General features: G+C 32.7%; 3 protein-coding genes across 5 annotated transcripts; all 3 read left to right on the forward strand.

The window, feature by feature from the left end:
• The first annotated feature begins 3,559 nt into the window (after positions 1–3,559).
• On the forward strand, positions 3,560–6,531 carry LOC107927607 (protein SMAX1-LIKE 3). Its single transcript, XM_016858719.2, has 3 exons — positions 3,560–4,942; positions 5,051–5,255; positions 5,359–6,531. The coding sequence occupies exons 1-3, from the start codon at positions 3,750–3,752 to the stop codon at positions 6,304–6,306; spliced, it is 2,346 nt and encodes a 781-aa protein (XP_016714208.1). The 5' UTR covers positions 3,560–3,749; the 3' UTR covers positions 6,307–6,531.
• Positions 6,532–34,362: 27,831 nt separating this feature from the next.
• LOC121216240 (putative vacuolar protein sorting-associated protein 13A) lies at positions 34,363–55,105 on the forward strand. 3 transcript variants are annotated; one of them, XM_041091697.1, is made up of 22 exons: positions 34,363–35,032; positions 35,128–35,221; positions 35,329–35,375; positions 35,583–35,651; positions 36,507–36,568; positions 36,904–37,096; positions 39,028–39,093; positions 39,195–39,274; positions 43,200–43,349; positions 44,500–44,563; positions 45,292–45,393; positions 45,602–45,778; positions 45,855–45,982; positions 48,375–48,519; positions 49,335–49,427; positions 49,557–49,658; positions 50,779–50,837; positions 50,927–51,029; positions 51,149–51,325; positions 51,406–51,522; positions 53,009–53,289; positions 53,525–55,105. In XM_041091697.1, the coding sequence occupies exons 1-22, from the start codon at positions 34,745–34,747 to the stop codon at positions 54,054–54,056; spliced, it is 3,129 nt and encodes a 1,042-aa protein (XP_040947631.1). In that variant the 5' UTR covers positions 34,363–34,744; the 3' UTR covers positions 54,057–55,105. The 3 variants fall into 3 exon arrangements, with proteins under 3 accessions (XP_040947631.1, XP_040947632.1, XP_040947633.1); XM_041091698.1 differs by having other exon boundaries at positions 35,332–35,375; XM_041091699.1 differs by lacking the exons at positions 34,363–35,032; positions 35,128–35,221; positions 35,329–35,375 and having other exon boundaries at positions 35,583–35,691.
• Positions 54,201–59,947, forward strand: LOC121215884 (uncharacterized). Its single transcript, XM_041090684.1, has 6 exons — positions 54,201–54,417; positions 54,543–54,696; positions 55,247–56,393; positions 57,009–57,137; positions 57,226–57,380; positions 59,898–59,947. Exons 1-3 carry the CDS (start codon positions 54,201–54,203, stop codon positions 56,289–56,291), a joined length of 1,416 nt encoding a protein of 471 aa, XP_040946618.1. The 3' UTR covers positions 56,292–56,393; positions 57,009–57,137; positions 57,226–57,380; positions 59,898–59,947.
• The last annotated feature ends 6,032 nt before the right edge of the window (positions 59,948–65,979 follow it).

Genomic DNA, 65,979 nt, shown 5'->3' on the forward strand with positions numbered 1-65,979 from the left:
AATATGTCATTCAAAGACACCACATTTGCATCCACACATCACTTACATAAACATGTCACTATTGCCTTATTTCAAGCATGAATACCTAATTCCATTATATAGCTAGAACACATCACAAATGACTATTTTCAAGCTAACATCAACATACCATATGACCATGCACATCAATTACCTAAAGTGATAAAAGGGACTTAACATAACAAACACTACAAGTCCATCAACCATACATAAACATCAAGGCAAAAACATGCCAAATTACCATTTACACACTCACTAATTACCATTACAAAACATCCTATACATGTTAATATTTCCATACATACTAACCTAGTTCAAATATGAACTAAACATGTCACAAGTAACCATTTTCAAACCATCATCAACATGCTAAAAGAACTTTATAAACAATCACTTTAAAGTTACCAAAACAACATAACTTTCCAAAGCTTATACAAGCCAAAACACCATTAACACATACACCATAATACCATTACAAAATTAATTTTTGTAACTAATAAAATTATGACATATATAAAAATAAATGAAAAGGATAAATAATTACTTAATTAAAATTAAGTGTTTATTGAGTAAAAAATCATAGAATGGAGGATTATTTAATTACAAAATAAGTATAAGAACTTGTTTAAATATAATGTAATAGTTTGAGGACTTCTTTGATATATTAACTTAAATTAATTATGATATAATTGGCATTAACCTTACATGTTAGCCTAAGTTAAAGTTATGAAATCCCACTATAATAAATGCAACGTAAAAGATTATGGTTTGATAGAGGCAGAGAACATTAGTTCGGCTTTGCTTCGGCGAATTTAGCAGATGTTATAGTGCAAAAAACATTGGGTGCTTAGGCGTATTCCTAATGAGAGAAATCAAGTCGTTGATCATTTAGCTAAAATATCTTCTATTGGAAAAGATGGGATGCAGATAGTAATAGATGTGCTGAAGGAGTTGATTGACTTTCTTGGGCAGAACAAGGAACAAGGCTTTTGGTGCTTTTGATCATTCAGTTTAAATTAGTTATCTCTTATTTTTATTCACCATTTTTTTTAATTGTTCAATGTTTTTTCTTCTTCTTTTTTTTCCTTTCCTAGTTCTAGAATATATTGATTTAATATGATGCGGGAAATAATGGAAATCTCTTTTTTTTTCTAAAGTTCGTAGTTGTTTCTCTTAATAATATTATTTTTAAAGTTTAGACTTGAATTTTGTACTTGAGTGTGGGATGTGTATTAACATTACACCAAACACTGTTGGTTGAACCATGTCTTCATCAATATATAGTTCAATTTAACATGTTATTTTAAAAATGAATATTATAAACATTTACTTTATATTTTAAAATTACTCTTCAACCAGAAACAGTTTTCATTTAAAATTCATTTTAAGTATCAACAAGTGGTTGGGTGTAATAGTAAGATATATTGCATTACCAAAGAGAGAAAGTAAATTCAAACATTGGAGATAATATTACTTGAAGAGGTAACCACAAATCCTAATCAAAGACCGTAAAATATACCCCAAAAGTATTTAAAACAATTCATTTTAAGTAATTTTTTAAAAGGAGAATTCGTTTACAATTTAAATTTCTTTAAATTTTTTATTTCTTACAATAATTTAATTTAACATGTTGTTTTTTAAAATTTAATTATTAATTTTTGAATATATTATTTTTTAATTCTTTTACTTATATTATTTATATAACCTTTTAAATTGAAAGATTTTAATGTGAAGTAATGGGAAGTACTCATAATTCATATATTTTAGGTCCTTATTACTTTATTTGCATATATATTGTTTTAAATACAAAATATTTAGGTCTGTTGGATATAGGGTCCGTATTTTAAAACTTGGAATATTTGTCTTATCAATTAAAATAGTTAAATTCGTAATTATTTAATTGATTCTAATGTTTGTGACAAACAACATAATTAGATATAAGTTATGTATGCGATTTATGTTGTGTGGACGTGTGATCTAATCTAAATAAATTCTACTTGTTTGTGTTTTTGTTAGAATTAGGTTTCTCTCGTTTTTATGCTATTGGTAAGCTAAATCGTAAGTGTGAAGTTATAAGGTTGATTATTGAATAGGAGAATAATTTCAACGAGTTTCCTCTTAGCTATCAGCAAGATAAGTACATATTGATTGCTAGTCTTGACGTAGGCAATTATAACTAATTTATTAAAGAACATTGAAATTATATTTGCATCGATGATCAAATTAGTTAATCAAACGAAGAATTTACCTTTAATTAGAACTTTATCGTATTGATTTTCCTTTAATTTTGATTGTTGCCATGTTTACTATGTTTTAAATTTTAATTTAAGTTTTCAATTTTCTAAACCCCATCATCCTTACTTTGCTTATTATTATTTAAGAAATAAAATTATCACTAATCTATGGATACAACCCTACTTACTACTATCTACTAAATTTATATTTTTAGTAGAATTTTTTTTGAACAATCTCATTATAGGTTCTGAGTTTTGACACAATGTTTAGAATTACTCATAGCTCCTCCCCAGCCCATAAATAGGAGGATAATGCGCTTCAGCACACTCGAACTCACGTCCTCCTGCATTGGTAACTATAATAATAAATGTCGATAATGGCGGTAGAACGATGGCAAAGCAATAAGAAAAAAAACACAGATTTTACATGAAACTCTTTCGAGGGAAAATCACGGGCAGAGGAGGAGCAATTTACTAATATTGAAAAACGAATGGTACAAGAGAAGTTCCGATTACATCTATTTAAGGGTTAAAAAACCCTATTCTAATCAAAGTCAAATAGAAAAAGAACAATTCTATACGGATCAACGGCCCGAGGCCGTAGCCCACCACAGATCTCATTATTTTATCACCGTACTTATTTCTTCAACAAGTGATGGTATTCGGGTCAGACAATCTCTAACAATAAACCTATGTCAATCAAGTCAGACACAAGCACTTGAATATGTGATGGATATAGAACTCATAATCAATCGCCAATTAGCATTAGCCCTCTTCATGAGGAAGAGAGAGAGAGAATAGAAGGAAATAAATAAATAAAAAGGAAAAAGAGGTAACACACTACAGCTCCCAATTCCCTTTAAACCGACACACAGTCGGCTCTTCTTTTCCTTCCCTCGTTTTTCACCCATTTCTTTTCTTTACTCCAAGATTTTTAAATTTATAAAACATAAATGATGTAAGAGAAGAATGGTTGTTGGTACCAAAGTGCAGAACCTGATCTATTGATTCAATTATACAAAAGACAAAATCAAAAGTGTTTATTCCATTGATTTGTCTAAAATAAAGCATATAGTGCTTCAAAAATATAGAAAAGAAAAAGAAAATTGAGTATTAAAGCTTCCTACTTTTAATTTTAACTAAGTAGCTTTAGCTTTATGTATATCATGAGACAAAGAAAAAAGGCAAAGGTGAAAATCACATGCAAACCACTTTCACATACATAGACTAAAATTTTGCCTCACTTAACAAGAAAAGCATAAACCCCACTTCTTATAACATTCTCCATTACCTTCCTCCTTTTCAAATATATTTATAAGCCTTGATTACCACTGCCCTATTCTGCTACCAAATGATATAGTTCTCTCAAGCATTGTTTTGCTTGCAATCCAAATGAAACCTACCGAGCTTGAACCTCTAAGTCTCTGATTTTTTTGAGTTTACTCCCAAAAATTTTCCGAGTTTTCGTTGTTTGATCTTAGCTTAAACAGTGAAAAGATGAGGCCAGGAGTTTGCAGTGTGCAGCAAACGTTAACAGCTGAGGCTTCGAACATGGTGAAGCAATCAGTTGGGCTTGCTAGACGGCGAGGGCACGCCCAAGTCACTCCCCTTCATGTCGCAAGTGCTTTGCTTGCATCCGCTAATGGCCTTCTTCGACGAGCTTGTCTTCAATCTCACTCTCACCCTCTTCAGTTCAGAGCTCTCGAGCTTTGTTTCAATGTCGCACTTAATCGTCTCCCTGCATTCACTTCTAACCCTTTGTTAGGCCCTCAAAGCCCCCATCATCATCATCCTTCCCTTTCCAACGCCTTGGTTGCCGCTTTTAAGCGAGCTCAGGCTCATCAACGCCGAGGAACCATTGAGAACCAACAACAACCCATTTTAGCTCTCAAAATAGAGTTACAACATCTCATAATCTCCATTTTAGATGATCCTAGTGTCAGTAGGGTAATGAGGGAAGCTGGTTTCTCCAGCCCACAAGTTAAAACCAAACTAGAACAAACAGTTTCCTTAGAGATATGTTCCCAAGTTCCCTCTACTAAGGAAAATCCCATTTCCAAGCCCCAAGTTGTTGGTCCTAATGTGTCAAATTCTCAGTTCTTGTTTGGGTCTTCATTAAGCAAACCAGCAGATCAACATAGGAACCAAAACATATCAAATGTTTTGAAGACAATTGTGAACAAAAGGAGAAACACAGTGATTATAGGGGAGTGTGTAGACAGTGCCGAGAGTGTCGTTAAAGGGGTGATGGATAAGTTTGAGAAAGGCCAAGTTTCTGGGGATTTAAGATATCTGCAATTTATCAAGCTTCCACTTTTTTCATTGAGAAATCTTGCTAAAGATGAAGTGGAGCAGAAACTTGTAGAGCTTAAGTGCCTAGTGAAGAATTATATAGGAAGAGGGGTTGTTTTATATTTGGGTGATCTCAAATGGATTTCAGAGTTTTGGTCTAACAATGGGGAGCCAAGAAGAAACTATTATTGCCCAGTGGAACACATTATCATGGAGATTAAGAGATTAGTGTGTGGCATTAGAGACAGTGGGAAGTTTTTTCTTTTGGGAATTTCAAGTTTTCAAACTTACATCAAGTGTAAAACAGGCCAACCTTCTCTTGAGACAATTTGGGAACTTCATCCTCTTACAATTTCAGCTGACAGCAGCTTAAGCCTCTGTCTCAATCTTGCTGACAGGTAAATCCAGTAGCTAACACTTCTAAGAAAAATATTAAGTGTACATGGATGAATTGTTTTATCTCTCTTTTTCTCCTCTCTTTACATGTTTTTTTCCTTCCGTTGCAGTTTGCCAGTAGATGAAGCTATAAGAGTAAATAAGAACCAGACTCCCTTAACTCATAGATTGCTCAACTTTGACAAGGAAGCTGATCAAAGCACTGCAAGCAGCAGTCTCCGAAATAAGGATTTCATCAGTACTGCAATCGTCTCTTCTGGTTCAAGTCTGCCTTCATGGCTCCAAGAAGCCAAAATAAACCCTCTCCATCATAAGGTATCTGTTCTATATTTAAATTGCTGTCGAGGTCGCGTTTTTCGATTAAATCATGTTTATCGTGATTGTGATAAATATCTAATATATGTTTTGTTATCTATAGGATTCAGTCAATATACGGGATGTACAGAAAGAGCATCAGTTTTGGATATCCGAATCCGAACACACAGATGAATTAGGCTATGGAGTCCCATTGGGATTTGATCCTAAACCAGACCTCCTCTCAAACCCCAACTCCAGCCCCAACTCAGCTTCTTCAAGTGAGGCAACTGAGGTTGACATTGATGGCCTTAACGAGTTCAAGATTCGGAATGCTGAAAACATGAACATTCTATGCAGTGCATTAGAGAGAAAGGTTCCATGGCACAAGGATCTGGTTCCTGAAATCGTTAGCACCATACTTGAATGCAGGTCAGGGACGAGAAAAGTCAAAAGCTGGTTAAACAGGGGAGAAACCAAAGAAGAAACTTGGTTGTTGTTCTTAGGAGCTGACCATGAAGCCAAGAAGAAGATTGCCAGAGAGTTGGCTAGATGCATTTTCGGTTCTCAAAACAACATGGTCACCATCTCTTCCACATCGAGAACTGCAGATTTGATTGAAGAATCCAACAACAAACGAAAGAGGGATAAGTGGGGCAGCAACTATGTTGAGAGATTGGGTGAGGCATTGAATGAGAATCCTCACAGGGTGCTCTTAATGGAAGACATGGAACAGCTTAATTATTGTTCCATGGAAGCCATGAAACAAGCAATTGAAAATGGAAGAATAAGCATTTCAGATGGTGAAACAGTTGGTGTTAAAGATGCAATCATCATTTTCAGCTGCAAAAGCTTGAATGCATTGTCAAGAGGTGGTAGTTCTTCAAGAAAAAGGACAAAGGTTTATGAAACAGAAGATGAGATTAAGGAAAAAGAAGAAATGGAGCACAAAAACTCATCAATCTCTCTAGATTTGAAGATTGCACTTGAAGATTATAGTGCAGGTGATGATATTGGAATTCGGGAATATGTTGATAAGCTAATCGTTTTCAGATCAGTTCAGGAGCTTTGAGGACTAATTGACAGATTCCATAGATGAGGCAAATTATTTTGTTTTCCTTTTTTTTTTCTTTTTTTTTTGTGGGGAGGGATAGAACAAGGAAAAAAATAGAAAAGAAACAAACTAACGTGGGTATACAGTGAAAGGGGTGGGGGTGGATTGGAATGACAAATTAAGTTATAATTATTGTATAATTATGTATCTTTGATGATGTTAATATATCAATATGTACTTTAATTGTTGTTCTGGGGAATTTATTTATGTTTATTACATTAGATTACGATAAAACTACTATGAGGGTGAAAAATAAAATTATATGACGAATATATTTATAAAAATTGATATAAATAATAAAAATGACTTTGGTTAAATGATTAAGTTTAAATGATGAAAACTTTGAAAGTATGGGCTTAAATTTTATTATGTGTATATTTTATTTTTTTTATGTAAAAGATATGTTGAGTGTTTATTTCTCTCTGTCTAATCGACATTAAGCCCATCGGGGTGCTCATTATCGCTTGTGAGCACGAAACCTTCCCAGGAACATATATCCAAGCTAAGTAAAGCTTCAAATAGATCCTTGTGGCAAGGAAAAGTACCAATCCTTCAAACAGCGTAATGTTGGTTAGACAAAAAGAAATAAACACTCAACAATTGGTGTGGTGAGTGTGGACACAATTTCGGCCTTGAGGTTGAATCAAAAAGTTGAAAATGGCTCCTCCAAATGAGGAACTCCTGCATGGCTTACCTCCAAACCGTGGTGAAAGATGGGAGACCGGTAATCATCCCCAGGGAGTGGACTTCTTTGCTGGCTGATTTGTTGACCGGCCGGAGAACTTGGGCAATTTTGGTCAATAGGGACATCTAACCCTTCTGAACAAGAAACGTCACAGAAGTAGTTGGTGAGCTTACAAGAGCAAATACAAGTGATGAAGGAGCAAATACAAGTGATGAAGGAGCAAATGGCATAGCAAAATATTAGGTTTGAGAAGCAACAGTTGTACCACCAGAAGCTATTAAGGAAAAATGAAGACATCAGGAGGAAGACGCAATCAGACCACTTTGACCACAAAAAGAACATTGTGCCTGTACAGGAGGAGGGTTGTGGAGTGCATACAAGGCGATGCCAGTGAGAGATGGATGTTTTGCGTAAAGACGTGCAAGCATTACACCATGACGCCTAGGACATGGACATGGTTTTTTTTCTAACAATCATTTTGTTGAAAAAATTCCAATTTGAAAACGGTTTTCTTATACAACAAAAAATTAAAATTTTGAAAACTAACCGAGTTTGTGTTATTTATAGCAATAAACCTTAGACCGAAATCGTACCTCTATTTTTGGATAAGTGGATCTTTGATTTTTTTTTTGGCTTTCAACCACTAATTGCTTTGACTATGGGCTCGAACCAATTGAATCAAAACGCAGAACTAGAAAAAGTTTTCTTTTCCTTTTGGGGTGAGCACGAAAATTCTCTCTTCTTTAATAGAAACCAGTAAAATTATTATTTTGGAAAATATATTTAATAGTTGAGAATAAATTCTCTCTATTTTTCAACAAAGTAACAATCTCTCAAAGTTATGTAAATAGCTCATAGGTGCCATCTATTTATAGGGGGAGAAGGTAGAACTCTTATTGAATTGTAGAGGTTTGTTTCAACTAGAAAAACAACTTCCAACTTAGAGTAGGAGTAGGGTGGACGACATCCCTAGTATTCTTACTAGAGTTGTTGCCCCCTTTATATATCATGAAGGGTTTTTGGGCCTCTCACATCAGGTCCAATTACGAGTACTTTCTGGACTTTTCGACCTGGTACTTTTTAATTTAATCCAACCCGATTCTATTTTTCTATTTCCCAAAATAAATTTTAATATATTTATATTAAATAATTTGCTCATCCCAATTTTAATTCCAATAAAACTATGATAACTTTACCCCTGGTAAAATTTCTGAAAAAATATATTTAATATTTCACAATTCAACTTATTCACTATGATCGAAAGATTTATTTTCATTTTTGGGATTTAAAATAGCTCAAAAAAATAAACTCATCTCCCGATCTTTTTTAAGTAATTCATCTTCATTTGCAAATGAATAATTTCTCAGTTTCATTTTCATTTCCTTTTTGAGAAAACCACATTCATTTCCAAATAATTTCATTTCTCCATTTCGAGAAAAATCATAATCATTTTTTTAATGTTTTTCATTTCTCTATTTCTATTCATTCTGTTTATTTTGATTCAAACGTGCAATTCATTTTTTGTTTCAACAAGCTAGCGAAGTGACTAATTTGGCATATGCAATTAAGGCTCAAATGATTTATAATTAAGTTCCAGCTTTTTGCCTATTAATTATAAACTCATTTAGTCACGAAGTCATTCCACTAAAATATTGTGCCTGAGCTCCCCATACCGACATACCATTACAAAAGCAACTACTCAGTGCTTGTCCAATGACCTTGTCATAAATGTGTTACCCTCATAGGATATTATTGATCTCTTTGGGATAATATCAATCCTCCCAATATGATCCTATTTTATCTGATGGTAACCATTACATCTTCCTCCATAAAAAGTCAATTACTATCAAATAGTAATTAAGTCATTCATCACAAAGACAAATGACTTATGAACACATTTAGTTTTCATCAACCATGTAATGCTAATGAGAGGATATCATTTACCCATGTCTCGGGCTATGAATTTCATTATTGTGAATGACGCTACATACTGCAAAAGTCGTACACCCTTCACACTAGCTTTCAGTTCCTTATCTATTCGAACTTAGGCTTTTACTTACATCAAAGTGTACAAGTCACGCATACATAGTTCGACATCCAATCAGGATTTAGGTATGCCACACTATGAATGTCACAAGTGAATAAATCCATAAACAGATTTAGGATCTATTATTCTTGGGTCTTGGTCGATATACTATTAGTCCAATCAGTCACATCTATGTTTCTATCTTTTGGGAGTCATCCACTTCGATACCCAAGACAAAGCATCTCCCTCAATTGGACTTGATAGACATCATATTAGTCTTTCAATCGGTTTGCTCATTTCGATTAGACTAAGGACATGTTTAGGTTACGTTTTGATCAATTCGACATGGACTAAATCCACAACTTTCATAAAGTACAAGGACTAATAGAAAATTTTAACCTATAAATTTTAATATGTTAATAATATGTGTTATATATTTTTATAAATTAATGCATTTTAATTGTATTTTTTTAGGTTACATTTTGCTATTTGTCTTTGTAATTTGCAAAAATTGTGGATTTAATCAATGTGCTTAATTTGATCAATTTAGTCCCTATACTTTTCGAATTGATCAATTTTAATCTTTGTACTTTTTTAAATTTTAAAATTTTAGTCTTGGCTCAAATAGTAGCAGTTAAATCCATTTATTTAGTATAATTACTAGTCATGTACTATGCATACAACTATAGATTAAGCCCATATTCTCCAACTATATCATTCTAAGTCCTTATGCTTTTCGAATTTTGAAATTTCATTCTTGACGCAAGTGATAGTTGTTAATCTATTAACTAAATTTTTAACAAGTAATATGTGAAAATAATAAGGTGACATATGTTTGTCGTGTCCGATTTTAAAAAATATCATAACTTAACTGAATGAATTTAACAATTACCGTTTGATGATGAATTTAACAAAGACTAGGCCCTATTTGATAAAGTGTTGAAAAATTCAATCAATTGTAAATTAATACTTTCAGCAACTTAATTTTTTTAATATGTTTGATAACCCACAATGAAAACCACTAGATAGAATTTTTTTTCTACAAAAAATTGTAGAAAATTATTAGTAGATAGGGACCTGCTAATCACTTAATAAAGAATAAATTCAATGGTTTATTTTATTTTCTTTCATTTAACATTGTATTATCGTTTATCAAACAACCTAGTTATTTTCAGTATTTAATTTTAAATAAAATACCAAACATATTTTATAACTTAAATTCAATACTTATTTTTTCAACTCTCATTTTTTCAGAACTTAATTTTTCAATTTATCAAACATAGCCTAAAAATGACCAAACTAAAGCACAGGGACTAAATCCACAACTTTCAAAAAATATAAGGATTAATATTTTTTTTAATATTCTACATTTTAATTATTTTAATCCTCAGCTGGTAAAACTTTGTAGCTTCTATTGTTACCTTAAGTTGCTTGTTTTCTTAAAATAAAAAATGCAATGGAAGTGCTAAACTATAATGGCCACTACTACAATTGGCACTGTGAAAAACTATGCAAACAAAACAGAAATAACACCAAGGTTTGTTTACGCAATCTGGTTTTCCTACATCTGCGGAGCCTAACTCAGTGAGTAATTTCACTATCTTTTATCACAAATATAACAAGTAGTTCACACTCTATCACTCCCCAAGTATAGAGATCTCACCTTTGTATCTAAAGAAGAGAACATTCGCCTCCAAATCCTCCCCCAGAGAACTTAGGCAGTAAACACTCAACAATGCTTACAATTCAGTTTGCACTCTCTCATAAAAATAGTTCCTCAATGAAAAAATTAGAATGCACTCAATAAGCTCTCGTTACATAACCTAGACAAGCCTCAAGCATATATCAATTTTGGCTTGCTAACATAAAATCTAAGTGAATACAAAATAACTCCTTGAAAATAGCTATTACATCAATAACAATCAAAATAAAATCACTCGAAGATATGCCTTCCAAAATCAGCAACACTATCTCAATCACATCTCCACATTCCAAGGACTTAATTGATTCACATGAATCCAATTCAATCTTCAAACGCCAAGAATTGGTTTCCATGGATGGACCAAAGTATCTTCAATATAACAACACAAAATCAGGTCCAAATATTTTCTTCATTAAATTGTCAAACCAAATAAAGTAAGTTTTAACCACTTCAGTGGCAATATGCAATTGACACTACCGAGTGCTATTCAGCAACTCGCAACACATTTTGCCTCAATAGCCTCAACAAGATTTCTAACACCTTTTTTTATTTCCTCTCTCTTCTTTTTAAATCTTTTTAAGGCACTATTCAAACATGATTTTCTTTCTCTCTTTAAACAACTTTATCAAGAATCTTTTGGGAAAATTCACTTTCTTCTTTTTAATTTTCCCTTTTTCTTACTTTTTTGATGTTTTAGATATCAAATAAATACATGGTATTAACATAAGGAATTAGTAAAATATATACACTGTATCAAAATAATATGAGCACAATGTTAGAGTTGTGTGACCCAAATCCCGTTTGATCCGATTTGAAAAGTTCGAGGTGCAACTCCCTTGTTAAAGAAATAAAATAGAGGGGCAAAATTGGAGATCTGTGGAGGCGAAACAGATCTCACCGCACAAGTTGAATTCGTATAAGATTATACTTTTCCTATTAGACGGGTTGTTTAACCCTTAAAAACTGCGCATAGCAAAAAAACATCTTATATTGTTGTTTTTCAACTTTAGCGAATTTCTCCTCCTCTACCCGTGATTTTTCCCAATAAGGTTTTTCCATGTAAAATCTGCGTATTCTTATTTTTCTTTTTTATTGCTTTGCGATCACTCCTACTGCCATTATCGACGTATAATATAACACACAATTTTTTTTTTAAATAATATGAACAAATATATTAAAATTTATATGAATATATAAAGTGAATTATAACACAAGATAACATGAAAGAAGCTGAAATTCAGATACTTTTCTTCTTAGATTTACTTCAGCCCTTTTACGATATTTGGAGACCAAAGTTGCTTAATTCAATTTATTTGACTTGTGGTATGCAAATTTTGTTTTTATTTCGAGACAAAATTATGTAAAAGATTAAGCTTTATCCATAAAGTGGTTAGTTAGATAACCTCTCGTACAAAAAATAGTCGTATATTTCTCTCAATGAAAACAAAATAGGAGTCAAATTGGATTTTATCTTTTTTACTTAAAAAATAGTAAATCAGTTCTTATATTTTAAATTAAAGAGAAAACTAGTCTTTTCCGTCAATTTTTTTATTTTTACTGTTAAAAACTTGCATTACTGACAGAATAACCAAATAATTACATATGGCATGTCACGTGTACCTCATTCTAAGGTACAGAGGCCAATTTTAAACAATAGAAATTGATGAAATTTTTAATAGGATGACTAGTTTGATCTTTGATCTAACGTATAGGGACTACTTTGCCCATTCTTTTAGTAGAGAGAGCAAAATTCAATCCGACTTCTAATACAAAGACCTTCATGAAACTTTTATAAAAAAAAACCACCTCTCTTTTTTTTTATATATATATATATTATATTTAATATTTTAATTAAATTGATGTCCCGTCAACCCGATTTCAAAATTTATTGCATGTATTTTTCTCCCACATAACTGAAATTGTTTAATTTGATTATTAACTAAATAATAATGTGATAATATGTATTGTTGTTTTAAGTATCTTCCTATTTGAAATTAATAGTGGCTTCACACAATCAAGATGGGATCTTTGTCCGTATGAAAGATGTTTAATTATGCTTTAAAGAATTATTTACTTTTAGTTAGTACCATATCTAATTGGTATAAAGATAGTTGCTTTTATTAATTAAAATTTGAATTTTTTGAGACTTAAAAAGATAAAATTTTAACAGAAATTTTTGATTGAGTCTTAACTCGATTAGTATAAATATTGTTGTCAATGCAGGAGCACATGGATTTGGGTACGTTGGAGTGCATTATCGTCCAACTTATGGATTAGGTCAGAATGAACAGATATGATCAGGACCTATAATGAAATTGTTCAAAAATAATTTAACAAAAATTAAAACAATTAGTAGAATAAATAAATTATTTAACCCTTAAAACTGATAATGGGTTTCAATAAAGAGAAAAGGGGAAAATAAAGATAAAGCAGAAAAGGAACGCATTAAGCGCACTAAATCTAAATGTATTCTTTTAAGGGGTCATCTTATCACTCCCATCAATGCCCAAAAAGCAATCAAAATGTCCTTACTTTTCAAAGGCAATTTGCCTTTTTTGCTTTCATTTTGCCTTACCAAACACAACCTTCCACACCTCAATCCTTGACTCATACAAAATTATTTATGCTAATCAACATTACATCTTTATTAATTATTATAATATCGAAAAAGGCGTGTGTAGCTGATATTAAAAGGAACAGGCAGCGGTCTTGGTCTTTCGTAATTAGGTGATATAATGATAATTTTAACCCCTTTCGATTATATATTATTCAATATAGTCCTTTTTAAACAATTCCTAAACCAGAAATTTAAAGATAAAAAAGATTGAAGATAGAAAAAAGGATTGGCATGGAGACAAAGTTTCCACAGAATAGAGCTTTAGCAGTCTTTAGAAGAAAAAGAAGAAGAAAATGGTGGGTATTGATTTCATAAAGCTGTTTCCTTTAACTTTGTAATGCAAGTGAAATTTTTGCATGAAAGTAAGGGAAAGCAAATCTCGGATCTCACACCATTGCCTCAATAATCACAGAATAATTGCCTCGGATCCTTCAAAAGACTGCTAAATAGTTGTTTTGTTGGGGATGATAATAAAAGAGCAGTCAAAGGAACAAGAATGTTTGGAATGGCAAGATTTTGTGTGCCATATCATATTGCTTTCAATCATTGTTTCCTTCTTGTCTTCAACCTTTTTCTCTTTTCTTTCTTTTTCTTTTTAAAGGACAAAGCAACTTTTATTTGTTTAATGTTCACACTGCGTTAAGATTCTGAGTACAACTTTGATTTTCTCACTTTCTTGCTCAGTTAGGCAAAGGATTTCATGAATTGATTGAATTTACGTATATAATATTTGCTAACTTATGTGGCTTCCACATCAGATTTAAAGTTTGATTTATATGTTTTTAATTTCTTCTTCTTTTTTAGAAAAATGCTATTGCCTGATAAGTAAATTCGTCTTTATCGGTGTTTTCATATAGTAAAAATTATCTCCTAAAGTTAATACAGTATTTTAATATTCATACATCCGAATAAAGAAAGTGGAATACAATTAGTATTGCTCTTCTCGCAAATGAATCGAAATCGGAAAACAAAAGCTCTGAAAGAAACAGATGAACTATTAGAGAAAATATTGTTTGCTATTTATATTGTTTTCTAGAGGGGCAATATGGTAAAATAACATAGTCAGTTTCCAAAAATAACATAGGATTAATATTCTGCAACATCCAAAGCATTTTCCTCAATCGAAAATATTTTGAAAAACAAAAAAAAACTTATTTCTTTACAATATTGCCAACATTCTTTTCATCTATAGTAATATAATTATTTGTTTATTCGTTTGTATAGGAAAATTGAATTACATATATTATTAACTTAATTCATAAATTGGTACTTAAAATTATATTTATTTTCTCTCATCTTGGTACTTAAATTGTTTGTTAGAGTGGAATCTAAACGATCTTTTTTCAAGTTGGCATTTTTATTAGTCAAACCGTGAAGTCTATATTTTTTTAAAAAAAAAGGTTAAACCCACATATTAATACCTAAATTATACCTTTTTTTCCAACTTGGTACCTAAAATAGTACCCAAACTATTCTTCCATTACCCATTTTACAACAAAATGTTGAAGCTGTTTAAAAATTTTCAACCAATAATAGATTGGTACATCATATAAACTTTAAAAATCTATTACTATTTGTAAATGTTTTATTGAGTTTGTGTCACCTTCAACCGGATCACCAACTCAATGATGAATTTTCCAAAAGCCCCTCGTCTTTAATAAGCAATAAATATTATTTTGAGGGTAATTTTATGTTTCCATATAAAATTTAGAAAGAAAAAAAATTTGTGCATAATCGGATTCAAACCCAAAGCACTATGATCTTTGAATTTTTAACTTTACCATTTCAGCCAAAGCCATTTTTTGTTATTATATCCATTCTTTTTTAAATTTGTTAGACTATTTTTTTATTTCTTTTTTCTTTTACATTCTCTCTCTCTCTCATTTCTTCTTCCTTTATAACGTTTGACAATGCCAACAATGCTCGAAATTCACACTTCCATGGTCAAGATGTTGGCGATTAATTTTATTTTCAAACTTCACCGCATATTTGCTCAATCTGACGAGATCAAAAAGGTTCTTTCATTGATCAAAATCAGTGTTTTCAAAATCGAACTAGATTAGGTAGTCGAACCAGTTAGATTGTTAACCGACCAAGGTCCTGATTTAGAGATAGGGTTTGAACCAATTGACCCGTCAACTGATACAAACTGGTTTAATCGATTTTTTCTATTTTTAATTTTAATTTTATATTTTTTAAGAATTTAATTGATTGAACCGAACGAATGAGTTAAACCAGGAACTGGTGGTTTGATCGATTTGACTATCGGTCCCGTTTTGAAAACCTTAACAAAAACCATAGAACTCAAAATGTTCACATTCGAAGAAGAAACGCAATATGAGAGCATGAAAAAAAGAAAGGGTTAATGTATCTTTTGCCCCTGAACTTGCCCACTTGTACCTAATGGGTATCTAATTTTTTTTGGACCTAACTAGTACCTAAACTTCAATTCCGTCACATACTTTGGTACCTCAACAGTAACACTGTTAAAATACGTTGACATGGCATTATAAACAAATAGTATGGTGATACATGGCATTATCAACCAATAGTATGGTGATACATGGCAACGTCATATTTTACCAAGTGGCAAACATATTTAAATATGTATAAAATTTATAAATAAATTATAATTTATTTTACCCATATAGAATGAACATGGACAAATTGTTGTCTAGGTTCATATGAATCTAGAGATGTCCGGATTCATTCTAGACATACTTTTTTAGCTTTTTTTATAAATTTTTTTATTTTTTATAACATGTAAGATTTTTTATATTATTATTGTTTCGAAATTTAAAATATATAATATTCTAAAAACTTAAAAAATATATAAATTTATTAAAATATTAAAAATATTAGTTGACACTAGAATGAATCTAACAACTTGTTGTCCAAATACATTTGAACCTGGACAAAATTTTGCCCAGATTCATTTCAAAAATGTTTTTTAATAATTTTATATTTTTAATTTTCATAAATTATTGTATTTTAATATTATTATGAAATTAAAAATACATAAAATTTGATATTATATAAAATCTAATGTTTTATACATTTTATATATTTTAACAAATATATTGTATATATTTTATAAAATGCAAGATTTTATATATATTTATAAAATCTTATTGAAAAAGTATATTTTATAAATATAAGATTTTATAAAATTTTAATTTCATAATAATAAAAATATAATATTTTATGAAAATTAAAATATATAAAATTACCAAAAATAACATTTCTATAATAAATCTAGACAAATGGTTGTTCATGTGCAAATGTATCTAGATAACATGCTGTCTAGGTTTATTCCCTAATTGAAATTTTTTAATAATTTTTAAATATTTTTTCCGCGTATCGAAACCGAAGGTTGTCACATGTCACATTGCTATTGGTTGTTAGTGTCACGTTACCATATTTTAACGATGTTACTGTTGAGATACCAAAGTGTGTAATGCAACTATAGTTCACCAATTAGATCCAAAAAAAATTAGGTACCAATTAGGTACAAGTGGCCAAATTCAAGGGCAAAAGATATATTAACCCAAAAAAATATAAAGTAAAAAATCAAAATATATATAAAAAAGAAAATAATACTTTTTTTTTCAAGAAAATTTTTAATTGGTTATATTTAAAAAAATAGACTTAACAGTTTGACTAACAGTTGAACTAATAGATGTATCACCTTACGAAAAAAGTTGTTTAGGTACCACTTGTGACCAAAAAAATATTTCGGTACCGAAATAAGAAAAAGGGCATAATTTAGGTATCAATTTGTGGGTTAAACATTTATGTTAAATAAATTTACTGGTTTGACTAATGGAAGTACCAACTCAAGGGGAAATATGTTTAGGTATCATTTGTGACAAAAAAAGTTAAAGTATCGAGATGGAAAAATTGGTATAGTTTAAATACCAAATTATAGATTAAGCTTATAATATTTATAACGTAATTGTTTTCTTGTGATTAAAGTTGCTTGTACTAAAAAAAGAATTGAAATATCATATATTATTAATACGAGATTATGTTACACTTACTATATCGGCGAAAGAAAAAAAATTATAAATTACATTTAAAAATTAGTTATTCCTCAATTAAAGACAAACGGTGGGTTTGGATGGGCGATTGGGTGCGGTGCGGTGCGTTTAGTTTACTTTTTGTCTCACGCTACAGTATCGCTACAGTATCTAATCTCACCGCAACCGTTGTTTTTACACTAACCGTAGGTAAATGCACCGCCCATCCAAACTCACCCAAAGTCGTAAAAGAGTTATGTACAAATCCACATCAATCTCATGTTTGATTTTTAGATATTTTATTTATGAATTTTAAGTAGTGATTTTTAGTTTTTTTAATATTTTATAAAAGATAATATTCACACACAAAAGCACTATTTTGATAATATTTATTATTTAAAAAACAATTTTTAAATAACTTCTTAATTAAATTGGTTAGGAAATAAAGACTTTGTTGGTGATTTTATTTAAACAGCATATAGTTGGTGAACCAATATTCATAAGTTTTCATTTTTGTCGCTAAAGAAAAAGTTTGCAATAAGGGCACTATTATTAACAAAAGTTTTCATTTTGGTCACCCGATATTTAATTTAGGGTTAAACAATGTTATCTTACACTCACCTTAGTTACTCGACTTTAATAAATTTTTATTTTGGGGTTAGGCAATTGCCTTATACCACATACACAACTTTATATTACTTTATATTTAAATTATTATGTTTCCATTAACAAAAAAAAAAGTAAAAATATATATTACTTTAGTTTTAAATAGCAAATTTTAGTTTAAGTACCTATTTGTTGTAAGGTTTTTCAACCTAAGTTTTCAAGGGAGAATTTAGATGTGAGAGATCTAGTTGTTGGATACAAAAGTGAGGTTGCTATACGGGGTGTGATAGAACTAATGTCACTTGTTTATTAAGTTGGAAGATAGTGGATTTATTTCATGAAGCTAGATTCCGCAGACGTAGTAAAACCAAATTGTGTAAACAATTTATGATATTTTATTTTCATGTTATTTTTTGCGGTGCCATCAAAAGTGCCTATTTTCGCTGTCACTTTTGTCACCACTTATGAACTCTGCTTTTCTTAAGCAATTATCAACTAGTTTAGGCCAACAGTGATAACAAAAACTAGTATATGAAACGAGAAGTAACTTACGCCCTATAATGATGCTTTAATATTAAATAAATCATCAAAGTAATTGAAAGCATGAATTTTATTTTAATATATATAAAAGCATGAATTTTTTTAAAAATAATTGAACCAATGAAAATATTTTTTATTTTCTATCCTATTACTAAATTGACATTTAAAAATATTTAGAATTTAATTTAGAATTATTAATTAAAACTCTATTTAAAAATAATTTGTGATAATTTTATTAACTCTAAAATAGAGTTATAACTTAAATAAAAGTCTAAGCATATTCACTGCCAATAAGTCAAAATAACTAATAATTAAGGTTAAAATATTATTTTAAAAAATTCTAAATTTTTTATAAGTAAATTTTTTATTTTCATATTTATTAACATGATAAAATAAAGTTATAACTCGAAATAAATAGAGATTGATTTTATCTTTTAATTATCATTTAATTAGTGTTAAAATTATATCTTTCATATTTATTCAATTTAATATAAATATCTTTCGTACTTATCATAAATCATTATTATAATAGATGCATGTTGTTTTATCATATTTTTTTATTTTATTTTATGTTATTTTATCTTAATATTATAATTTATTTTTAATATAGTTCTAAATTTCTATATTATTTTTAATTTTTTTAAAAAGTATTATTTATTTTAAATATTACTTACATTAAATAAGTTATATATTATATATATTATTTATTTTTAATTTATAAAAAAATAAATGCATTTATTCACTAGCAACACAGGTGAGAAAAAATCTAGTGTAATTAAAAATGTCACATGCATCAACAACAATTGAGTACTATATAATTTACATTAGAAATCCTATCACACGCGTATACGTGTCGAAACCACAAATTTAGAATGCGAATTTTTATTTAAAAATAACATACAAGAAATAATCAAATGTATGGTTTGAAGCCAATTAATTACAACAAATGAAAATGTACGTTATTAAAATGAAAAAAAAATAGATTAAATTGTTTATCATGATGTTATCATCATTTTTGAGTAGGTGTCGAGTTAACTAGTAACACTAACTCAATATCAATATCTATAACTGATGGAGTTAACTGCAGTATGTGCTTTTACATTTTTATCCTTTCTTATATATATATATATTTTTTGTTTTTTTATAACTTATCTATTTTTTGTTAAGATGTATCTCATTATATCTTTCCTTTCAATCTATTTTTATATTTAAAATTTTAATTTTAAAATAGTTTTATTAAATTTAAATAATACTAAATTTATAATTATATCATTTTTATTTTCCTGATTATAGATAATTTTTTTTAAAAATAAATTTATGTAATTATTTTAAATAAAGTAATGTGTTGATGTTATATTAAATATTTTTTTGTTTGGGTGCATGAGAAATTATAGAGATTAAAACTTTTTGACTTTTTTGTGGTTTGGTTGCGTGGTATTGAGGAATTGTAGAGAATAAAAACTTTGACTTTTTTTTGTCGTATAGTGTTGAGAAATTGTAGAGAAAAAGGAGTTTGTAATGCTTATTTGTAAGTGTTGCGTTATGGTTGTGGATTGAGTCTTAACTCAATTAACATGTGTACTATTTTTAATATAAGAATATGTGAATTCGAGTGTATTGAAGTGCATTATCCTTCTATTTATGGATTGGGGATGGGCTATGGATAATTTTAAACATTATGTCAAAAAAAATAGATATGATCAGAACAAATACTCTAACATGTTAGCTCATTGGGGAGAGTGTTTCGTAACAATGTTTCTGGTCATGTCACTGATTTGAAATTACAATTTTAATTGGAAGTGTTTTTTAGTCAATGGTAAATGCCTAAGCCTTAATGGTGTGAGATCCACAAAATGTTGGCAAATTTTGTACAAGAATGCATATAGCATTTATCTCAATCTATTTTTATATTTAAAATTTTAAGTGTAAAATAGTTTTATTAAATTTAAAATAATATTATTTTTATTTTCTTGATTATAAATGATGTTTTTTAAAATAAACTTATGTAATTATTTTAAATAAAATAATGTGTTGATGTTGTATTAAATTTTTTTTATACTTTATAAAAAAAATTTGATATAGATGTAAAAGATCTTTATCATTTAACTTTCATTTTTTATTTAAATAAAATATTAATAATCATCTATTATCATATATAAAAAGTAAATATATGCTTTATTGTAGCTAAGCACTTGGGTAGGGTATTGAGTAGATTTGCCCATAGGTTGGGTCATTTGATTAGGCCTGAAACTTTGTTCGAAAAGTGGGAGGATTTGAGTAAAATATAAGTTCGAAAAATTAGTTTGATGTTGTTTTTCCACTGTCTTGATGTCATTTCACTATTATGATGTTACTATTTTATTGTTATTATTTAGATATTGTATAACTATTGTTTTATTGTTAATTTTGCTACTATTTTAGAGACATTTGCTTGTTAAGTTGCACCTATCTTAATATTATTTAAGTGTAAAGGCTTTTTTTAATTTATTTTTAATTTGTTGGGAAACATAAAATTTATTTGAATGTTCTATATTTTTGATGTTATATATATATTTAAAGAAATTATATAAAAATAAAATAAAAAATTAATACAAGCAAATCAATCTTAGATTTTAACATTTTTACCTAATCTAAGTCTAGACCTATCGATTGGGCCTAAAATTTTATTAGGCCCAACTCACCCATGTACAACTCACTCTAATATTAATGGTGGGAAGGCTTAAGATCGTGGACTGGCGGGGAGAAAAAAAAAGGGTGGAGAAACAGAGAATAGTGAAGAAAAATATGATGACAATTTATGGTTTTGGTGCTTTTATTATATCTAGATTTGGGATTTAGTCCTTAAAATTTAATTTGACATAATTTTTCTATTACTTTTATAATATCAAATTATGGTTTTGGTCTTTTTATTATACCGGAATTTGAGATTAGTCCCTATAATTTAATTTGACATAATTTTTCATCAACTTTTATGATATCAAATTGTGATTTTGGTCCTTTTATTATACTCATATATGAGATTTAGTCCCTATCATTTAATTTGACACAAACTTTTCATCTACTTTTATAATATAATTAGTTGCTCCAAATAATTAACACAATTGATAACTTCAGTTAAAATGGTGAATTGAATTTTTCCTAGTCATTCAACAAAAAAAAGTCTTAGTATGATTAGTTAGAAGACGATTAAACCATGATTTAGTTAGTCCAAATAATTACCATGGTTAATAATTTCGATTAAAGCGTTGAAGTGGAATTTTCCTTAAACATACACGGTTAAGCAATGATTTAGTTAGTCCAAATAATTATCATGATTAATAATTTCAGTTAAATTGTTGAGGTGAATTTTTCCGTAAACATACTTATTCTGATAAAAATAATTATGTCAGTGTGATTAGTTAGGTGATTAAGCCTTGAAAAAAAGATAGAGGGACCAAATTAGATCAAAATTAAAATATAAGGGCTTAATCTTAAATTTGGACTAGACCTGTCCATGGGCCGGGCCGGGTTCAGGCCGAGCCCGAAATTTTTTTTGGCCCGCCTCTTAGGCCTAGGCCTGGCCCGGCCTGAAATTTTGCCCAGGCCCGACCCGGGAAAATATCATAAGCCCGGCCGGCCCGGCCCATTTTTAATAAACATTAAAAAATTATTTTAAAAATAAAAAATTATTTTAAAAGTATTTTAAAATTAAAAAATAAAAATAAAAATATATATTTATTATATTTGGGCTTGGCCGGGCCTGGGCCAAAAAAGTGGTGCACGAGGCCCGGCCCGTTTTTTAAACGAGCCTCATTTTTTTGCTCAATCCCATATTTCGGGCCTGTATTTTTACCCGAACCCTCCCATATTTTGGGCGAGCCGTCGGGCCGGGCCGGGCCGCCCAGCCCATGGACATGTCTAATTTAGACCTAATAAAGAACCAACACCAATTAATATTTTAAAAATATTTATTAAATAAAAATTTAAAACCCAGAGAGAGCAGGGGTCACAAATCTAGTATCAATAATAAATAAAAATATTATTAATTATTAATTAATTATTGATTTTGACAGGCAAAGATTTTCAATGAAAATGACCTTATCATTTCTCTCTTATTTCGTAGTATATTTTATAATGTTAAAAATAGGAATGGTAAGAACATTAACAAAAATGGAAGTGAGGGAGTGAGTGATAATGGTGTTGGAGAAGGTAAATAAAGCAACCAAAAACATGCAGGGATGGTGTTGAGAAAATTGTAGGGACTAAAACTTTTTTTACCTTTTTTTTTTTGGTAGCATTAGAATTGTTTCTGGATCGGTTCGGGTTGGGCTCTATAAAAATTTAAGCCTGATTGATAGGTTCGATTCAGTCTGAAAATGAGTCTAACTTTTTACTCAAGCTCGGTTCGGATAAAAATGTTAAAATTCGAGTCTAGTTCGTCGGTATTAATTTTTTTTATTTAAAAAAATATAATACACCAAATACGTTAAAATATTAAAATAAATAATAGCAACATAATAGTGCAACTTAACAAGTAAATGCTTCTAAAATAGTAGTAAAATTAATAATAAAACAAGTGTTATACAATATCCAAATATTAAAAATAAAATAGTAATAATATAATAGTGAAATGGTAGCAAAAACAATGGCAAAAAGTAGGAAAACAACAATAATACATGTAAATTTGGGCTAGGTTGGGTCGAGCCCGAACAAAAAGGGTTACCTGAGGCCCAATCCATTTTCTAAACGTGCCGTATTCTTTTGTTCAAGCCCATTTTCAGGCTTATATTTTTATTCAAACCTTCCAATTTTTCGAGCGGATTTTCGGGTCGGATGGTACAGCCTATGGAGAATGATAGGGTGCATGGTGTTGAGAAATTGTAGAGATTAAACCCTTTAGACTTTTTGTTTGTTTGGTTGTTTGAGAAATTGTAAAGAAAGTGTTCCATGGAAACTTCCAAGTGGAATATCGACAGAATTTAGGATTTCTAGGCATTAATCAATTATTAAAACTTTTTCTATTTTTTGCATTTAGTTGCATGGTGTTGACAGATTGTAGTGAAAAGGGAGCTTAATGCTTATTTGCAAGTGTTGCATTATGGTTGAAGTTAATGGATTTTGTTGCAATCTACTTGTTGATGTTGCTATGTTTAAACATTTTTACCGACAGCTTCAGCAAGGGAATCCCTCAACCAAGTTGCATTAAAAGTGAGAGACAAGCTCTTTTGAAGATTAAGCAACAACTTAAGCAACCTAACATGTTAGCTGATTGGAAGGCTGGAAATGAAGATTGCTGCAAATGGATGAGAGTGTTTTGTAACACTGTTACTGGCCATGTCACTGAACTTCAGCTTGGAAGTTCCAAAGATACCATTGCATCATCAAGGAGTAAAAAAGCTAGGAGTTTGAAGCTAGGTGGTAAGTTGAGCCCTGCTTTACTAGATTTGAAGCATTTGTCTTACTTGGATTTAAGCAACAATGATTTTGGTCCAACTCAAATCCCTGATTGGTTTTGGAACTTGACTTCCCAGCTGCAGTATCTGAACATCTCTGGGAATCAATTCCAGGGAAAAATCCCAGATTTGCTCACAAATCAGGCCTCTCTTGTGTTAGACTTGAGTTTCAACAACTTCACTGGTTCATTGCCTGGTATCTCCTTAAATGTGACAGTTTTAGACCTTTCTAACAATGTTTTATCCGGATCTATGTCCCAGTTTTTGTGCCACAAAAAGCATCAGATGAAACTGGAAGTTCTCAACCTTGAGGGTAATCACTTGTCAGGAGAAATACCAGATTGTTGGGAGAAATGGAGAAGCTTGGTAGCCATTGAATTGTGCAACAACAATTTTAGTGGTGGAACTCCAAGTTCCATGGGAGCTTTAACTTCTCTCGAGTCATTGCACCTACGAAACAACCATCTAGAGGGTGAAATTGTAGGAATATTCTGTAAATATTTTAGGAATATTTTGTAGATATTTTCTTTATTAAAATCCCTTATTTTAAGGGATCATATCTCCTATTTAGTATCTTTCCTAACTTAGAGTTTCCTAAAGTAGTGTCATAGGTTGTATATAAAAACTCTTATTTATGTTCTATTTAGTATCAAATACTCTGATTTCTACATGGTATCAGCTTAGGTTACGATTTCTTTTTCAACCTAGACCATGTCCGAAACTCCTTCTCCTACTTCGGAGATTACTTCAAATCCAGAAAATTTTTCTGGTTCCGATGCTCCATCAGATTCGTCTGGTCTGACTATCACCTGCCATCGATTGAATGGCAACAATTTTCTTGAAGGGTCTTGTGAAGGTAATCTGGTCATAAAAGATCCAGAAGGTAACCTTTCTTCTACTGCATTTTTCTCCTCCCAGTTGACTCCTAATTGGATCCTCGATTCTGGTGCTACGGATCATATGACTGGTAACAAGGCATTGTTTCACAATTTTTTCCATACCTTTGGTAAAGCTGTCAAAACGGCTGATGGTACCTTGTGCAAAATAGAGGGACATGGCACTGTTATTCTCAATGAACAGATTGCACTTAAAAATGTTCTCTTTGTACCAAATCTGGCGTGTAATCTCATCTCTGTTAGTAAATTGTCCACAGACTTGCACTGCTCTGTAATTTTTAATGATCGTGATTGTACTTTGCAGGCACTGAACTCGAAGAAGATGATTGGTAAGGCCAGCTTGCATAATGGTCTCTACATCCTCCCTACCTCTCCTAAAATCGAGATCTCCAAGTCATTTACCGCTTTAGGAAAAGTTGATACTGTTATGTTATGGCACTTTCGTTTAGGCCATCCTAGTTTCCAATACCTTGCAAAATTGTTTCCTGCCCTATTCATTAATAAAAGGCCTAATTCTTTTTCTTGCAAAGTTTGCTCTCTTGCCAAACATACTAAATCATCTTATTTTCCTTCTACATACAAGCCTTCTTACCCTTTTGCTTTGATCCATAGTGATATTTGGGGCCCTTCTCGGGTGAAGAATGCTGATAATTGTAAGTGGTTTATCACTTTTATTGATGATCACAGTAGGATAACTTGGACTTATTTGCTGAAAGATAAATCTGAAACTGCTAGTGTTTTTGTGCAATTTTATAACATGGTTCTCACTCAATTTGGGTCTAAAATCCAGCTCTTTAAATCTGATAATGGCAGTGAATTTTTTGCTAGGTCTTTAGGTGATTTTTTTAAGGAAAAGGGCATAGTTCAGATTAGTTCTTGTGTTGGAACCCCACAGCAAAACGGCGTTGCCGAAAGAAAAAATAGGCACCTTATTGAAGTTACTCGTTCTCTTCTATTTACCACTAATGTTCCTAAATATTTGTGGGGGGAAGCCTTATTAACTGCCACATATTTAATCAACCGGATGCCTAGTAAGGTTTTAAAATTTCAAACGCCTCAATCTATATTTTTGCAGCACTTTCCTCATTTTAAGCCTATCTCCTCCATTCTGCCACTTAAAATTTTTGGCTGCACTGTTTTTATCCAAAATATTGCTCCTAATAAGTCCAAGTTAGATCCTAAGTCTTTAAAATGTGTATTGGTTGGGTATTCTTCACTTAAGAAGGGTTATAAATGCTATCATCCTCCTTCTAAACGATTTTTCACCACTATGGATATAACATTTTATGAGCAGGATTCCTATTTCACCCAGGCTGAAATTCAGGGGGAAACATGGAGTGATTTTCAGCCACAATAGGTATCTCCTTCTAATCTTCATTCTCAACCTTCAGAATTGCCATCTTGTTCGCCATTACCTGCAGATCTGTCACCTGTGAATGCTCCCATTGATTCTCCTGTAGTACCTATGACTAATTCACCTACACCCACTTTAAACACTCTTCCTGAAAATACACCTACTCCAATTGACAGTCTTCAAAAAACACCATCACCCAAACAGCTTCGTGTCTACACAAGAAAAAGAAGACATATCCCTGAGACTGTTTTGCAATCTGATTCTTACCGAGAATTGGATTTGGGTCCAGCTGCCGAAATAGAAGAAGAAATCAGTAAGTCCACTACTCTAGATGACTTTCCTATTGCTATTAGAAAAGGGGTTAGACAGTGCACCAAGCATCCTATTGAAAAATTTACTGGTTATAATTCATTGATGCCGTCTTTTCAAGCATTTACAGCAACTTTGGATAAAGAACAGGTTCCCACAAGCATAGCTGAAGCTCTAAAGGATCCAAAATGGAGAAGGGCTGTTGAAGAGGAAATTTGTGCACTAGAGAAAAATGCTACTTGGACCATTACAGACCTTCCTCAAGGAAAAAAGGCTGTCGGCTGTAAATGGATCTTTGCTGTAAAGTATAACTCCAATGGCAGTATCCAACGATACAAAGCTAGACTAGTGGCCAGAGGTTTCACGCAAACATATGGGATAAACTTCACAAAAACTTTTGCACCTGTGGCAAAGCTTAACACTATTCGAGTACTCCTAAGTTTGGCTGTAAATTGCGATTGGAAATTACACCAACTTGATGTAAAAAACGCATTTCTTAATGGCAAGCTTGAGGAAGAAGTCTATATGCAATTGCCACCTGGCTCAAAGTCTATTGAAGGTAGCAACAAGGTTTGCAAGCTCAACAAGTCTCTATACGGGTTAAAACAATCACCCAGAGCTTGGTTCGAGAGGTTCACTAAAGTCATTCTTCAAAATGGCTACAAGCAGTCCCTTGCCGATCATACGCTTTTCATCAAGGTAACTTCTACAAATAAGAAAGCTATCCTAATTGTGTATGTGGATGACATCATTCTTACTGGAGATGATGATGAAGAGATTAGCAATTTGAAGAAGTTGTTAAACAGGGAATTCGAAATCAAGGACTTGGGAAAGCTAAGGTATTTCCTAGGAATGGAGGTGGCAAGATCAAAAGAAGGACTTGTGATCAACCAGAGAAAGTATCTACTTGATTTACTCAAAGAAACTGGTTTTCTTGGCTGTAAGCCGGCTGATACACCAATGGAGGCAAACTTGAGATTCAATAAAGAAGATGAGTCCTTAGTAGACAGAGAGAAATTTCAAAGGTTAGTTGGGAAACTAATCTACTTATCCTTGACAAGGCCAGATATAGCTTTTCCCGTAAATGTGATAAGTCAACACATGACTAATCCTACTGAAGAGCATATGGCAGCAGCAAATAGAATTCTCAAGTACTTGAAGAAAACTCCAGGACACGGTTTAATGTTTAAGAAGACACAAGACAGAACTGTTAAGATTTTTACAGACTCTAGTTGGGCTGGAGATCTCACTGAAAGAAGATCCACTAGTGGGTACTGCACTTTTGTTTGGGGTAACCTTACAACTTGGAGAAGTAAGAAACAATCTGTTGTTTCAAGAAGTAGTGCTGAAGCTGAATTTAGAGCACTAGCTTTGGGGATATGCGAAGGAATTTGGCTACTTAAATTACTAAAAGAACTTGGCACAAATCAGGAGGATCACTTTGAAGTTTTGTGTGATAATCAATCTGCCATTCAGATTGCCAAGAACCCAGTTCAACATGACCGAACAAAGCCTGTTGAAATTGATAGGCATTTTATTGCTGATCAAGTCAACAAAAAGACAGCCACTCTTTCTTACATTCCTTCAGAAGGACAGATTGCAGACATTCTTACCAAGGCTTTGCCAAAACCTGTGTTCAATAAATTCCTATTCAAGCTGAGATTATACAATGTATATTCTCTAGCTTGAGGGGGAGTGTAGGAATATTCTGTAAATATTTTAGGAATATTTTGTAGATATTTTCTTTATTAAAATCCCTTATTTTAAGGGATCATATCTCCTATTTAGTATCTTTCCTAACTTAGAGTTTCCTAAAGTAATGTCATAGGTTGTATATAAAAACTCTGATTTATGTTCTATTTAGTATCAAATACTCTGATTTCTACAGAAATACCTGACTCGCTGACAAATTGTACTCAATTGCTCACTCTTGACTTTGCTGCTAATCATCTCTCTGGAGAAATACCACCCTGGATGGGAGAAAGGCTCTCAAAATTGATCATCATCAGCTTTCAATCAAACAGGTTTCATGGTCATGTACCAGAGCAAATTTGTGGTCTGTCTTCTCTTCAAATCCTGGACCTCTCCCACAACAATCTGTCAGGAAATATCCCAAGCTGTATCAACAATCTTACTGCAATGATCTCAAGAAAAATGTCACGCGGCAAGATATCTTATAAGACTTCAAAGGGGTGCTTTTTTGACAATATGGCACTTATGATAAAAGGGACGATGCTTGATTATAGCAATACCCTTGGACTAATCAAATTGGTGGATCTTTCAAACAACAATTTATCAGGTGAGATCCCTGAGGAAATGACAATGCTCACAGGGCTGCTATCGTTGAACTTGTCAAAGAATCATTTGGTTGGAAAGATTCCGAGTAACATTGGCGCCATAAAGACTTTAGAATGTGTCGATCTATCAGAGAACAATCTTTCAGGTAAAATCCCAGACTCTATGTCTGAGCTAAGCTTCTTGAGTTACCTGAATTTGTCCTATAACAATCTTACTGGACAAATCCCAACAGGTACTCAACTCCAAAGCTTTAGTACATCCAGTTTTCTTGGCAATACACTCTATGGACCACCTCTACCTACTTCAAAGACCCTGGTCCCTGCTGGCAAAATTGTAGGAGAACAAGTGGATAATAGAAAACAAGTCGACTGGAATTTTATATGGATAGGAATTGGATTTTGGTGTGGGTTTCTATGTGTAGCTTACCCTCTTTTAGTTACCAACTCATTGGATGCGTGTATTTTCAGTATCCTAACCAAGTTGAAGATCAAACATTTTTGAGTAAATGTAAAATACTGTAAATTTTTTTTATAATGCATAATTACTACCTCCTAAACTTAAAATTTAAGTGCTTAAAGTATTAATTTTTTATAAGTGTTGAATTTTATATTAGAAATTGGTTAATATAAGTATAAAATTAAATATTAATTTTTAAAAAATATTTATTTTAAAATCTAATATTATTAATATAATATTTAATATTATTTTAGATAGTTTTGGATGAAAAATAAATATGATGATTTCAGTATAAATATGATGATTTGAGTATCTCCTTTTTTTTAATATTTTTTTTCAATTTTTTCAATTTTTTAATCATGGGTTGGGCTGCCCGCCGGGCTCAACGGCCCACCCGAAATATGGGAGGGTTCGGGTAAAAATATAGGCCCGAAATATAGGTTTGGGCAAAAAAGAGGTCTGTTTAGAAAACAGGCCGGGCCTCAGGCACCACTTTTTTGGCCCGGGCCCGGCCCGGTCCGACCCAGCCCCGGCCCGGTCCGACCCAGCCCGAATATAATAAATATTTTTTAATTTTAAAATATTTTTTATTTTTAAAATAAGTTTTTGGTGTTTATTAAAAAATGGCCTAGCAGGGCCGGGCTCGGGCTTAGGATTTTTTCCCGAGCAGGGGCTTGGACAAAATTTTAGGCCCATATTTCGAGACAGGCTGAGCTTGGGCCTAGGACGCGGGCCAAATTTTTTTTGGGCCCGGCCCATAATCACCTCTAGTTATCTTCATATGTATCTTATTCAACATTTTTTTATTGAAAATTTTATATTAAGTAAAAAATTAAAATGATTATCAAACGCATTTAAAATATTAAATAAAAATAAAAATTTTAATTGTTTATCAAACACACCCATAACCCAAATGCTTGAGGAAAAAAAATCAATTACTACTTCTTTTAACCACCTATTGGTAAAGTACCACATTTTCTACCTCTTATACCCGAAGTTAAGAACTGTACCGTTACAAAAAAAAATATAAATTTCTACTCAATAATTTACGTATTTGTAAATAGCAATGAGCAGAGCCGGATCCATAAGAATTATTGATAATCTTATTTCTTTAATAAAAGCAAGTAAACTAAAAATTAAGAGGGTTTTAAAAATCAAAACCTAAAATTAAAACTCTGTAAAAAGATATTGCAAAATAAAATATTGGAAATTCAATATTATAGGAGTCTAGCGAAAGGGAAAATTTCAATTTTGATTCATGAATTTGATTATCGATGCAAAGATTATTTTAGTATTCTAGTAAATTAGTTACAATTATTGATGTCGCGTCTATTAATTAATCTCTCCTTACTTTGTCGATAATCAAGATAAAGCTTATCGAAATATTTCCTCTTATCAATAAACAACCCTATAAATTCGCACTTAGAATTTAGCTTATTCGTAGCATTAGGAATGAAATAGACCTAATTTTAATTAACAAACACACACTAGCAAGATTTATTTAGATTAGGTCGCATGTCAACACAACATAGATTGCATATAGAGCTTATATCCAACTATGCTATTCGTCACAAGCATTAGAATTGTTGGGGATCAACTCGATTAAGTAACGAACAAGTAAAAAAATAGTGGAAGAAATTGAGAAATTGAACACACAAATTTAACGTGAAAAAACCCCTCCAAAGAGGATAAAAAATCTTGGGTGAAAATAATTTTACTATAATGGCAAAAGCACGAAGAGTACAAATATGGGGATAAAAACTAAACCCCGAAACTCAGAAAACAAATAACTCTCAAAACGTAAACACAAAATTCTCCAAAAGTGTTATGAGTTCTAATATCTAAATCTCTAATGGGTGTATTTTCTAAGGTCGTAAAAGAACCTATTTATAGGTTAAATTCATAGGTCAAATAATAATAAATAATCTAGAGTAATCAGAGTTTGATTGAAACAAAATAACAAAATTTAACTGGAAAATTATTTCTCAAATTTAACTAAAATAAGAGTCATATTCAACAAGAATAAACTAAATAATTACGAATTAATTATTCTGATTTATAAGTATTATAATAAATTTAAACCGATACCAATATTTAATAAACTTAAATATTTGTAATTAAAACAAAATACATGCCAATACTAAAAAAAAAAGTTCAATGTTTGTTTGACTAGAAAAATAATTAGAAATTCATACAAAAAATAAAACGTAATAATAATAATAAAAGGTGTAATTAAAAATATTTTATTTATAATGTTTGATCGACCTAAATTAGGGTTATAATACTTGCTTGAGTTTAAAATATTGGAAAATGTCGATAACACCCTTGTTTTTTAATAGTTGGAACAACCAAATTTGCCTCACAAACCGACGTCGGAGCTCACGAATGCAATAGTAAAAAAAATTAAGTTAAGCTAAGAATTATATTTTCTGTGGAGAATTAACGGAAAGTAAAAGAAAAATACTGCAAAAAGTTAAACTTTCAATTTTTCAAATTAATTGATTCAACCAATCGGTTCAATATGTTCGTTTATATTTAAATGGTAATCTTATTGCTAAATAAATATTAAATAATGTTTTTTTGAGATAAAAATATTAAAAGTTGTTAATAATTAAAAAAATTATATCTAAATTATCTTGATTTGAATGAAGCGGTGGTTAAATTTTTTGTTAGACACCTATTTAACACGAGTTTAAATCATGTTACCTCTATTTTCTACCCCTAATTTTGTATAAAAAATATATATATCTAAGTTAATAGGGTGTTATTGTGACATGTGACTAACCATGGTGTCTAGAAGCAAAGATAGAAATGTAATCCATAAGGCCAAAATTGAATAACAATTTTTTACAAGGGTTAAAGTAAAAAAAAATATATATAATCTTAAAATTTTACAATTGGTAGAGGGTTTCAACTACAAATTTACCAATTTAGGGTTGGCATAATTGATTCATTTTAAAATTTGTAATATCCAAAGGGCTAAACTATAAATTTACCATTTTGGGTGTGTTACTGTGTTTCTTAGATCATCATAGGTTGCATGGATTGGGCCTGAGCATAGTGGTGGGAGATGGAGATGGCTAGCCTTGTATTCTATTAGGTGGTCCGCTTTAGATTGGGTAGAGATATGGGTCATACAAATTATAATATTACATAATTTCTAAACTTAAAACTTTTACTTTGGACGCCGGTATTGGGCCATTTGCTCTCGTAGTAATTTCCAATATGAGTAGTGCGTTTATTTACGATTAATGTAAAAAGAACAGTGACAGTGAGGTTAGATAGACACAAAAATAAAACTAAATACACTGCACTGAAAATAAACGCTCAACCAAAGAAGTCTATACTAAAGGCTAATTTACCATATCCATAAACACATTCACAAATTTTATATAAGAATGCACAAAGCATGTTAAAAAGCAAATAAAATGACTTTCTTTCTTTTTTTTTTAAGGTAAAAAAAGGACTTTCTTTTATTTAAGTTACGGAAAATAATTATGTATACATATGCTCGAGAGTAGGGTGTTCAGTCGGTTAACCGACTCGAAATAACATTAACTGAATTTACCAACTTATCAAATTTTTTAACCGTTAACCGAACCGAAATTTTTTCAGTTAATTCGGTCGGTTAACCGAATTAACCGAAAATTATATGTTTTTTTATTTTTGGTTAAAAATTAACCGAATTAAACGAATTAACTGAATTACCCGAATTAACCGAATTACTCGAATTAATCGAATTGAATCACTACATAATTAAAAACATTACATAAGTCTTTGAATTTTATTTTTATTTATTAAATTATTTGTAATTTTTATGATTGAGTTGGGTTAAATACTTGGGTTTGGATTGAGTTTAGGTGAATACTGAGCCTATTTATATATTATAATTTTATTTATTACTTTTTTCGGTTAAACCGAAAAAATTCAGTTAACCGACCGGTTTCGAACCGAATTAACCATTAATTAAAAAATTAAAAATAATTAACCGATCCCCGACCGAAAAAATTTGGTTAACCGACTGATTAGCCGAATTCGGTCGATTAACCGAATTTTTTCGATTTTATCCGAATTTCGCACACTCTACGTATAAATGGCCGGATAAATGCAAATTTAAACTTCCCCTTATTCATTGTCAAATCTCTTGTCTCTATTATTGAAGTTCACTAATGTCTCCTCTCCTACATCAACGTTAGGGACCAAAAAATATCTTTAAATTTTCTCCATCATAACTGAGCCTCTCACCTTCTTAGCATATAATATGATGTATGTATAATAACCCACGTTTATATATATTATAAACCCCACTCATATATTATATATATACACATATCTTAGTTCTTTCAGGTCTCGCAATTCATGCTAAAATATGATATACAAATATACTCATTTGTAGTTTATCACGACTCGTCGAACTAAACAACTTTCTACTTGTATTTATCTCGGTTTGTTAAGGCTCCACCAACATTTTTAGCTTTGCACAAAACTTCCATATTACTAAGCATTCAAAAACAATTTAGCTTATTCTAGAGGTGCTCATGGGCCGGGCCCATAAAAAATTTTGGCCCGTGTCCTAGGTACTGGCCCAGCCCGGCCCGAATATGGGCCTGAAATTTTGTCCAGGCCTTGGCCCAAGGAAAAATTCCTAAGCTCGGGCCCGGCCTATTTTTTAAATAAACACAACAAAAAAAAATTTAGAAATTAAAAAAAATATTTTAAAAATAAAAAAATTTTAAAAAAGTATTTTAAAATATTTTTTTTTAAAAAAATATTTATTATATTCGGGCCGGGCCAGACCGGGCCCGAGCCAAAAAAGTGGTGCCCGAGGCTCGAACGGGTCTCATTTTTTTATCCAAGCCCATATTTCGAATCTATATTTTTACCCAATTAAAAGGAGTAATTAGAAACTAATGACAACTAAAGAGTATGATGTCATGCTTCCGAGAGTGATGAAAATAATTTTATATTTAAATAATTAATTGAATAGTTGAATTGAAAATGGAAATGGGTATGAATATCGGGTTTGAGATATATGTGAAAACTATATAATTGGGTTGATATCCAAAATTGTGAACCCAACAAACCATTTAAATGTTAATCAAATAAAATGAATTTGGCAATTTAGCTGATTCGGACGGTTTCGGCAAATTTTGGCGAGGGCGGTCATCTGCCCTGAGACTTCACGTTAAATAACAACGATGGGCCGCCATGGCCTATGTTCTCCATCATTTTTGTGGGTGTTTATAACGCAATAGAAAATAGTAGAGGGCATTTTTACTGAATTCTAGGTTTTAGGGTTTTATGTGTTGCATCATGCACTTCTTTGTAGGTAAAGGAAAACAGATCCAAACTACCAACTTTATTCTACTATTATTTCATATTTGGGCTTTACGTCAATGAATTTGGAGCCATTTTAGAAAAAAAATCAGTTTTAATTTGAAAGCAAAAGGGGAAAAATGCTGGAAAGAGTGGTTCATCAGGTGCTACTAGGATATCTTGGCCGATATGTGAAGGATTTCTCAAGGGACCAAGTGAAGGTCACTCTTTGGAATATCGAGGTTGAATTGAAGGACATAGACCTCATTCTCGAAGCCTTTGATTATCTGCAATTGCCTTTTGCTCTGAAGCAAGGTCGAGTTGGGAGACTCAGCATTAAGGTTCCCTGGAGTTTGATTGGAGGTGAACCCATTCTTATTGCTTTGGAAAATGTTTTCTTTTCTGTATCCCCCAGGGATGATCATGAGGTATTCTTTCTTTTTTTTCTATCTTACTTCATTCCTTTGAATTTAAAAAAAAAGAAAAGAAGAAAAACTCTAATGTAATTGATTCATTGTGGCAGTGGAGAATGGATGCAATCGAAACAAGAGAACTGGCTGGCAAGAAGGCTAAGCTTGCTGCTGCGGAGCTTGCTAAACTATCTAGACGTGTTTGTGGTTAGTTATATATCTCCATATACTTTTGAATTTCTAGAGCAAATTGTAACATGTTATGTCTTAAGTTCAATGATGGTTATAGATTAATCTATTTTTGTGAACTTCAGCAGATAATAAAGGAGGGTGGTCATTCATTCCCTTTGTTACCACAAAGGTAATCCATTTTTTGGAACCCTTTTTTTGTTGCCTCTTTGTTCAATATTTGTGCTTATAAATTTATTGTTGAATTTCATTGTAGTTTCTTGAGGGTTAATTGCTCCCTCTGTTGCCGCTGATTCTGTTTCTGCATGTTGCAAATACACTGCTCTGACTTTTGAATGTTTTCTATTCTATACTCATGACAATTCATTTTTCCTTTTAGGTTCTTGAGAATATCCAGGTGTCCATTAGAAATTTCCATGTTTTGTACAGTGATATGCAATCAAATTCAGTAAGCATACCATCTTCTCCTGCCTTATGCTTCTTCTATGGTAACTCTTGTTTTTTTTTCCATTTATTATAATAAATCTGATGCTTTGCAACTATTACTATTTAAGTCACTTGCATTTATTTGTGTTGTTTGCATTTGTTTTTAAGATTATTTTTATGTCTGTTGGTATTGCTTCTATCTGTTGTTTTCTTTTTTGTACTTTATTGTCCCTTTTCTTTTCTTTTTGGTGATTCTAGCTCTAGGACTTTACCATTTATTACAAGAAATAGAAATTAAAGAAGATGAATGTCTAATTGCATGCTAATCATGATCTATTCTAGGGATGCAAGTAGACTTAGTAAGCCAGGGAACCATTGTAGATTTTCCTTGTGAACCACTTACTTGATCATCTATAATAACTATTGTCTTTATTTGTGTCTGACTGCAATAAAGGGTAATTACTAATGAAGTGAGGGAGGTGGAATTTAGAGATCTTTGATAAATTAAGCTTAAAGCTTGGGTTGTTTATGTTTATATGCATAGGCTGAGCAGAGGCTTAAAAACGTATGGATGCTTTGAGGAGTCCCTGTTTTGAATTTTAGAATCATATGTAATTTCTTTAAAAATTGGCATTAAATTGTTTTTAGGTTTTATAATAACATTTCTCTTTGTTATGTTATTATGCAACTTATTTGATTTAACGTCTGGATGCTTTCAGGAGTCCCTGTTTTGAATTTTAGAACCATATGTAATTTCTTTAGAAATTGGCATTAAATTGTTTTTAGGTTTTATATTAACATTTCTCTTTGTTATGTTATTATGCAACTTATTTGATTTAAAATTTTACAACATTTATTTACTTAAATGTTTTTGCAGGAGCAGGTTTTATTTGGTTTAAGATTCTCTAGCTTGACAATGTTAAAGCAAAATTCGGTTGGGTAATTTCTTATATCTACTATAATGTTCTTGATTTTCATTTTAATTTTCACAGACACACACTCTCTTCCACTTTGTCATAGGGACATGAAGAAGTAAGTTATTTGAATTTCCTCAACTTAATGGCAATAATAGTTGTGGCTTGGCTTACATGTGAATTTACCTTGTTCTGCATTAATTTTGTGAAGTACCACTAACCAATGGCAAATTTAATTTGCATTTTGTTTTCTTTCTCTTTTTCATAAGTTTTGCAAAAATTAAGTCCAAATATTGATTCTTATCTTGATATGTAATTAGCTCTAATTTCAAATAAAATTTTTCTTACCTTACAATGCAGGCTGAGAATGGGTCAGGTGAGCAAAGTTGTGGAGGTTGAAGGTTTGGAAATTTATTGTAGCATCTGCAAGGATACTGCCAAGGATTTGAGCTTGAGCCATACTGGGGGTTCCGAATCCTGGTTCAATTCACACTGTGTTGGTGATAAGTCTGAACATATAGTAGAGCCATTCAATGTATCACTGTCTCTTTTGGTATGCAAATTTTATTGGAGCTTTTTAGTTCTTCTGCTCAAGATTTATTCCTGTTTGAATTTCATTGTAGTCTCTATGTAATGTAGGTATTGGTTGGTGATTTCTATATATCTCTATATGTGCTGAAATGAAAAAGAGTAGTCTGTAGCAAAGCTAGGGAGCTGCTTTAAGGCGATCATAGTTATATCTTTTATGAACTTTTCTCTTCAGGATTTTTTATGATCTTTGCTTGTGATAACAGGACTCTTTTGTTCTATTAGTCTCTTTTATGACTAAAATCAGTTAACATATAGTGATTTTACTATTCTGTAACTCTCTCTCTGCCTATGCCTTGTGTTTTACTTGCATCCTTAATGTCGGCATCATGTGAAGCATGTCAGCATCTTGAAGGGCCTAGGTGGACCTTATTTCTTTTCCCAGTTTTCAAGAAGTCTAATTCTGTTTTAAAATCTGTCCCTGAATTAGATGACTGTTAAGTTAATTACAGCATTCCACAAGATGATAAAACTAAAAGGAAAAGCTTTATTCTGTTTTCTTGGATGGTGGGTGGGATAAGGAGCTAGAGGAATTGCCTTCGATTGTTTTCCAAAAAGCATTATGTTAATTTTGAACATTTGTTTTCTGGTTTCAGTTTAGTGATGGTAAGGGCATAAGCATTTTGTAGATTTAAGTGAAAAAGATAGGTTATGAGTTTAAAAGTTATGTGCTTACGTCTTTGGATAAAAACTCTCATTTTCAGGAGGGTGGTTTTTTAGAAGGTCTAAATTTAATTTAACCTTGTCGGGTAGAGCTGCAAATGAACCATGGCATGTGCTTGCATGTCTCAATGTTGAGCTCTGCTTGTATTCAACTTAATATTTAGCTTTAAAAAACCTGCTTGAGCTAAGCTTGATAGAAGCTTATCAAGTTTTTCCCTAACCCTTATCTTTTGGCTCTATACTGTTGTGTTTAAAACCAAAACAGTCAGTGGTCTTGTTTAACAAGCTTTTAGTGGTTGCTATTGAAACCAATAACTGTAACTGCATAATTTCATGAAAATTTGGTGCAGCTGTATCTAGTTTAGGCTTGGCTTAACTGTATTTACCTTATTGCCTAGCCTTAATCTTCTGATTCAGTGCCGCTCCATTCAGATCCAAAATAAGCGATAAATGTACTGCATGAGTTTTGAGAGGATAGCATAAGAAACCGATTTCCGTAATCCTCAGAAATTTCATGCAAATTTCAATAAAAAGCCTTCAGGGATATTGTAAAAGTTCAAAAAAGATACACTGTACAGATTATCATTTTATAGAAAGAGAAATATGGTTATTAAATACCACGGCCAGAAGATTGACAAGTTAACGTAAACTGTTCTGGGTTTTATTTTATGAAGGTTTTGGAATGTGGATATAGAATATAGATAAAGCGGGATTAGGGAGACTTCTTGCTTCTTTCTCAAATTACATATAAGTAGTCATCTAATGTTTATAGTTTTATATTTACTAAATTTTCCCTGAAGGAAAAAGAAGTTGGGTGCCTTTTAAGGTGAAGATATTGGGCCCTTACATGGAGTTTTGGTGGTTAAGGGGTGATGGAATATCAACCTAGATATATTTTCTGAGTTGAATGCTGCCGCCTACACTTGTGTAGGGTGATAGGAAACTGGGGGATTTATTCATTTAAATTGTTACTCTGCTTTATCCAATATTGCTCTTACTTAAGCTGGTGATTTTTTGTGCCTTCTTAGTAACAGTTATTTGTGGTTTAAGGATGCATTATTCGATAATAAATATCCTTGTTTCTTGAAGATAAGTATTGTTCTTGAACTTGAGGAAATTTGTATGTGCATGCATTTATGTGTATATATATACATATATACGAGTTACAAGTTTTCATTGAATTTGTACTATTTACTTTAGAATTTTCTATCATACTTCTTTGTGGTTATGCAGGTGAACAGATCAGAAAAACTTAATGATTTGCCGCAGTATTCTATCAGTGCTAAAATGACCTGTTTGGTCAGTTTTCCTCCTCACCAATTATTAGTACTTTATAATTTTGTCAACCCTTTATTTTGAATGATATTTGATTTGTAATTTGTGTTCTTAAATTCTTTAAGGTTTTGTCTTTGAATGAGATTCAGCTGCAGCAAATCTTGATCCTTTCAGATTACTTATCTACAAGTCAGTTAAGGGAGAAGTAAGTTAGATTTTTCATTCTCTGTCATTTATATACAAACTTAATTTCAAAGTTTTTCCTATAATTTCAGTGGTTTACCTAGTTCTTACTGTGATTTGGTGATACTCCTTTGGAAGAAGAATTTTTGTTGTTTTCATATTTATAATTTCTATGAACTCACTTAGTTTGACTATGATCGTGGTACAACCATAGGAAATTTCATATTTATAATTTCACCCTATTCTACTTGGTCATTTTCTAATTTCATTCGTTTGAGCGGAACTGTAATTTTAATTCCTTATTTGCTGATTTTAGATTATTGTAGGAGTATATTTGCTTAGAGTTAAAGTCGGTTCGTTGTTTTGCTAGTTTCATTTCCTTTAGACTATTTCATGCAGGATTATAAGTCTAGGAATTGATGTAGATATTAATATAATTTGATAAATGAAATTAGATTTATACTATTATTAGAACTCTTTACCAAGTTGGTGTAAATGTGTGATGAGTCTAAGTGACACCAACTTGGTAATTTACGTAAAATTGAAAATAAAATTAAAATAATGAATTTAATTCAGGAATATTTATGTCTTTATTAATTTAATAGAAACTCATGTTTTCTTGAAATACTATCTACTCCTAAAATGCTACCATACTTGAGAGTTTCCTACCTCATACTACTTGGCTGTCTTTCCATATTTTTACCGCTTAGCTTCCCCTTTTTTTTTTTTTTTTAAGCTATGCACCCATTTTCTTTCCTTTTCTTTAAATCATGTTTTATATTTTAAAATTAATAAAATTTTCATTCACATAGTGGGTGTGTCGAATTCTAGTATTGGTTTATGAGTAGTTCTTTCTCTTTCATTTACCTTATTTATCTTCTCCTTTCTTGCTATAAGGCCTGTTCAGAAAAAAGAAACCTCTTCCATCAAAGTATACTCTGCAACCTAAATCAAATTCCTTTCGTGTTGATAAAATTTAATTTGTTTCAGTCTTATTTCATTTCTAAATCCTACTATTATCATAAAAGCCTAAATTTCCAAAATTTTCTTCACTGTCTCTCACTGGATTTATACTTGGTCATACCTCCAAGTCTTGTTTTGCACAATGTTGCCTGGAATTTTTTCTAGTTTTGTTAAGTGCTTCTTGGCAATTTTCAACTTGCCTTTATTTACTTGCTGTATATGTTTTTGGGAATATCTTTTTGGCAGAATAGTAATTATCAATAGAAAAGAGTCAATACTTGCTTTAGGTAATATCCATTTGAGAAGATATATTTTTTAATTTTTGGCAGTTGATGCTCCTCTATCCAAACTTCGAGATAGAAACCAATTAAAGGTCCTAGAGCACCTTTTTTTGTATGGAATTAAGTGGCCATTTGGTACCTTCCCTTATTTTGGTTTGAGGGGGATGCGATTGATTGGTATTAAATTGTTGGAAAGATAACATTACTATGTATCATAGGCACGAGAAAGTATTGATTAAGATCTTGGGAAGGTCAGACTGGCATGTCTAGTTGATTAGGTGCTTTACTAGCAAAGTTCTAAGAAAGTTTTAAACTACCTCTACCCATTCAAATGAGAATAAACTACACATCTTAAATTATAGGCATCCTCTTAAGAAAATATATCAACTTTGTGATCAATTGTTAATGATAATTGTTTTTTGGAGAAAATCTCATGGTAAAAAGTTATTTGTAAATGGACATTAAGATTATTATGCGCTAAAAATTACTAGATTCCTATTTTTACATAATTTAGCTATTCTTTTAATTTTGAAAAATATGAATTGATTGGAGTAGAGTGGCCAAAAAATCTGAAAAAATCCATATTATTTATTTATTTCTTTTTTTCTTTCTTGCTGGGAAAATTTACTAGAATTTTCTAGGCAAAAAGAAGTTTCATGGCGCTGCAATTCTGGCCAAAGGAAGGAGCTACTAATACCAATTACAATACTGCCTTGAGCATGCTAACCAAGCAAAACCTCAAAGCTGCATGAACCTTTATAAAATTCAATGAAAGCTCTAAACCCCATGCCAAAGCAAGTCAGGATTTCAGAGAATGAAGATTTATTTGGTCTTGACGCAGGTTTTTGACATGGTCTGCATTTTCTGACAGAAAAAGAACTGCAGATGGTGAGTATAGGTATATGATTGTGGTTGTAGGTGTGAATTAAAAGATGTGAAGAAAAGGGTGGGGGCAAGGTCGGATAGGGAGGTAGCTTGAATGGCAATTTTGTCACAATAAACAGTCTTCACTTTACCTGAACAGGAGAAAGTAACTTTACCAACTCCCTTGGGGAATCACATTCCATTGGAGGTGGCAATCGGGCATGTTGAGACATTTCTGATCAAAGAGAATTTTGGTCGTTTCGGGACTGTGTCATTTAGTTAGGTGCTCTGATTATTTAGTTTTAGGTCACTTATGGTCCATTTTGTTGAGTTTTAGAGTCATGAAAATTATTTCAGGTTTGTCTTTTGGATCATCCAAGTACGAACTAGTTTCGATTTAGGCTTACGTGGATTTGGATGTTTTCTGTTTGGGCTGTATACTTTTCTCAAATTGAGTTTGGTCGGGTTTTGGTTAGGTTGGGCAGGACGGTGTTGTCATGCTTGAATACTTTTTTCCAGCTCTATATTCCATCATTTGAAGGGGAGGAGATGATCATGATAAGTTGTTTTTCCTAGAATGAGCCTAACCACACATACAATCTCCTTACTCCTATTTTAATTTTGAGGAAAGTGCCTAGCTTTTTGCATGCCAAATATTAGCTAAGGTTCTAGAATTTTGATGTATGCTTAAGGCTTTTTAACAAACCTTTTATGTTAGGTTTGGCTAACTAAAGGTTAAGTCTAAATTTAAATTGTTGGCCTACAATTTCAGCCACTTTTGATAAAAATTGAGGATCTTGGTTTTTGGAATTTTAAATCTACACTTAGGCTTTAATCTATTGATAACTATTTTTTTTATTCTTTTGCATTTCACTCTTTGTTTGGAAGGATTATTTTCGTTCTCCATCTAAAATTTAATTCAATGTTTGTTATCATTTTCAATGGCACATAATAATTGGGGTTAGTTTGTAGTAATTGATTATGTAGACCTATTTAATTCTTGTGTCAAAATCATAAGAGCCTTATTTCCAAACTCTTTGGCTTGCCATAATGAAAGAGCCTAGCAGCCGGACTTGTTATGACTTCGATGAAGTAATTTTTGGTTTACCTCTATGTGTTATCTATTGAGGATTTGATGCTACTCGTAGCTTTTATGGTTTCTTGATGATTGGATAGATCGATTAGCTTTTTCCTTCTTTTTGATGGGGTGCTTCTACTTTTAAAAATGTTGTTGCATTTTTTTTAATCGAATAACTTTAATGAATGTGACTAAGTATGATTTGGCAAAGCAAAACACAAAATTTGGGACCAAAGCAATTTTAAGTAGAAGAGGAGACGAAATTGCTTGGTTGGAGGGATAGAAAGAAGAGGCAAATAACAAGCTCAGATGGAATTTCACTGCTTTTTGATCCATAGCTATAAAAAATAAGCAACCTCAGTTCTAATAACCCTATATACCATAATAAATGCAGAATTTGAGGTTTAATGCTAAATGATATACATTTGAATAACATTCATAATGTGAAACCATGTAATTGAATAAATTCTTGTAACTTTCTTGCCTCGAATCAGTTTCTCAGTTGCCTAGCGTTATCTTTTCTCAGCCTTTTGGTCTTTTTTCTCCTTTTACTTTTGATGGGGTTTTGTTGCATGCGTGTTATATTTGTAGAGCTAGCAAATCATTAATATATCTCTCAGTGGAAGGTTCTGTCTTGACTTGCTCTCTTATTCATAGCATCTAGAGCTCAAGTAATCTTCTGTTGGTGTTGGTGGTGGTGGTGTCGTCGTTATTTGTTACTTTTGTTATCTTAAAAATTTTATCTCTTGTTATTGACTTAGGTATGGACGTTATCGTCCTTGGTCTTCTCCTTTGTCGAGAAAAGAAGATGGTTGGCAAAGATTATGGTGGCACTATGCTCAAGAATCTATTTTATCAGATGTTCGTGAGAAATTAAAGAAGACTTCTTGGAGATATCTTGGACAGCGATTGTAAGTTTGTTTCAACCATAATGCTACCTTTTTACTGTCTTCATCCTATACGCTGAAGTAGGAATTAATTAGAAATGGTTCTGATGTTGCCTTTCCTTTCCCTGTGTGATTAATAGCCTAATGGTTATCATGCATTAGCATTGAGCTTGCTCCTGTGGATATGTAGTTTTCCTTTAAAGTTAATGGGACTAATAATTCTCAGATCAAATATAGAGCTTTAGACACAAGAAGTTGGAAAGCTTTTCCCCTGTTAGAATGTTATTATTATTATTATTTTTTACGTTATTAATATAAAATTGATTGATCTTGTTTTAAAGAAATTTTTATTTCCACTTTTTGCTTGATATGATTCTGGCAACTTTTTGGAAAATTACACAAATTGCCTTGAAGTTTGGCTGCATAACTAAAATGTCCATGTGGTTTTGATTCTAATGTTGAAGTAACCATATTATAAGTATATAACAATCAGACTCTTGTGTCACATTCTAGTTCTAGAGAATTTTACATGCCATGCCTGCCCGGTGTTGCTAGTCTACCAATGTAAGCTGGAAGTATAAAGTCACTAGGAGCTTATGTCTCTATTCTTGTGTGTTCTTTGTTAGTTGCCGAAAATTGAATTAATACAAATGAAATTTTCTTTATCTTCCGTCTCCAATTATATGTTGATTTCATCTGATTAATATGGGGTGTTGGGTTTTGATTTCAAATGGATGGATGATGGCGGTGTAGTCTATTATATGAGGTCTTGAAGCAAATTATACTTTTAACATTGTAAATGCTGGTTGGAAATCAAAGAAAAAGGTTACTGCTTTTATGCCATCTTTTAGTTATTTTGGCTTCTGCATTTTATTTTGGGTTTTAGTGATAAATTTTATTCAGTTCATAGATGGTTGACTTGTCCAGGTGGCAGTTGCTATTTAACTGTAGAGAGGAACTATCAAAAGGATTTGATTGTCATGTGTGGTCAAGTTTATTGTCAAATCAGAAAAGGATGTGTGATTTTCCTAAAATTATAGACATTGACTTCAAATATGAGCTAAATTATAGATTTTTCTTGTTGTTTGTTGGGAGGAAAATATTTGGCATTTGTATCCCTTTTCTTACTTGTTTTGACATGTTAAATGAATAAGAGATTCTTTTGTGATCACAGGAGTAATCGCAGAAAGTATGTTAATTTATACAAGACCAAATTAGAGCTTCTTCGACAAGACCAGGTAAACTACTCTTCTATCTTAGTTGCCTTGTATATGCACAAATACATAAAACAGCAATAGCTCTCATCCTGACCTCTTTTTAGTTTGGTTGTTGAATTATTCAGTAGTTGATACCAGTTTCAGGGAGACGCTTTTTGGCTCATAATAGGTTATACTTTAGTATTTCTTGGCCTTTCCTTTTTTCCCTCTCCAATAATGTCCTTTGGGTCCTATTAGGTTGAACTTGTAGTTTATGTATATATGTGATGGTTCATTTGTGGTTGTAGTACTTCAGCAGTCCTTGCAATTTGTCAAAATGTTCAGAATATTCAAAATGGTCTCAATACTAACACTAATTTTTGGATTGAGGGGAAGGAACACTAGGAAAGAGGGAAACCCTTTCCTCATTTGCCTACCTTTTCAATTAAAATAATGGAATGAGAGGGGTACAAAGCTCCTCTCAGTTTCCCTTCTCCTCAAATCTGATTTTCTCAATATTGGGGTAAGAGAGGCGGAACTAATTTTGTTTCTAAAATATCTTGTCGTCATTATCTTTTAGTCACAAACAAAACCATTTGAAATGTCCAAATTTCTCTTTGTTCCGTTACCTCAAAGCTTTTAGTTTTTTTCCCCTCCTAATTTTCTTTTTTGTTCTTGCACATGGACTTCCATTTATTGTTATGCAATTCAAAAGTAGCTCAATCACTCACCTGTTCTTGGCATAAAAACATTTTCCAATTTGTTACCAGCCGATTGATGAATCTTTAATTCGGGACTTGGAGCAAATGGAGAAAGAATCTGATATTGATGATATTTTAAGTTATAGATCAGCTGCGGAACATGAACTGCAGGTATGAATACTCTGATGCACTGCTTTACAATTATATCAGAATGGTTGCTATATTTAATACCTCTTAGATCTCATGGTTAGTAGTTTTGGTTTATATTTCTACTCTGTTTAATGTGTTGATCATGACTTGACATGGTTCTATGAATTTTCATATATTTACTCACAGTTTTTTTCCCACTTTGTCAATATATATTTATATTGGTGGGCAGGAAGTTTTATTGAAGTCGTCAACAGCCATTTTTTCTGTTGAGAAGTCAAGACTAGATGGTCAGTCATCTGGCAAGTCTCGAGGATGGTTGAATTGGTTGTCCCGAGGTATGCTTGGTGCTGGAGGAACAGATGACTCTAGTCAGTTCTCTGGTGTTGTTTCTGATGAAGATGTGCAGGTACTTCTTATCCAAGCTGTAGTTCATTGAAAATGCTTTAGATCAGACAGCTTATGGCTTCCCCTCTTTTTCACAGGATATATACGAGGCAACTAAGTTCTATCCTCCAGTTTTGTCTGGAATAGACGCCGATACAAATGATAAGATTTACTCAAGGGCAATCGAGTTCAGCATAAATGAAATTTCTGCAACAATATGGAGCATGTATGTTAGCTTACCTTTGAGCCTTTTTTGAGTTAAAAATATATTACTGATTTCAGTTTAGCATGAAAATATATTGATGTTAATTGTTGTATATATTACATCATATATTGTAATCACAAGAATTTGGTGTTAATTCCTTTCTCCATATTAAAACTTGTACATTTGTATGGCACTTTAGCTTCATATGACACTATAACAATTTCTGTTTGTGAAGATCCAGGCTGAAATCTTAAACAAAACTTCATGCTTTGAAGTATCTTAACTTTGGATTGGGCGAGGATGTGTTGCTAGTAACTTCTGAGTTCTTCATAATTAATGATCTGATCTTATAATTTGTCCATTATAGCCTTAATTTGAATATTGTTAATATCACTTAAGAAACCTGTTGCTATTTAAGTTGCATTTGCTAAGAATGGGAGTGAAATTTATGATATATAGTATAAGGCTCTTTCTTTTAGAGAACATGGTGTCCTATTTATGCACTTCAAAGCTTCAAAATGAAAACATAATTGCAAAATCCAAGGAAAATCCAAGGAAAGAAATAAAAGCGTTATCTAAGCCATAATCAAAGAACCCAAATTAATGGCCTTTCCTAGCACAGATTTGATAGAGGTTGCCATGGTTTTGTTGAGATGAGTTTAGGAGGATTTGATGCATAGGATGAGAAAGAGAGATTGGTAGAGGTTGCCATGGTTCGGTCTTGTTCATCTATCATAGTGTTATTGACCTTTTTACCAGAAATTAGTTATCTATTCCTTCACACATTTGGTAAAACACTTGGGTTTTGGTTTCAGTAAAAATTTCATCAACATGTTGCAATAATCAAACATCTGATCAATAATATATTCTATCTTTGTATATGCTCGAGCTTCTTGCATGTTTCTGCTCGCCACTCTGCCAACCACTATTTTGTCATTGGTGAGGATTGTTGGCTCTTGATACCAAATTGTTACATCCCATTAAATAAGGACCAGTCTTATCACATAAAAAAGGAAATCTATTCTTAAAAATAAAGCGAATCAATTGAAATAAAAGCATATTCAAGAAACCTAAGAAAAGAAATAGAAGTGTAATCTAAGCCTTAATTAATGAGCCCTAATTAGTGACTTTTTTTAACATAGATGTGACTTGTGTCAAAGAATCAGAATGTTGTCATAGAGTATATTCTTGAGCTACATTTGATAGTTAGTGTAACCCCATTTCATTCTTGAGTACTAAAGGCACCAACATGGTAGTGACAGTTCCCCTTTCTGTTGCTAAAAACAACTCTGAGAATGACAAGGTGATGGAAATAGTTTCAAGTGTAGGTAGTGCGATCACTCTTCTGTTAAAAGGTTGACTCGTGCAGAGATGGCGAAACGAAGAGACAAGGGTTTGTGCTACAATTGTGATGAACCATACTCATTCAAGCACCAATGTAAAAAAATATTTTTGTTGGAGATAAAGGATCTTGATGATTTTGTCTAAAAAAAAGTATTTTATTGCAAATAAAAGTACTTGGTTTTGGTTTCCTTAACTATAGTTTCTTATTCTTCAAGTAAACTTTAGTTTCTTAGTTTACAAGAATAAAACCCTATGTAACCTCTATTTAAGGGGACAATTCTTAGTAATAAAATAGGACAGAAATTATTCTAATTTATAGAGGTTTATGACTCTCTTTCTAATGAGTCTAAGGTTAGGAGCTCCATTTGACTAGTTCTAAGGTTAGGAGCTCCCTTCAACGAGTTCCATACGTTATTCTCATGGTAGAAGTCGCAGCAAGGGGAAGGCTCCCTTAATTGAAGTGAAATTTTTTCGTCAACAGTCCGATGATTTGATCCATAATCCTTGACCTTAACACAAGCTTATGTGCATCATTGAGGAACAAGAACATGCAAAACCCATGGAACTTAAGAAAACTTATGAAGAAGACCTACTGAATCAGGTGGTTGAGAGATTAATATTTCAAAATAAAAAACTACTATTACAATTGTTTAAAGAAGCAACATGTAAAAAATATAAAATACTTGAAACTTTGTCCATGCCGTCTCTGCTAGGACCGTGCCTTGGTAGAAATGTGAGTGGGCAATGACCTTTTTGCTACTGTATTTTGCTGCTTTTATCATTGAAAGGAAACATGCTTTGATGTGCATACTACCTAATGCAATAGTTTCACTAGAATTACAGGAAACATGGTGCTACTTTCAGCTATCAAAATTTCCATACCCTGCTATTGCCATATTTTTTCACTTATATTAGTTAATTGCTTCTTTTGACGTTGCATTACTTGTAGTTTACATTGTCCACTAATCTTTGAAGCAAGTAGTGGTTTTGGGCATGTTTTTTTATTAATATCATTAGTACTTTTTGGTCCATATAGTTAAACGTTAACTAGGTTGCTTTGCTTTTGTAGGAATTTGTGTCAAGATATTGCTAGGTTGAATCTCCATGGTGCAGTTATGAAGTGCAACCTTCAGGAAGAATTGGTAAATGTGATTGCTTTTGTTAAGTCAGGAGAGATGGTTAATGCAGGCAATGAGCAAGTGATTCGACTAATGGTAGGTGTTTCTATGGTTACATACCAGTTCAGCTCTTCCACTAATTTGCTGGATTAAAATGGTGAATGTATTTAGTTAAAAGGAAGTCCCTAGGTGTCTGGAGTTAGGTTAACGTATCATATAAATGTAAGAAACCTATTTGTGCAGTTAGTGAAGCTTCTAAATGTTCTTCTATATCATGGTAATTTTGCGAATTATTAGCAAAAGCTTAACTAAATTTGCTGCCAGGGTTTATCTAGTTTTGAGTTGCCTTCTTTCTATGAGATGTGATGAATTGATAGTAGGATTTTAGGTGGCAGAATCTGCAATTTAGACATTGGTTGGAGTATGAATTTGGTCCTTCTGTTAGTTTTAGCTTTCTATTCCAGTGTTAATTTAATCCCTGCACTTCTATTAACACCATTAAGGGAAAGATGATAACATTATATATAAATTTCAATATGCGTGCGATATTAAACTCATTAAAATTAAGTTAGAGGGACTAGGACTTCCTAATTTAACTACAAACATTACTCATCTGCATGACATTATGAACCCAAGCCTATCGGTTTTATACCTCCCTCCCTCCAAGGAAAAAAATCCCCTCTAAAATATCCGAATTTCCATGTCCCAAAAGCACTTCTTAAGAGAAACCTATTTAAAATGCCATTGCTAACATTAGGGAAGCCTCATGCAAGTTATAAAATAGTGTGAATGGAACACTTATTGGGATTTTGTTTTCAGATGCTGCAAGGTAATTCTGTTCTATGATGACAATATTTTAGAGGTTCTTTTGTATCTATCTTATGTTTTTTTCTTAATTTGTTTGTTTTCAGTCCTGTATGGAGAAAAATGTTGGGGAAGATCTGCCCTCTTACAGAGTTCAAGTAGACTTGTATCAGAGGCGAGATGCTGAATTGTCAGTGAATGTAATTTTATGCCCTTTTGGTGCTATTTGGAAAGCCTTTTCTACTTGATTGTTTAAACCTTGTTTAAGATATTTTTTTAATGCTCTTTTTATTTTTACAAGTCTTATTTTTTTTTTCTTTTGTGCTCAGGTCATGCTTCAGTCGCTTGAAGTTGCTTATGAAACAACTTTTTTCTGGGATTTAATTGAATTTTTCTCTGTTATCAAATACTTTGAATTTCAGCATGAAAGGGTAAGATGTATTTATATTAATCTTGCGACCTCTAACAGTTACAGTCACAGTTCTTATGTTGGCAGATTAAGCATGCATCAATCTTGTTCAAACATTTTCAATTCCTGCAGATGTCTAGTGCAGTTATTGCCATTCTTTTCTGTTCTTTTTATTTTTCCATTATGTTTCCAGTTGTATTATTTTGCTATGTTGCCTTAGGTACTTCTGGGTTTTTTAGACTTCTAATCTATAAAGCTCTTTGCTCATGTGAACAAGACAGTCTTAGACTTTGATTTCTTCGAAATCTCATTTAAAGTGGCCAACAAAACTGATAATGCAGTAAAGTATAATATGTTTCATCTTACTTTTGGATTTTATTCCAATTTTACAGATTCGCCATAAATTGAATATAGGTTATGAAATAATTTTAATTTTTTTAGAAATCAAAATAATATATTTGGGGCTTCCTTTATAGAATTTTGGTGTGCATTAAAAATTTGTTGTTGTTCTAGTCCTTTTTTATGCAGTAGAAATAGGGGAATTTTTTTGGTATATAAGAAGCACAATATCTAGTTATATGGTTTGTCAAAAGTTGGCTTGTATTGGCTTTTTGCAATGCTGCCTCCACTGCCTGCTAGTGACCAAACAAAAGAATAAACTTGATGAATGATCTGGGAAGGTTTTTATTAGGTACCGTCTTTGATGGGGGATGCAAATTGGTATCCCTTTCAATGTAAAACAAAACCATTTGATTTAATAATGTTTTATATAGTACTACAACTCACTATAATGGACCAATGGGGACTAAACCCATTGTGCCATAAAATAATTAAGTCGTGTATACTTTCCCCAGACCTGTTCCATGTTACTGGTAACTATGGTTTTGGTTTTGATCAAATAAGAGATCAAGTTTGCAACTATTGATGTTACTTCCCTGTTGATGGATGCTTAAATATTGTTTATCCAACAACATTTCAATGTTAAAGAGTCCAATGCATGAACTTACCATTTTGGTTGTCTTCTTATTTCGTAGTGGCGGTATTCCTTCAGTTCTTCAACCATAGAATAATTAAAATAACATCTTTCTATGTCTTTATGCATGGTTGCATTTAAGTAATGCTAAGCATTTAACCTAGTGCAGGTTTTATCTTCGCTTAATGGGATTGAAGATGTTAAATCTCGATTGCTAGCAAAAGCTGAGTAAGTGCTTTTGGTGTTAATGTTGGTTAAAATTTTATATGTTTTCAAATATTCCGTATTGTAGATGCACAAATAATAATATTTTGCAGATGCATCCTGTCGAGTCATAAGAAGGTGGCATGGGATGTTAATATCAGCAACATCACAATAAATTTTCCCTCGGGAAATGCAGTTTCTGAAGAGTTTAACATGGTAATTGCATTGTTTACTGCATTATTTGGATATTCATATTGTTCCTCTTGCTCATTAAAGTTAAAATTTTGTATTATGCTTTATTTACGTGTAGTTTTGTACATCAATTGTGTGCACAGGTTCTTGACTTGGGATCTCTTGTTTTTGCATCGAAAACGGAGCTCAGTTCAAGTATTGATGGACAATCATTTATCCGGAAGAACTTAGTTCATTCTGCATCAATCTCTGATTGGTTAACGGGTTTTCAGCTACAAGATCTTTATAATCACTTTGACATCAAACTAGTTGATTTTGAGGTCAGGTACATTGTTCTTGTTAGATATTCTGTTTTATTTTCACTATTCTGAATTCTGATGATAGCAACTTATGTGAGCAGGTGAAGTTGGTGAAGACTAATTATCCCCACACTATCTCAATTGTGAAAAAGTTTTGTGCCTGTATTACTTTTGCATCTTGCATTATTCCTGATGAATCAAGACTGAAACAATTGGAGGTAATTAGATTGAATCTTTTAGATTTATATTTATCTAGTACTAAGACTAGGTACTTTTATTTTAACCATTGGAAATGCTGAAAGTATGCTTGATTCTATTGTCTCCTTTTTTTCCTTGTTGCACTTTTGATGATTCTGAAACTGAACATTCCTTATTGTATGCTTGCTTATGGACTCTGGAGTTCCTCTTTCTCCATTCTCTTCCCTCTATTGACCTCAATTTTTTTTCCTTTGTTTGTAAATTATAGTTTAGGTCAATGCCTAGATTCAGCTAGGTATAACTAAATTTTTAAGTGATTTCAGAGGAAACTTTTGGTTGTTTCTTCAGATGAAATCCCTTTTTGCTGCACTAATATGACATCTCTTACTTTAACTGGGGATGGTAAGGAACTTATTGTGTCTTTATATTTGTCTTGTGTGGTGACATTTTGAAGAGGGTGAAGATATTATTCTGATAGCCCTTTGGGTCTCTAGTTTCATGGAAATATTTTGGGATTGAGAGAAGGAAGGAAATGGAGAAAAAACTAGCAGGAAAAAAGAAACTTGTTCAAGAACAAGCTCTTTTTAACTTTTAACTGGATACATTTTAGCCAAAGGCTTCATATATTTTAGGTGGCTTCTAAGCTACTTTTCATCCAAATCATGTCCAAAATCGTTGTCTTTATCCAACAAGATAACTACAAATCTTATGAAACATGAAAAACTAACAATGGTGACTGTAATGTGTTAACCTGTAAAATGGAAATGTGCCTAACAAAATACATACAAGCTCTAAAACAAATATTCACAATACTCTTGGTTTTAAGTTCTCTTCTTCTTTTTCTTCTGAAATGTTGAAATTCATAACATATTTTTTCTTGTCTGAAATCTTGTTTCTCAGTGCCGATGAAACTCTTTATTATCGTCTGAATTAAGTCCTTATTTCTCTCTAGTTTTATTATGTGGGGAAGCCCAAATAAAAAGGGGAAAGAGAATTCTGTCAGAATTGGTTTTTATTCTAAATTTTTCTATATGATGTTTGAATTAGTTGGTGTTTGTCTATAAGTGCTTCCTTCATCTTTAAAGGATGTGTAAATTAATAACTGCTCATGTGTCTATTCTTATGAAGATCTCTGAATCTCTGAACTTTAACCTCCCTATATTTCTTGAGAATCTCATTCTTTCCCCCAATTCCCCATACCTCATTGAGCAGTTCTCTAGTAACTACATTTGCCGTGGGCCTCTCTGAATAATTTGTACCGAGATGCAACTGACCGTAAGGCTTGGATATGAACAGATTTTATGGGTTGTATTGCTCTTTTTGGTTGTTTCTCCCTTCTCCCTTTCTTTTTGCAACTGTGCCATTTGAAGTCACTTGAGGAACCTATATAGCAAAAGTTCTGTACCTGGGAGTTTTTAAGTTTTTGGTTCTTTTAGTTGGATTTGAATGTGTAAATGAGATGTGTACTTCTAGGATTTTCCTTCTGAGTGGCTTTCTTGATTGCAGGTTTATGTTACTGTACCATCGCTTGATGCAAACCTTTCTCTATCAATATATGAGTCAGTTGTTGCACTGATGGTTCTTCTTAATGCACAATGTTCAAGATCTGAACCTGTTGTGCTGAGAAACCCTGATTCACTCCATTCTGCATCAAGTCACCTAGGGGATCGTCCTTTTGGTTTGACTCTAACTGCAAGCATCAATTCTGCAAAGTTACTTCTTGATCTTGCTAATGATGGAGAACATAGCTCTTCCATCATGCTTGCTCTAAAAACTCTAGATGTGTGGTATGTTCCTGACTGTTAAGTTTCTTATTAAAATATGTAGATTTATTTTTTTCTCATGTGGATATAACTGAGATTAAGCCAGAGGTTCTTTGCAAATTGTATACGTGGGTCATATCAATAGTTTTTTGAGAGGTTTGTTAATAAAGTAATTAGCAATGAATGTTATTTGAATATTTTCTTTACTGAATGCTAGGTAGGTGCATATGCTTTGTATTAAACTTTTTTACAATTGCAGGTATTCTCTCATAGAGTATGAGACCTGCCAAGTCTCTTTGAAAGCAATAGAGGTTACTGCACATACGAATGGTGAAAAGAATAACCATGTTTTATGCTCATTTGGAGATCTATATCCCTCAAATACTGCAAATCAGGATGGTATGGCTAACACACTTGGTGATGCAAGTGACCCTTTTGACGAAAATAAAACTGCTGAGGCTTGTTTTGTTTTATATTATGAAGCTATTGCAAGTATAGATTTCACAAGTCACAAGTTCACATTATACTTGAATGATGCTGACCTCCATTGCTATCCATATATAATTGGATTATTGGTTGGGTTTTATGATAGAATATGTTCATCTACTGCATTTATTGGAGCAGAGAATGCTGTGGGCCCCGCTTTTGAAGATAAAAGTACAAAAAATATGCCAGGTTTTCAGTTCAGAGGCTTTGATTTCTCAAATTACTCTGGAATAGGATCATCTGATTACGCAAGCTTATCTTTGGATTGTTTCCTTTTGTTACAATGCATAATTCAGGTTCCGTAGGTAGTCTAGGGAGTTCACTTCGTTTCCCGTTCCTGATTGGCAGAAGTCATTCAGTTTAAGAGATAACAAGTTGAGAAGTCCAAGTTGCAGTTCAGAGAAGGGATTTAACCCTTTCATTCCTCACCACTAAAATCCAAAGTGGGTATGGTTGCATTTCCTGTGTCAGGGAGTTCTCCTGAAGCAAGTCTAGATGCTATTGACATCAATCTCTCAGGTGTTAAACTGCATTTCCATGATTCATCTTGTATTGTTGGAACAATAACTCTGCCAACCTCCAAATCTTCGGTTAGCATTTGTGATGATTGTATGGATCTGGTCTCTTCTTCTGAGGGGGCGATTCTCACATCATCGTGGTGGACCAGTAATTTCCACGACTTTTTGTGGGGACCATCATTACCGAACCTTTCCCCAATCTTAAATATATGTATGAAGAAAAGGAATTTTGGATCACTAAGTTCGCAGTTTGAATTTAGTATTGGAATTCAGCATACTTGTTGGGTTCTACCATTCCATTACATAGCCATCATAATTGGTTATTTTCACTGGATGATTGGAGATCAAATCCAAGTATGCAGTCTACAAGCAAAAGTATTGAGCATATGGAGAACCAAAGTGAGATTGCTATCATTGTAAATTTGAGGTTCTGGAATCCTCTTTAATTTTTCCCATAGAAAGTGATGACCAACGGTTTCTGAAGACAGATATTCAGCAGTTGTATGGTAGTTTTACAAACCATTGTGTTTGAGCGATGTACTGAAGGACATTCCTCCTGAATGTGTGGTTCCAGAAAATAAAGTTGCAAGATCGAATAATTGTCTGAATATTTTTGGACGAGATTTGTCTCTATCATTGTTGTTGTTCAAGGATGATTGCATAACGTTTATTCCAGGTACTAAACCGAGAAATTTCCCTTTGGTGGCACCATTCAGTGCTGATTTTTGGATCAGAATACCTAGTGAATTGGAATCCCTTTCCGAAAAATCTTCTGATTACACATGTATCATGTCAAGGGTTGGTGTTTGTCAAGTTTATATTGATGGTAAGATCAGTTAATACCTCTTGGAAACTTTAAATATGAATAATACTCGTCACTTTTTCTATTTGGTATTACTACATTGTTCTATAGTATTGCTTGATTCATTTCTATTCTTGGTCCTTTGACAGATTTTATTTCATTGGTGGATTTGAAGTGTTACTGGAAATCATCGACCGGTTTCCATTGTTCATGATGAATCAAAAAGTTACACTTCTGATGTTTTACAGTTTCTACAGTCAAGGAGGTTGCAAAAGGAAAATAAGGAAGTATCAGTTGTAGATTCTTCCATGACCTTGATCGAAGTCAGATGTTATGTTGAATCACTCTTGATACAATTGAATCGGTTGGGGAAAGACTTACTTGAGCCAGTTTCTAAAGCTGAAATGAGCTTTATTTGCTCCATGTCTCTGACAAATGAGACACATATGAACTTGGATTTAAGTTTTTACTCTTTAGAATTATTGTCACTTCCAAATTTGGTTATACTAGCACGCTGTTCTGATGCTTGCTCAACCTCATCAGTTTTTGATCTTTCTTTCTCAAAATCTAATCCATGTCAAAATGAGTTCTCTATTTGTCTTCCTTCCCTTAATATCTGGCTACATTCTTCTGACTGGACTGACATCCTTGACCTGTTTGATTCTTATGGGAAAAAACTTACCACAACTGCAAAATTAGATTCATTGCCCGGGAGTTCAGCCATGAGTGTACCAGAACATGTTCCTCAAATTTCTGATAAAATGTCTGCCCCAACTTGTGTGCCACTTAGCACCATGCAGGAAACAGTTGTTGTCCTGAGGTCTGAAAATATTGGAATCATGTTTTATTTTCCAATGCATGTCGCTGGAGAAGAATTTACTGAATTGGTGTTCGCTGAAAAGGGCTCGCAGAATGTTTCATCTACTGGTACTGAAGGGAAGCTTTGTAAACTTTTGACATTTATGACACACAGCAAAAGTAGTGAACTAATTATTTCTGGTAAAAATGCAAAGTTCAAGTGTATTCTGGAAAAAACAAGTGGTGCTGTGGGTTCCAAGGCGATGATAATGTCAATTATTGGCCTCTCTTCCAGATATTTCAAGTTAATGTGGAGACTGAGATATGCAATATCGAGGAAAAGCCAGTACATGTCAATCTGGAGATTCAATGTGATCAGCTGGATGTATGGTTATCACATCAAATATTTTTTTCTTGCATGATGTAAGGTTTGATGTTCCTGGATCAAGATCTCAGTATGACTTTGGAAGCATGGAGTTCCAGATCCAGCTAAGGAAGGATCTCTTATGGTATCTGATGGACGGGTAACTTTACTACTTTATGCAGTTGACCTTGAAATGTTGAACTAGTGCTTGAGAAGAGTTAATTGGTGTTATTGCTTATGCTGCATTATACTTTTGTTGGGAAAAGGTTCTGATGAAGCATTAATTACTGTTTCTTGTCATGTATACCACTTTATCTGCATGTGTCGTGCTATTCATTATTTGCAAATTGTTAACTGTGGAATAATTCACTTGCCTCAATTCTATAAAAAAATTTGCCTACTATATATGGAGCTTGCATGATGTGTAGGAGATCAAGATTTCATATGGTGTGGGTCAATCTTATATTTTTAAGTTTTGATACTCTCTCTTCCTCCACAAGTGATGTGGGAGAAAGGCATGATATTCTGCTTTCCAATTACAGTTTATGAAAGATAGTGTGGTTGTTTGGCTGCTTCTCAAAATTTGTAGCTGTCGAGATAAACTATGTATTGCAACTAGGCAGTTATCTCAACATCCTTAATTTTGTTGTTCTTTTTTTCCTCTGTTTAATTAAAGTTACTGTGTGTTATCTATTCAAAAAAAAAAAAAAATCTTATTTGGTTGACTTCCTCACATCATACCGTTTCATTTATTAAGTTCTGTTCTATCTTTCAGTGGAGTTGTAGTGGACCTCTTTTAGAAATTCTTCTGAAAAACTTCCTGTTACGTGCTAATTTTACTGGAAACAGCATGAATGGTGCAGTTGCGTGTGATCTCCAAGTGAATTACAATAATGTTCACAAGGTATATTGGCATATAATATGTATTGCTATTGTATTTTAATCTTTACCATGACTTATATTCCTTGGTGTACTGCTTGGATTTGTTGTAGGTCTTCTGGGAGCCTTTCTTGAGCCCTGGAAGTTTGAGATGGAGATAATTAGAAAACAGGACCTGAATGCTCTGCTAGACAACTCCAATATTACGGATGTGCATCTCATTTCAACAGGACAGCTTAACTTCAACTTTACAGAACCCCTAATTGAGGTACATGTTGTACTCTTTCCTTTTCATGTTCTTGATAGTTGTGTGATCACCTTTCAGATAAGTGACTTAGGTGCTTGAATAAGGTGGGAAATAGGGGATGGGTGGAAGAGAGTGGGAGAAAGTAAAGGTAGGGTAGATATCATAGGGAAAATGGGTAGGAGCAGAGGAATAGAAGAGGAGAAACTGATGTAAAATAGAGCCTTTTGATACAAATGATGGGATCCGGTTATACCTATACTCAATTCACCATTAATATTGATTATTGAAACTCAGTGCATGAGTGATTAGACTACTTAATGATCTAAATTCTTAATAAATTAGAAAGATGATGGTAATCTATTGGTCAAGCTGTATTATTGATCCTTATACTTAAGGCCATATGGCAGATTTACTCTTACAATGATTTGAGAATTATTCTACATCAGCTCTTCAGAACTTGAAATTTTAGCCCAATGAAATGATGGATAATAGAGTTGATTTCCTTCTTAGAGTCTGCTGACATAATTGTTGACCCGATAATGTGGTATTGACTTAGCATATGTAGCGAGCTTATTTGCTGGTGGTTGGGGTTCTTAAGTGTGGGTTTCCATAATTGTTGACCCGATAATGTGGTATTGAGATTTCATAGATTTCATTCCTTTCCTTCACTTTCTAACTCTCTCATTTCTCACTTCTAGTCCATTTCTTTTTCAACTCTCAACCCCATCTCCATGGCAAAGCTATTCGTTCTCTTCTTTTTCAACTCAGGCTTTCAATTGTTCCTCAGCTTCCATCAAGACCTAGAATGAAAAAGACGAAAAGTTGGTGATGAAATAAAGTATGAGAAGATGAAATGAAACGGGTTGAGAATCCTATAGAAGAGATGGGTTTTGCAGATGATTAGGGTCTTAAAAAGAGTTAAAAAAGCAGAATTTTACTTCCATTTTCTCATTTTCACTCAAATTAAAAAAATTTCTAATTATTCTTTCTTCTTTGGATAATACGAAGAATTTAAGATGAGTCATTTTTGCTTCTTTTTTTTTTTTCTTGATTTAGTTTTAATTTATCATTGAACTTGATGGTCGTGTTGGGAAATTAAAGGAGGAGGGTGATTTTGTTTTAGTAAATTTAGGTTGATATTTTGGGTGAGTTAATTTGAAGTTTAATTTTGTAACTGTTTTAATTGTGGGATTAGGGAGTAATGGTGGGGATGATGTTGTGGTGGATGACGGTGGAGGTGGTGGTGCTGGCTGTGGAAATGGAGGAAAGCATTTCGGCTCGGTTTCTTGCTCGATTTGCCTTGAAATGGTTACTGAAAATGGGCATTGGTCGTGGGCTAAGCTTCAATGTGGTCACCAGTTTCATTTTGGGGTTGAGAGCCAGAAAGATGGAGAAATGGAGAACTAAAACATGGAGAGGATGAGAGTTTTTGCAGAATATTTTTGGGTAATTACATTTTCTTTAATTAATTATAAAATAAAAATGAAATTAAAAAAATAATATAACATGTAAATACATGTGTTGCATGACTATTGGTTTAGATTTAACCATTTAACACGGTTAACCTTGAGGACCAATTCCTGTATCAGAATCCAAACTTAAGTACTTAATTGGGACAAACAAAATATAGGTACCACATTGAAAATTGAAGCCAAACTTAGGTACCAAATGGTATATTAAGATAATTTAGTGATGGTGGAAGGCAGCTAGCAGGGCATAACTAGGATCTGAGTTCTTTGCGGCTGGCTGGGAGCTTCTGTTTAGAGAGTGAGGGGTGAGTTTAGGGAGATTGATAGAGAAATGAATTAAGAAAGCCACATTGATAAGAAAAAGATGCAACTTCATCAGATGCCTGAACAAATTATCATTATTGCAATGTCAGCAATGCCATTGTCAGACCAGCAAGTCGATGTCCACATCAGTGAACTCAAAGGTGGGAAATAAACTTTGCTACTGATTGGACTGAAATTCCAAATCCTGAAAAGTATGGTAGCAAAATTCTTTCAGTCATGCAGGGGGATTTGTGGCCTAACCACACGGTGATAGCATAATTCGACTGAATCCAAGGATAAAGTATATGCAGAGTACTACTGAGTCCATAAAATATAATGAAATCAGTAAAACTAAGTCCAAAAATAATTGTTCATAATCATTTGGACATCATTGTTACAATATCACTTGACGGTGCACACTGTCGATCTTAAAATTCCATTTCTTGTGAAGCACTGTAAACAATTGAATATTTGTTATTCAAAGAAAATAGGTAAACTGGTAGTTGTCATAAATATTGTTCGTCTTCATAGTTCTACTGCTGTTCATGCTTGTGCACCAGAGTAAAATTTATATAGATTTTTAATCTGCTGTATAATCACCTTGGTTTCATATGATATAGACAGTTTTCTCAAGGCGTTTTCTTCTAATGATATGTTACCACACTAATCTCATGTTCAGTATTTCTTATGTTTAGATTTGTACTATTAATCTATAATATAACTTTTCTTCTTCTTTTCTTTTTTAAAAATAAAAAATAAAAACCAGACTGTTCTCAGGACAATTGAAATGGTTAAGGATGCCTGGGGATTTTGGAACATGATCTTCTGAAAAGCAAAGATTTCTTGATCCTCGGCTCACTGAAAATATGTCTGGAGGAAGATACGCTCCTTATATACTTCAAAACCTGACTTCTTCACCTCTAGAGTATCATGTTTATCAAGGACAGGCCAGTCTGATCAGTTTGATGCCTCAAAAGAGAAAGATGGAAAAATTGTGCAAGCTGGCGCTTCTGTTCCAATTTATCTTAATGACATACCGGACGAACAACTTATCATTATAGGCCTAGTCATTCTTCTGATAATCTCAGTGAGAGGCAATCAAATGGGTGGCTCATCATTTGATGACTATCAACTTGATGATGTCTGTTCCTTCTGCTCCTGTTTCAATGGATCTTGTTGGACTTACATATTTTGAGGTTGATTTTCAAATAATTCACAATACAATGTAAACCTGAAAGAAAATGTGCAACTGACGGAAAGAATGGTTTGTTGTACCTGTTGTGTTTGATGTTTCAGTGCAACGGTATAGCAAGCTAATACGTTGTACTCAACGTATGTATACGTGCGCATATTATCACAGATTTTCTACTTTTAGCTGTTTGTTAGCTTCTTCTAATTCCTGTTAACTCAGGTGATAATCTAAATGCTACTTCAATTCCATTGGAACTAAGGTTGATATCCATTGGTATTTCACCGAAGGTGCGCTCGGATCTATGTTTGATTCCTATAAATTTCACTGTTTATATAAATTTATGTATACCTGTCTTCATCTCTTCATTTGGATTGATTATCCAGATTCTAGACCCAGTATATCCTGGTCAAGAGTTTCCACTGCCTCTACATTGGCTGAAGCTGGTCGCATGAGGTGGCGTCCTCTTGGGAATTCTTACCTGTGAGTGAAGCACACACCTCTCTGATCTTCTCTCCTTGAAGCAAGATGGATTCTCAGATCTTTTGTCTGTTACCCATCTCATCCAAGCAGTGCCCATTTCGTTGTTGCCTATCACTTCGGCAATTAGCATACCTGCAGCTGAAGGCTAAAGAAAGGCTCAGTGAGCTGTAATGATGATACTGTGAGCCAGTCAATCCAAAGTAGCAACAAAAATATAAAAGATTTGTGCAAGTCAAAAGATCGGTATATTCATCAAATGACTTAAGTACTCCTTTAGTCATTAATAACTATCTTCCTGAGGCAATACATTGACGATTGAAAGTGGTGGAATTACACTACTGCATTGCTTTCAAAGGTTGTGCTTCATTTCTACTGTGAAAAATGTAGTTTTGTGCATCAGTTACTTATTAGGATGTGGTGCCTGAACTAATGTAAAGCATATACTGTCTTTTCAGATAATCAATTTCTTTCATCATATTGATCTATCACATGACCTGACACTGGAGTTCAATATTTATGGATATAGACCGTCAGTCCTTAAGTTTCCACGCACAGAAACATCAGTACAACTGCTAAGTTCAGTGGAACAAAGTTCTCTCAGTCTGAAACCGTGGCCTTTGAACTGATACATGTAGTGGTAATTTATATCTACTCATGGTTAACTACTTTATTACTTATCGAATTGTTTCATAGTGCATCTGTTACTTTTTTCCTCTAGGCCCAATACATGTAACTATGGAAAAGATGATGGACGCGTTCTCTGGTGCTCGGAATCTCATTTTTCTTTTATAACTGCACACCATTCCACTCAGTATTCAGATCCGCCATGAATGGCAGACTGTCTGACTTACCTTCCTGTTACAATAATTATAATGAGCGTCAGGCACCAGAGATGTCTGACTTTATTTCTAACCAACCTCCATGAATCTCCACATTGAGAGTTGGCTGTCATTTGAAAATCGCATGTTTCAACTAGAAAAAATTGATCGCAGTTAGGAAGATTTTAGAAATCCTCGATTCATGTCCAAAGCAAACTGACCACATGATTAGTTGAAAGAAAATTCGTCAATATCGAAGAATCGATTGGGTTCAAGCACCGGTTGTCAGGGAATAATGACTTTATGGAGAAAGAGTGGGAATGGTTAAGGCATGCATATATTCTCCACATCCTATTTCTTCCGGAAGTGAAATTGTGGTTGCGTAGCTAATAGTCTCGTGGACACAACTCAGAAAATGTGCCTAGTTCACCATGGTCAGGGCCCTTCTTCTAGTCCCACCAAGTGGTCAACAACTGTTCTTGTTCCCCAGCCATATCAAATGCAAGTTTATATTACTGTTACATCTAATGCTATTCCTGGAGCATTTGCTGGAAGGACACGGCTATTACTTTCAGCCAAGGTAATGATTTCCTAAGAATCCAAAAATTACTGCTGTCTCTTGTCAAATAATTTACTTTTCTTCAATACATTCTTTTTTTGTCTCTTTCATAGCAAGTTTTTTCTTGTGCAGATATGTTATTAGTAATGCAGCAGCAAGGAGTTTATTATAAGCAGAAGGGAACTGATATTCTTATCATTTGGGTGTTGGCAACATTCACAGCTCCATTGGACTGATACAACAAGGTACTTGCCATCTTATGTGAAAGATTTTATTCCACATCAATTTTACTTGAATTTGTGGTTTTATCTTAACATTCAGTTTGGATTCCCTATCTATTGCCAGTTCCTTAAAGAGCAAACTTTCCCCACTGTATTGCTACTCTTGATCTGCTCGTTGTGTTTATATTGATGTCCAATCACATTAAGGTCTGTAAGAATTCATCAATACCATCGCTAATAGCGGACTGTTAAAGTGGTAATAACCCTATCGAGAAATGTGGTAGACCAAATAAAACAAGGCCTCTCCAATTCTACCTATGATTCATGGACCTCCTAAAATGAATTCAAGTGAATGCTTAACGTGTATGGAACCAAATAGTTGTTACTTGTCTATGCTATGCCCCAGAATGTATCCATGTGAAAGGCCTATTGTTTCTGTTGTTGGTATTGGAACAAGTCCTTAGGGGAGTACCGAGTGTGTTAACCATAACTCATTTGGTTAAGTTTTCAGTTTGTTATCTTATATTCAGGTGGCTTCACTATTTATGGCAGATAGTTTAGGCTGAATGCCTTTATAAAATTTAACATTTTTTCATGAGATACTATTCTAACATTACATCGTATAAAGATTTTGTACTGTCGTTAATGCTTTTTTCATGGGAACTTGGATTCTCCAGCAACAGATTTATGAAAATTGATGCTGGGAATAAGATATCGGTAAAGTCTTCCTTTAGGTTTAAATTGGATTTTATATCTTGTATGGTTTGTAAGGTGTATTTCAAATAATATGACAGAAATTTCAATCTTTTTTCAGTAAAAATGCCTTGCTGCCTACCTTACGTAAGATGTGTCATGTGAGCAACTACCTGTCTTTACAGTATGCTATACAGACTAAAGAAACCAATGCACGTGTCACTAGATAAGCACCCCAATGGCACAACCGCAAACCAAGCACTTCAAAGCTTATCAAAGTGAGATTAATTACTGAACTTAACACATGTGCTCACTGTTTAGTCTTTTCATATTCCTCAATAACTCATATCAAGAACAGTTAGATCTTGCATGCTAATTGCTTCCCAAAAGTATCAGCTTTACTCAAAACTGCTGATATCCCTACCACTAGGAAGGTAAGAACCGCTTAATATGGGTTTTAGGAGGAATAGAGCACTTCTATGTGCTGGCACTAACATGATTAACCAATAGACACTGCTGGCAATATAAATCTGGATGAACCAAGGTGCTACTGAATCAATTACAAATTTACGAACTTTCGCTAAGAGAAGAAAGAGTATTGATATCATCATCTAACTAAGTTTTAATTAGAAGGGATGATGAACTTGGATAGGGTGTTAGTGTTGGATAATGGGTATGTGTTTAACTGGGTATATTCAATTTTTTCTAACTTCTTCCATTATTTGGAGGGTCATATCCCGTACTCATGTTAGAATATTGTTTGACATGGGTACTTCTACCAAAATGAAGAGTTGGAGCTACATAGGATGGTCCTCATAACTTTGCGAACTTCTTGATTGCAACTTTTATGATATGTTGTCCCTCCCTAGCTGCTTACCATTTCAATCTGTTGCAGGGAATTATTGATTTCCTTGCGTTTGATGAACCTGGCTGCAAGTCTGGCAGCTTCTGCCAGATCATTTAGGTGACACTCAAGTGAAGATAAGAAATTATGCTTCTGGGACAATGAATAGATACGGGTGGAGGTACAGAATGCTGATGTTTCCATCAGGAATGAAAAGATTGGTTGGAAGCCTCCCAAGGAATTGTGGACAAACTTGATTCTCATATCTGAGATGATACAGATATATGCCATATAGAATGAATATTCTCCAAAGGAGGTTGGTACCTATCAATTAATGCTTCTTTGTAATTCTTAGGTTTTAGCTAATTGCTTTTTACCCGTTAATTCTGCTTCCTTATTTGTGGCCTTTCATGTATCAGATACTAACCTTGTTTATTCCTATTTAGTTCGATTGGTAAACGAACTGAGTGAACCAAATACTTAATCTGTGTCTCTGCTAGTGCTAGTAAAAACCAGCTTTGTTAAGACATGGCTCAAATTGTTGGATTGCAGTCTTTGCTTGTGTGCTGTTATAGTACTTGTTAGTAGGTTTTTTTTTTTATCTATATTTTACTTATTGTACTGCGTTTCTATTATTACTTTTCTTTCTGTTTGTAAGGGTTATTATATGACATTCTACTCGTAAATATGAAATCTAAGATCCAAACCATCAAATGTGGAATAGCTATTTTGTGTAACTCCAATCTTTAGTATTTAATCCTCATTACCTTCTTTGCATTCTCATCACCATTTTAAACTTTAATTATAATTTTTTTGAGATTTCTTTCATTTTTTCATTGTTAGAGACTAAGGATTACCAACAAGTGTGAATCACTTGACAATGTTCCCCACACTTCCTGCCCTTTGCGTGGGATGACCTGCTTCCACCGGTTTCTATTGAGTATGCCCACTTTCTTTTTTTCCTTGAAGTGTGAACTGTAAGTATTGCCTTTCTAATGAATCTTGTTGACATATAAAGGTACCAGGGAGGTTATGGTGGGTCTTTGCTCAGATGATTTGAAAGAATATATGCTGTGCACCTACAGTTACTTCTGAGGTACCATTCTGTTATAGCTTTATTTCTTTAAGCAGGACTGACATAGGGCCACATGATCAGCAAACTTTATATCGCTCTGAATTGGTGAAGGAGGGTTAGTAGTATATTTCAATTGATATTTTTGAGGATTGAACCCTCCTGCAGTAACTTGTCTAATAGGGTCAATTTGCAGCATAAAAGTTGCAAGCTAATAATATATCAATTTTTAGTTTCATGCTATATTTAATGAATGTAGTAGCATTAGATGCTTACCTTGAAGGTGAGCATTATTTATGAATATTTCGGAGGCTAAAATTCTATAGAAAGCTCTTCTACTTTACCAAGTTCAAGATAAGCCAATGTGCTATTGTACAACCTGCATGGCTGTGTTTGTCTTTTAGAACTAGCGTGGCCAAATACTAATAATTTTCAAACATTAAAAAATAAATAATCACACAAGTGTTGTAAATATGTGAACCTGATAATCTATTGATTATTGCTTAAAGAATAATTAAAATAACATAATCCAATTACAATAGAATATTTAAATTTAAAGAAAAAGGGGAGGAGAAGGAGAGGAGAAAAAGGAGAGAAGGAAAGAAATTCTAGCCTTTTACCTAGTATCCTTTTGTTCTTTTCACTATTTTTTGTTTGAATTAAGATCTATAATCCCGATTTTCTGCTGCAATGACTAATATCTGATAAGAATGAATCTTCAGTTGCTGGGTTGTGACTAGAATCTCAAGGTATCACAGTAATCACCATCCTCCTCTCATCACGGCCTTTGATTCTTTAAGCTTGGTGAATGAGTATGACATCAGCTTCTAAAAACACATCTTCCTCTTCGTCATTACCTTCGATTCTTTTAAGTCTTGATAAATGAATATTACATTAGCTCCAGAAAACATTCTCCAAAGAAAATCCTTCACTCTCCCTTGTTCTTGAAAAATTACCCATTATTTTCTC

The sequence above is a fragment of the Gossypium hirsutum genome, chromosome D04 (assembly GCF_007990345.1).
Source record: "Gossypium hirsutum isolate 1008001.06 chromosome D04, Gossypium_hirsutum_v2.1, whole genome shotgun sequence".
NCBI classification, from domain to species: domain Eukaryota; kingdom Viridiplantae; phylum Streptophyta; class Magnoliopsida; order Malvales; family Malvaceae; genus Gossypium; species Gossypium hirsutum.

Excerpts from the sequence above, each read along its gene's own strand:
- LOC107927607 (XM_016858719.2), top strand. The coding sequence starts at position 3,750 with ATGAGGCCAGGAGTTTGCAGTGTGCAGCAAACGTTAACAGCTGAGGCT. Across the intron at positions 4,943-5,050 it reads TGTCTCAATCTTGCTGACAG|TTTGCCAGTAGATGAAGCTA; the intron begins GTAAATCCAGTA and ends CTTCCGTTGCAG. Across the intron at positions 5,256-5,358 it reads TAAACCCTCTCCATCATAAG|GATTCAGTCAATATACGGGA; the intron begins GTATCTGTTCTA and ends TGTTATCTATAG.
- LOC121216240 (XM_041091697.1), top strand. The coding sequence starts at position 34,745 with ATGCTGGAAAGAGTGGTTCATCAGGTGCTACTAGGATATCTTGGCCGA. Across the intron at positions 35,033-35,127 it reads CCCCCAGGGATGATCATGAG|TGGAGAATGGATGCAATCGA; the intron begins GTATTCTTTCTT and ends TCATTGTGGCAG. Across the intron at positions 49,659-50,778 it reads TTGAATTTCAGCATGAAAGG|GTTTTATCTTCGCTTAATGG; the intron begins GTAAGATGTATT and ends AACCTAGTGCAG.
- LOC121215884 (XM_041090684.1), top strand. The coding sequence starts at position 54,201 with ATGGTTGCATTTCCTGTGTCAGGGAGTTCTCCTGAAGCAAGTCTAGAT. Across the intron at positions 54,418-54,542 it reads CACATCATCGTGGTGGACCA|CATACTTGTTGGGTTCTACC; the intron begins GTAATTTCCACG and ends ATTGGAATTCAG. Across the intron at positions 54,697-55,246 it reads GCTATCATTGTAAATTTGAG|TGTTACTGGAAATCATCGAC; the intron begins GTTCTGGAATCC and ends GTGGATTTGAAG.